Here is a 72,089-nt window from a genome sequence, read left to right as displayed (position 1 = left end):
TAAAAAAAAACCCACCTGTTGATTTTTTAAAGTGGGATTTGTTTAAAAATTTTGAAACATCAGGGGGCATTTTAAAAATTACAATTGTTTTTAGACATAATTTCAAGCAGAAAGTACCGGAACAGACATTAGATGTCAAATATACACATTCGTTTTACATTATCTCTATTGCTGTTTACATCGTAGAACTACTTTAATTCCGTATTGTTTCCGAGGTTATTATAGATAATAGCCGAGGCAGTTCCGAATGCGTTGATGTGTCGTTTAGAATTTACAGAGGGAGGAAATAAGAACAGCGAGTGCATTGTTGTGAAATATACCAAGCTTTCGGCCCTCTTTGTTTATATAAGAGAAATTTCCGATAGTGTTAGAATTTGAAATATTAAACAAAACGTGCACATATATAAAAACTCTCTTACCCAGTCTGTCTGGCATATTTAATTCTTCAAAAATCCTCTTGTTAATGAGCAAAGTTGAAGAACCACCAATTATTTAAACAGTATAGGTTAAGTAATTAAGGATATAATAACATTTTCTTATTATACTTTGATTTCCACGAAATAATGTTATAAAGTATTCATGCAGATGGACTACGATTTCTAAGTATGTGTAAGTAGTTCTGCTTAACAGAAAACCGGACTTATTTATGTTAACTTAATTGTCCCAAGTAGTTTATACTCAAGTAAAGTACAAAGTTTAACTGAACTTATCGTATGAAGTATTGTCGGCAAGATTGCTTAAGTATTTCTTATTATAAATAAACAATTTCTCAAACGCGACCATTTGAAACAACCAACCAGATTATAAAATATGCTGAAAATACATATAATACGTATATTATTTAATATGTATCCTGTCTTGTTGTGCCTGTTTTAGCTGTACGAAATAGGCGACTGAGATCGGTCTTCCTATTCGTCTTCTCCGTATTTTCTCTTTCTGTAGTACAGAAGTCCGGTTCGTTCATATCTTTTGAAAACAAATGTTCGGGATATGTTTTTAACTGTCCTATCCGGGACGTTAGTTGAATAATCTTAACAGGTGTCATCTCGAAATATTCACAAAACACCTGATAACCGTTCGCTGTGCCGCAAATTCTTCGGACGTCGACATTTGAACTTTCCTATTTTCTATAAGATATTTTCATTTTTCTGTATCTCGTTCGTTTCTTAAGTTATTTAACTGAAATTTTCTACGATGATGTCAGCATAGCAGCAGAGGGAGGCAACGTGACATTGTGCAGACACATCATCAGATATTTGAAGTATACGTAATTCATTTAAGCCTATTTTTAACAAAATGAAATGCAAATTATTTGACGTGCGCCGAGAACTCAAACCTGTGTTGTTAATATTGAAAATTTTGAAGTAACTCGAGCAAATATTTTGTAAATGATTTGTTGATATGTAAAATAAGAAACGTATAGGTTATATGTGTGAATTAACATCTATTGGCCTTAAAAATGAACCATCTGTAAGATGTCACGGATTTTAAAGGAAACCCCCTTTGAAATTTTTGGGTCTTTTAAGATCGGGAAAATTTTGAAAAAATCGTATTTTTTCAACAAGCCCCAGACACCTTTGGGGGTTTAAAAATTTTAACACAAAAAATTAAACCCAATTTTTCAAGTTAACCGAAGGGAATGTTAAAATTCCCAGACTTCCTTGATTTTGGGCCGTTTGATTTCCCTTTTGAATACAGTCCGCCTTGGGGCCTAAAAAGAAAGTTTTCCTTTCGCTTCTCCCTTCGGGGACTTTCAGAGCAAAAACCCGTCCTGGCAGTAAACGTTTTGGTACCCGTTCTGCGGGTTCTCCTTTTTTTTCTTTCCTACATTGGAAAACCCTTTTTCCCATGGCTTTAAGGGTTGGCATTGGGAAAAACCCCGTCTGCATTGATGTCTGCGATAAAATGATTTGTCCGGTAATGAAGTTGTAGGGCGTAAGTCTACAGTCAGCCCTTTGCCTTGATTTCCATCATATGATTGGCAGAATAAATCTGGTGCCCTAAAAAAATACGAGGTTGTCATAAAAGTACGTCCTATAACTTTATTGCCAGACAAATCATTTTACTAAAACCACTTAATTAGCGAGGAGTGGTTTTTTCTGTAATATTATCATGAAATACCTGAAAAATCAAAGATAATAATGTCTTTTTGGCAATTTTATCCTATTGTTTACTACTTCTTCACTAACATGTGAAATTTGTTTTCCGATTCCAACTGATAGAAAAACGTGAACAAATCTTATAAAGTTGTATATGAATCCCTTAAAAATTGTTAAGTATCGTGCAAGTTGAATATTCAAAGACTAACAGATGTAAATATGTTTATTTTTTATATTTTCTTACTTGGTCAAGCTCAAAATCCAATTTACCTTAATCAATGCGGTGAAATAAATCCAAATCAGTTCAGGAACGGGGATATATACCAAATTAGCCCAGAACGATTATGCACCGTGAATATATCATATAATCTTGGAGTACTTAGAAAATTTTCAATGTAGTATTATGTCACTTGATATAGACTAAGCCAGCAAATGTCACCTTTTTGCATAACACATTGATTCTCCACTAAACATTCAAATTAGGCTGTAAGTAATAGTGAATAATTGACATTTGCGAAAAGTTACCAAGACACCTTTTTTTGTTGGTTTAACTCATGTATACACATACATAAACACATACTGGTTCTTTTAACATTTCACCAAAACACTTGAAATATTTCCTGAAATTAAGTTACCAAGAACTCGAGATTTGTGCAAAAACAGATACGTTACCATTTTTCCAATTGCTTTCTGAGACTAGATAAAAATAATTAGCATGAATATACACGATTTAGAAATTTATTATCATTCTTTCAGCAATATAGCACCAGTAAATTTTACAAAATATTATGCATCAATATGCATTTTAAAAAAAATCTTTCTCTATGAATAGCTTGTGAACTGAAGCTGATGAACATGTTACTTATTAATCAGACTTGTTTATTCCAAATACATGATTTACTTATAAAAGCATTTTAGGCCAATAAAATACTAATGTTCCATACTTATCTATTGACACAATGTAGCTCGGATTTACTTAACAGTATAAATTTATTCCGCTAAGTGGAAACGAATATTAAATCATAGTAACGTATCTGTTTCACCGTTCTACTATGAACAAGATTATGAAAAACCCTGAACACGTAGATAGATATTCATAAAGTTTTTTAAACAACTGACCAATGAATAATATGTCTGAACCAGTATTTTTGATATCAAACAGAACACACAATATCATTTACAGATTTTTTTTTTTTTTTTTAGGTTTTATTGTTTTATGTGTAGCTTCAAATAGTCAAATGACTTTAAGAAACAGATTGAACTTAACAAGAACATTTGAATAAAGACACTCATCTATAAGAATATGTAACAGCTAGATTAATGTGAGTGTTTCATAGTGTGAGTTGACATTCTGTATTTCGTTTGTCTTTTTGGTTCATCTGCTGTTCAATTGTCTTTTTTTTCCTATATACTTTTTCTCTATATGATGGAACAATCTCGATCCTTGATTTTCACATACTCGATGATATGAGTAAGCCTACATGTATATGCTTATCTACATTTAACAAAATTATATCAGAAACAATGAATATACCGCTTAAAGAAAACCAACTTAGTAATAATCAATCCATATATATGTGCACCTCCAAGATTTTGAGCTATATCCAATTAGTCCATCCCTACCATAGACAGAAAATCTTGATACGACCCTGACTAAAGTTTGGAAACTAACGGGCATTCATTTAAAATACTTTAATATGTTTTTTTCCATTAAGTTACAGTGCTGTTATATATTGCCTAACCATATATTACTTATTTAAACCAAAGTTTTGTTGAAGATTTAGTTATATATATTAAAACAGTACTCAAATCTCTTTCTAACCAGATACGTTACTATGATTAACAGATACGTTTACCAGAAGTTATACAGTCCTCTACATTTTATTTTTAATACAAAGTTTGCAAACCAAAAAGATATCAACATAATTATATTTATTCCAGGAAATAAAACAGTAAATCTTTATATGTTTCTTTCCTGTTTTCCAACATTTTATTTTCTAGAAAACTCAAGTAATCCTTGAATTTCAAATTCCTGATTCACATTTTAAGTTTTCCAATAAAATTGAGATCAAAGTATCATTTAATGGCTACACTTACGTTATGCTGTGATTTTTTACATGAAACCATTCAAAACTGAGCAAAATCGTCAATTAAGATTCAAACAATAAATATTGGTAACGTATCTGTTGGTAACGTATCTGTTGGTCAAAAAACTAAAATATATCAGATATACACACATGTTTGCCAAATATATTAAAATATTAAGTTTTGTAAAGCATATATTTGAATAATGCATACATGCGATCCTACTTTTAAGTGCTGGTAATAGTAAATGTTTCTCAGTGGGATATCATGGTAACGTATCTGTTTCACTTTAAAGTATAATCCAATTTGCCTCATCATTGCAAAGTCATTGTGGTTCTAGCATGTATGTTGTTGTCAAAATTATTTTTAAATAATGAAATATGATAAAACTTGAGTTCAATAGCAAACTATTGATATGTTACAAGTTCATATTACTCTTACTCAGGTTAACCTTAAGTGTGGTAACGTATCTGTTCAATATATGAGGGACATGCATTTCAGCTGGTAACTTTTTTTTCAAATTCACTGTAGAAACAATAAAAATCGCTCACTTAGACATTTAAACTAAAACTTGATAATTAAGAGGTTTTTCTTCAACACATGTTTCAGGTGCAATTATGTAAAACCAACAGTAATATGGGACCTAGCTAAGGCTGGGGACATTACATTATGGGTTATACAGCACCTCTGCATGATAATATTTTGGTATAAATCCAACAGACTAAGTCATTAATTTGAATGCTTTACATACATGACCATGTAATGAAGCAATAGAATGCCCAAAAAGTATTTTTCAACTGCAGTGCAACAAAATATACTCTAGGGACAGAATATTTTCTAATTTGCACGTTTAGTGGAGAATCAATGAACAAGTGTATCATCCTCCGGTAGATATATTTTATATAAGCGTATATTTTAGATGATATATAATTTGATTTATAAAAAATTCGGCAGAGCCAATTTGCAAATACCTATGGCACATAATTCACATCACATTTAACACACCGTTTACGTAATTACTTTAGAGCTACATCTGTAATATTCAGTCAATGATAAAACAAAATAATTTGGATTATTTTCTTTTGTTGGCGCCATAATTTGCATTGCTCGATTCGTATATATATAACTAATGTGACAAGACAGACCGATTAAATTTATAAAAAAGAAAAGAAAATATTTGTTCAAACATTTCCTTGTTTTCTTTAAAAAAAAGTAAAAAGTCGAGCGTTGCCCCCGCCCGGCGGTGGCTCTTGTTTACATCATAAATTTAAAGCAGAAAAACAACAACAATAAACAAGAAAGCATTTGGTGATAACATACAAATAATAGAATAATGCTCAAGTGTTTGGCTGGCTATCAATGTTTAATCAGTGTGTATTCATAGCATTTGAAATTTCTTTATATTAGATTAAACAGGAACATATTTTATTCGAGATTTGGTTTACATATTAAAGATTGTCATAGAAAATACTGATTGTGAAATATTTGTCTTATTGTATACATTTATTGAAATTTATTCTTTCAAATAAAGACCAACCCTGGATCAATTAAGGAGGAGAGGTACAACAAAGCTCATAGCCAGACAAGGATGGTGGTGGAGAGAGAATTTGGAATGTTGAAGTCAAGATTTAGGTATTTTCCCATGTATGCATTTGAATATATGATACTTAGTTTTACAAGTCATGTTAAGTATTGGATGACACCCATTTTTAAAGACTCAACTATGTTTATTTTTTACCATGTTATATAGAAATAAACTTTAATACTGCATGTCTGTAAATTTGCTTTCCATCAGATGATTTGATATAATTCATATAAAGACTTCTGTAATTTTACAAAGTAATTTTCAGTTTCAATAAAATAAAGGTTATTTGCTGTTGTAACTTTCATATGACTTAATAGTTTGTGTTATACATACATGCTACTATTTTTATAGAGACCATAAAAATGGTAACCCATCAAAATCTGTACAACAGTATATTATGATAAGATAACTTAGAACGTAAAGGAATTATAAATTGATAATTTATCAGTAATCTTCTGAAACATTCATTCAAAAAGATCAGCCAGACTTGGTGTTCACAATTCATAATGATTCTTACTTTTTTCAGATGTTTACGTCTGCCCTTTACCCCAGAGAAGTGTGCAAAAATTGTTAGTGTCTGCTGCAAACTACATAATGTCTGTTCTGAAAGAAACCACAGGAACTTGAAATTCTATCAAATAACCAATATTAATTATAATTTCCAAATATACCCCCTATATACTATAAAAAAATAGTATATAGGGGGTATATTTCGCATATTATCGTTAATAGTGATAGAATTTCAAGTTCCTGTGAAGAAACATTCCTTTGATAGGAGATATAATGATTGATGACACTGTGAATGATGATGTATTTACAATATCTCAAGATAGTGTTCAAACTGGAATTAATGCTAGGGCTAGCAAATTTACAGACATGCAGTATTAAAGTTTATTTCTATATAACATGGTAAATAATTGATCTTTTTTTAGTTTTAGCCTGACCTTTTTTTTTTTGAAAAAAAAAAAAAATTAATAAAAATTAGAGGTATTATTACAGTCATGTTGGCGTTTCTGTTGCTACCCACAAACTTATACATTGATCATAACTTTATTTATGTAATATACATATAAATGGTGGTTGTTATGTCTGCTCTGTAACTTCCAAATACATGAAAGTTCCAATTTTTATTTAAAAATTTAAAGTCACCATAGATTGCCAATGTGTTGTGAACAAGACACAGGTTTCTTTGTCTAACTTAAAGGTCATTTCTGGGGTTCGAACTTTGTAATAGGTGGTTTATAACTAAATTTATTAAACTTGTAGAACAAAACAATATTATGCTCGCCAGAGTCTAGTTATTCGCAAAAAAAAAATCATCTAATTTTTTAGGCTTATAAAACTCATTTTTTGGTTGTCAGACACCAAAATAAGAATGAGAGCCTTTATGCAACACATTTGAGCCGCATCACGACAAAACCAACATAATGGGTTTGCGAACAGCATGGATCCAGACCAACCTGCGCATCCGCGCAGTCTAACCAGGATCCATGCTGTTCGCTTACAAACTCTATAACAAGTAGAGAAACTGATAGCGAACAGCATGGATTCTGATCAGACTGCAGGAATGCGCAGGCTGGTATGGATCCATGCTGGTCGCAAACCCATTATGTTGGTTTTGTCATGACGCGGCTCATTTAATTAACGAAATTTAGCTTTTTCTTTTTTTATAACATTTATTTAATTCAGCTTAAAAAATTTGTTTAAACAATTTCTTTGTTTGCTTTTAGAAATAGTACATAGTTGAGCATTGCCCCTGGCCAGCGGTGGCTCTTGTTGAAATGTGTTTTACATAGTTAAATAATATTGCCAGGTTATATAACTGTGCTATCCATTTTTTTTCATCTAAAGTTTGAATGAAATTAGATCAAAAGTTTTAATGAAATTACACCAGAAGTTTTGAAGACTTGTCCTTAAGAAAATATGGTATTTGTTACTCATACATGTATAACAGCTCTGGATACTTTTTCTATTAACTTATTGATAGGAAAATACATACATAAGTTTAAAGTTAAGAATTTTCTAGCATTGTCAAATAATAATGTATATACAACAATCATGTAAGTTATTCTTAACATTTTACAAATTAAATTGGAATATATAAATATAATAAGAAAGTTACTAATTGGGTAACAAGTTACCTACATGTGTAAGACTTGCATATAACCAATTTCAAATGATGAATTCTAGCATGACCTGAATGTTTCCTATTGAACAAAAAAGCACCGAAAGTGTTTTTAAAAATGCAAAATTACTTCATTTAGACTATTAGTTATAAAAAATTTTGACAGTTACATGGCCCTAATAGTCCAAATTTACGATAAAAGATACGCAAAACTTACATAATGTTAGTGAAACGCTCGCCAGATATTCCTGAAAATACTTTTATGAAAATATGTTTATTATCTTAAAAAATCCTAAACCTACAGTAAAGTGAGTTTAAGGATACTTTGATCAAATAATTATGCTCCCGGGGGTATATTGCTTTGCATTTGTCTGTCCGTCGGTCCGTAGACCAAATGGTTTTCCGAGTGATAACTAAAGAACGCTTAGGTCTAGGAACTTCAAACTTGGTACGATGATTGCTCATTAAGTAGATGACCCCTATTGATTTTGGGGTCAAGTGGTCAAAGGTCAAGGTCACATTGACCTTGTAGATAAAAACGGTTTCCGAGTGATAACTAAAGAACGCTTAAGTCTAGGAACTTCAAACTTGGTATAATGATTGTTCATCAACAGCAGATGACCCCTATTGATTTTGGGGTCAAGGGGACAAAGGTCAAGGTCACATTGACCTTAAAGGTAAAAACAGTTTCCAAGTGATAACTAAAGAACCCTAAGGCCTATAGGAACCTCAAACTTGGTATGGTGATTTTTCATAACCAGCTGATGACACCTTTTGATTTTGGGGTCAAAGGATCAAAGGTCAATGTGACATTAACCTTGTAGGTAAAAACGGTTTCTGAGTGACAACTAAAGAACCCTTAGGCCTAGGAACTTCAAACTTGGTATGGTAATTGTTCATAACCAGCTGATGACCCCTATTGATGTTGGGGTCAAGGGTCAAGGTCACATTTACCTTGTACGTAAGAACATTTTCCGAGTGATAAGTGAAGAACTCTTAGGCCTAGGAATTTCAAACTTGGTATGATGATTTTTTATGACCAGCTGATGACCCCAATAAATTTCGGGGTCAAGGGGTCAAAGGTCAAGGTCACATTGACATTGTCGGTAAAGACGGTTTCCATTCAATATATTGACAACCAACGGGCTGTTGGCCCTCAAACTTGGTATGTGCACTGGACTTGACCAGTAGATGACCCCTAAAGATTTTGGGGTCAGGGGATTAAAGGTCAAGGTTGCATTGACCTTGTATTTCAAAATGGTTTTCTATCAATAACTGGACAACCCATGGACCCTTGACCTTCAAGCTTTACAGATTATTGCTTTTGGTCATAAGATGACCTCAATGGATCTTTTGGCGTTAAGGGGCCAGAGGTCAAAATCACATTGATCTTAAAGGTAACAACGCTTTCTGATCAATATCCCAACGCATGGGCCCTTTACCTTTAAAACTTCACAGATGCATTGGTCTTGGCCAGTAGATAACCCCTATTGAGTTAGGGTCAAAGGTCCATGTCTTATTGATGTTGTATGTAAAGACTGTTTCTGACCAATAACTCAACAACTCAAGTTGCCTTGGTTGACATTTTTTATTAAACTAAAAATCCTTTTGGAATACACATTTCAAGGTCTTATGTAATATAACAACTTGGCTGTCGTTAATAAGGCCTACATGATTCATAAAATTTATGCATATATTATTTGGTAAAATTTGAAATAACTTTGTCATAAAACTGCTGCACTAAATTTGCGGTCACAATTACCTAATGTCTAGTCATGACCAGTAATTAACCCTTATTGATTTTTTGGTCACTATGTCAAAAGTCAGTCTCATGACTAATTGGCTATAGGGGGCATACATGTTTTACAAACATATCTTGTTATTGTTAAGATTGCATTTGCAGTTCTAATAATTTTGATTTTGTTTTTCTAATCATGCTGCTTTGTTCATGATATGTTGATATCTTATTTATTCAAATAGCCAATAGTGCACTTAAAATTTGTAAAATTTAAAAGAAAATTATGGAATATATTGTGGTTGCTTAGCAACACTGATTGACTTTTCTAATTGCTTAGGTATTAAGTAAACAAGTTATACGGCAGATAGATATATTTATTATATTATATGGACATTAACATTTGATCAAATGCTTATTACAGGGCAATATATATGAAAATAATACCGGCTTACTGCTTAAATTTACATGGCTTACTATCACTTGTCAAGTGTACAGATCATGGAATGTATGTAATATCTTGAATGGAAAATTATTTAAAAGTAAATAATAGGCATTGTTTGTAATGTTACTGAAAATTAATTTATTTCTGCTGCTTTGTTAGCTTTATTTTGTCAAGAAATGTGTAAACTTACAAAATAAATTTAAAAAATGAATATTCCATGGTTGCTAGGTAACACAATATATATCCCTTTATGTTGTGTTTGTGTAATGATCGACTTCCTTCATTTGGTACAACTACCTTTTATGATGTTACACTTAAGTCATATTCATTTACTGTTGTATTAAAGTATTAAACAGTTTTCTGTTGTCTGCTGTCACAGTAAATGTCTGAATAAGGCAAATAAATGAATGATAAATGGACACTGTGTTTAGTTCTTATGATATCTCTCAACAGTATTATGACCTGTTAACTCTGTAGAAATGCAAAAGAACATTTGTAAATGTGAAGAAGAATATATTTGGTATTGATTGTTGCAAGTGTTATAAAGTACACCTAGCACATGACTTTTTATATGAAAAAGCCCAGGAAGAACCCAAGAATAGGTCCGTTGCTAGGCAACAGAATGTAAATGATGCTTTAATTATGATGGCTGTATTCCAGAAATATTCTACAAGATACAACTTTAATAACACAAAATGACTTTTTCACAAAATTCATTTTAGCTTCATAAGTTGTTTTTCCCATGCACCTTTAAACATCACAAATATCAAAGTTTTTTATGTTAATTTTGAATTATGTATATCTTTGTAAATAAGAAAGACACACGACCTTCAAATGTTCAGGAATTACTTCTGATATTTCATATATAATAATTCAGGAAATTCAAAAAAGTGAAAATCCAAAATTTAGTCAAGAAACCCCATTTTTGCATCCCATGACACATATGAATAAATAATCATGTCTCAAATCTGCGACTATGATTTACAATGAAATTCTACCTAAAGTGTATTAAAAAGGTTTATAATTTTCTGTAAATCATGCTTCAAAGCAGTCAATTGGCCGTGAATTTTCTTTTCATATTTTGATTTCCTTGAAACCATTTTTCTCGTCTGAAGGCATGCAACTTTAATAAATACATTAATTAAATTCCATTGACATGTTTTAAGATATAAAAAAAACTCATGTTCATTTTACATTACACCTTTCATGCAGCAAACAAAAGTCTTAACAGAAAGTAATATGCAATCGTACCTTTATTACATACGAATGTATGTAATATTTTTCTTGTTTATGATAACACATGGTTGCTGGCTTCTTAACCTCTTGACCCTCATCTCTGTGGTTTCGAATCTAGTCAGAGAATTCGGATTCCTTAATATTTTGTAAAATTATCCAGCTAGCTTACAAAACGTCGGTGGTTCTGCTTAGGATCCCGTTCGTGCATGGATTGATGCAGGAGGTGCACCTGAGGTCTTTCTCTGGTAGTTTTGGAAAGTCGCCTTATATGTAGATAATATTGTAAATACGTAAAATGAATATATCTATATTCTCATTCTGTTATTGAAATTTAAAATAATTTCATAGTGATATTCTAAATAACATATCAAGTTTGCTTTTAAGCAGCTAAAAGAGGTATTTTAATGTCGTAATTAAAAAAAAAATCTTACACAAATGTTGATACCTATTTTAAAGTGATTTTTGTTTGTTTTCTTGTTCTGCTAGAAATAATCGTACATGATTTATATTTTGGTAACAAGAATGAAAAAGGTTTTGTACACATCTTGCAATTCTTTTACAATCTAGTTATATTATAGGTATAGAGCATCGCCATACCGGCGGTATATGATTAAATACATATATTTATATATTAGAATGTTTTATGAGAATGGGAAGTGCCATTAGGTTTTATATACATGTTATTTTAAGGTGTTTAAGGTAAGGAGGGGAAGTTATAGAAACGAGATAGTTGATATGATGGACATAATTCATTAAATCTGATTATTCTCAGAACAATGAATGTTGTAAATCACATAAGATAAGTTGATTATGTTTTAAAACAATGACCGCTAATATAGCTTACCGAGCTTCCTCCATGAAAACCTGTATATACATACGTTAAGTCAAATATTTCGGACAGTTAATTGATCAGTAAACGTGTTATGTACCCTTAATTTTATGTACACAGTTATTGTTGTTTAACATTTACCCTATAGATGACAACGACTTGATTTTAACGTATGTCAGTATTATATTAAACCTATTCCCAGTGAACCAGGAAGTGTAAATAAACTTCTTTTCCACGAAGTCACACTGATTAAATATCTGCAGCAAAAGAGAGGTCAATAATATCTGTCGTTTGTAAATAGTATGTCATATAACTTGATTTTATGGGCAAATAAACCTGCAGGTAAGATTTTATGCTGACATTTATTTATATATCACTAGTTTGTCGCGTTTTCTGTACTGTAACGATTCATTAAATATCAGTTAGTATCAGATAAAATTGTTCTTTATTGTCCATGTATATGTTGCCTTTATCTTTTTACACAAGTTATTGATATAACATACTAAATCATACCTCTTACTTTTGTACGTTAAACTCAAATTATCATAAAATAATCTACTGTTGATCACCAAGATTAGCACCCGTTTACTATATATAGCATATTGACCGTGTCGGGAAGTCTCTACCTTGTATATGTTACACATAGTAAACGGGTACTGGATTATAGGATTGTTGTTGTTGATCAAGGGGAGATTACCGGTTTTTGATGATAACTTGACCATTATTGGCAAGATAAATGTGCTGAACGCCTGTGGTTAAAAAAGCAACAATCAAAGTCTGATTACTCAAATAAAATTGATTACAATATTTATGGTCATATAAAGAAATGATTTTTATAACTAGATGAGAAGAAAGTGTAAATTATGAAAAGTGTATTAGTATATAAAACTTTAGCTAAATAGTATTTACATACGAGTAGACACAATGAGTTGTCTGATAATCAGGAACATGTCAGATATAGAGACAACTTTTGTACTTTAAAGTGCAACCTGTAATGTAATTACACACGAAAACGTTTTAAATATTTTAACAGAATATTTCATATTAATAAATTATCTAAAATTTAAAGCAAATAATTATTGCTAATTTGAAAGAATGAAATGAGTTTCTTGGAATATTAGTGATCCAGTCACGCAGAGGTGATTGTCATCTAAGCACAACTTCATGATTTAGCACGATTGCAGTGAAAAAAATCAAACATTGTAATTGTTCATTTTTCAGAAATAGATAAAGAAACAGAGTCATGAAAAAAGTAATTTGACTAAATAAAGTTTTACATTAAATAAGACATGGAGGTCCCTGATAGAACACAAGACAGTCCACCAAAAGATAGTGCAGGGAGGTCTTTGAGTGGAGAAAGAACAATATTTTGCCAACCATGTAGTAGTGACGGCGATACGATGGTTGCCATTGGATACTGTCAAAATTGTAACGAGTATTACTGTGCAGTGTGTCTAAAAGTCCACTGCAAGCAAGCCATGTCAAGAAATCATATTATTCTGGATGGTGACAATATGCCTAAAGTTACATTTCCGGCTGTAACCCCAAACGCTTGTTCTGAAATATGTACCAAACACGAAAATGAAATAGTTAAATATTACTGCATGTCACATGATGCAGTGGGTTGTGGAGATTGTATGATCATTGATCATAAATCCTGTAAAGTTAATCGTATACAAGATATATCTACAGAATATTTCAATGGTACTGAACACCAAAATATCCTAAAGAAGGTAGAGCAGTTTGTTAAAGATGTGGATGAAATAAATAGGAAGCTACAAGTCAGTGAAGGAAATATGAGACAAGCCTATATAAATGCAATTAAAGATGTCAAAGAATTCAAGAAAGAAATCATCGATTATCTTAACAAGGCAGAAAGAGAAATGCTTGAAATGATAAACGAAAGAAAAAAGAAGAATGAGATGCTGATACAGGAACTGCATCAAGCAGAAAGTTATATTGGAAGAAATATTAAAGAAATACATACGAATTTGCAGCTACAGGTTAGTCAAGCGAATGATTTGTTTGTTGAGGCAAAACAAGTTAAGGCAAAACTTAACTCTATTGATGAAAATCTAAATATGTTGAAAAAGGACATCAGCATTGATGTTTATACGTTTCAACGTTCTTCCCACATGGAGCAAATGGTCAAGTCATGTGTACCGCTCGGTGCCATAGTTGATAATACAGAAAAAATGGTCGAACACACAGCATCAAAACACAATTATCTTGTTTCTAAAAAAAAGGTAACATATCAAACTGATTTAGACAGGAAGAGCATTTCTGAAATGGATGCTTATTTTGATTGTGAGATTAACATTAAAACAGAAGATGATGCTTACGACTGCTTTGTTCAAAATTGTGCACTTATTTGCCCAAGTCAGATTATAGTAATTGGTGGGAACAATAATTGTGTTAAATTAGTTGATGTCAGTAACAAAGAAGTTTCGAAGTACAATCTTAAGTATAGTCCACAAGGTGTAGCAGTAGTAAATCCCAATCTGTTTGCTGTGACATTTCCTGGTGAAAGGAAGATACAATTTTTCACAATAACAACAGGTAATAAGATCAAAGAAAGTGACATGATTAAAGTTCATACAGATTGTAATAAAATTGCAATCCATGAAGATAAGATTATTGGTATAACCAACAAGAGTGTTGAGATTATGAGCATGAGCGGACAACTGATAAAATCTTTATCTCATCCAAATATGAAATGGTTAATGGATATTGCTGTCGTACCAAGTTCACAGATGTTTTATGTCAGTAGTGGTTCATTGGGGTATAAGTGCTGTTTTAAAATTCGATTTTGATGGCAATCTGATAGCAACATACCAGGACAAGGATCTGGTAAGTGCGGGAGGATTAGAGGTAACAAGGGACGGTACAGTGCTTGTGTGTAACTGGGATAGATATGGCAGTATTCATATGATAACACCTGACTGTAAAAAAATCAAAGAACTCTTGAAGGATAATGAACATGTTAATTTTCCATGGGGTGTTACGTTCTGTAATGAAACAAATAAAGTATTTGTTGCGAACTTTGTGAATAATATCGACAAGAAGTTTAAAAACGTTTTGAAAGTTTATCAAATAAGGTAGATTTTAATTTCATATGAAATTAAATGTCTGATGCACAACAGAAATTGAGAAACAGTAATGGCTATGTTCAAAATATAATTTTTAACTTGATACATTAAATAATTGATACAAATGTTTTATGAATAATAAACACGATCATAAAATGACATTGTTTCAAGAAAGACAGAACAAAAAACAAAAAGAAAATATATTAAAGAATTTATTTTCGTTACATACATGTATATACATTCTTACATAAACAGTGCATATCAGTATATAATGTTGGACATGTGTTTTTATTATTTCATTATTTATTGCATTATTTACCAGGTAAGTAATCATAACCTTTTATATGATGGATAAGACAAAATGTGCGCTTCAATAATAAATTCAAATCTGCATATAATAGAACAATATCCTTATATAGGACAAGAATAATTAACATTTCAGTGATGTCATAAATATTACGTTGTATTCCTACAAAACTGCTTGTACTCACTGCTGGTATTTTGCTTGCTTTAGCTCATGAAGACAGAAAGGAATTTCAAACTATTAGGAGAAACAATCCAATTCTGAAGTACATTATGTGTAAATCCAATGTAGTAAATAGTATTAAACCTTGTTATTTCAAAAGTATTTAAAAAAAGGACCCTGAAAATATTACTAAATTTCAAAGTAATAATTAGAAATAACTTAGTAATAAAGTTTTAAAAAGACAATATATTTATATCTGAATCAAATTTGAGTTTAATGAACTTTTTAAACTAGAGTATTTATAAAATATTCCGTGGCAGATAAGAGGATATATGTTTACAAAAAAGCACTTATTTCGAACCAAGTTTGTCACAGAGCACTTAAAGCTTTGAACATAACAAATGTTTCACTAAGCACTGAAATGTTTGACTAAATCAAATCACTAGTGAAGTCCTGACAACTTTTTTCCTAAAACAAAATATTTGAGAAGCCCTTAATTTGGCCAAATCAAATGTTTCTTTTAGCACTGACAGTTAAGTCCAAATTTAATAGACAGTTATCTATTTTGTTATACTATATTGATCATGTGTTTCACAAAGCATTGTTTGTTTTATCTACATAAATCGTTTGAACCACAGAATCTGGTTTTATCTGATATGTGATGCCTTGAGAAGAACATGTTCCGTTTTCTGTATGCCTGGTTTTGAAGAAATACTCTTCTTAGTTTTATCACTAGCAAAGCAATTCCAGATACGTATTGTTTCATCAGCAGCAGCACTTGCAACCATAGTGTTATCTGGTGACATTGCTAGGTTAAGGACACGAGCCTTATGACCTGAAAGAAAAACCATGAAAATTAAATATTCAGGTTGTGTTTGTACTTTGTTTGATCCGCTATAGAAGATTTCCTCTTAAGTCATAGAAATGAAAAAACATGTAAGATAAAATAAGACTTGTGCATTAGTAAAATACGCATAAGAAAATAAAGAATGAAGCAACAGTGAAATTCAATAATTGCACCAAATTCTGATTATCTGCATAATATCCATATTACAACCTATCTAATTTCATGTTTCATAAAGATAATCCAAGAACTTTATGAATTATCACCGGATTCAGTCTTTGAGGTCTGGGTGAAAAACAGACAGACTGAGGACAAACCTATTGTCCCCACCAGTGAACTGGTAGGGAACCAGTAAACTAATAAAAAAAATGTTAAAACAGCATACCTTCAAGATCAGTAACTTTTGTGAGATCTGGATATTTCCAGATGGACAGCTGATTTTGTGAGAAGCCATGTCCTGATATCAATTCTTTATACTCCTTTGACCATAAAATAGCACATACCTAAAATTTCAATGTACACATATAACATCAATTCTATCTTTTAAAAAATAATTTCAAGCTATTTGATAACTATTGGTGTTAAAGTTTTCAACATGATTATCTTAAGGTAATTAATTAAAGAATATAATCATTTAGTAATAATTATCAAATCATGTTGTTTGTTTAAATGATCAAAATAGAACTGTTACATGATTAATATACATGTACAAGAGTGATTATTTATAACATGTATCGCCTGATGATACCCAATTTTGCAGCTGTTTTGAGTGGTGATTAGACAGTTTGTTGGAAATTTAAATGACTGTATGGGTATTTGAATATTTTCTATAATATGAAAAAAGAAAGAATTACCCAAAAATCATGAATGGGCCAAAACACATTTTTATTTATGACCCTTAACTCAGCCAAAACTGTTTTTAACATCAATTTTATCTTTTAAAAATAATTTCAAGCTATTTGATATTTATTGATGTTAAAGTTTTCAACATGATTATCTTAAGGTAATTAATAAAAGAATATAATCATTTACTAATAATTATCAAATCATGTTGTTTTTTTAAATGATCAAAATAAAACTGTCACGTGTTTAATATACATGTACAAGAGTGATCATCATTTTGTTTGTTTGATTGGGTTTCACGTCACACCGACACAGTATAGGTCATTTGGCGACATTCCAGCTTTACTGGTGGAGGAAGACCTCAGGTGCCCTTCCGTGCATTATATCAGGCACCAACGGCATGAGTAGAACTACCGACGCTCCGTAAGCTAGCTGGATAGCTTCCTCACATGAAAGAATCCAAGTCCCTGTCGGGATTCGAACCCACAGTGGTGAGGGGCAAGTGGCATGAAGTCAATGACCTTAACCAGTCGGCCACGAATACCCAGTTCTGTAGTTGTACTGAGTGGTGATTAGACAGTTTTGAGAAGTAGTCAGTATTTTGAAGCAGGTGATGCAAAAATGGTCAAAATGCCTTTTTTATTCAAGGGCCATAACTTAGCCAAAATTATTCAACCGAAATTACCAGCACTTGAGGTACTCATTAATCCAGTAGAATTTCATTCAAATTGCATAAGTAGTAGTTTGAAATTTATTTTCATTTTTGATTCATACCTGAGATTTAGCATCAACAGAGGACAAATTGCTTCCAGTGTTCACATTCCATATCCTAATGTGCCTGTCAGCAGTGCCTCCACCACTAGCAAGAATATTTGGTTGCCATGGACACCAAGAAAGAGCCTGAAATGTAAATTAGAGGGTTTTTTACTATGGCATATAAATTGTATTTATTTCAGGCACTGTTGCAAAATATACACAAGTATAGTAATGTCTAAATTAAAGTTACGAAAATTTTGTTTTTAGAGAGATTCGTAACAATTAATCTAAAGGTACATGAATCATATAAAGAGGCCAAGAAATAATTTCTTCCATTTATATACTTTGAGCTGACTTGATTAGTTTAGACAAAGAAAATAAACAAAATCCATATAATGATCCAAATCTACAATAGTCAGCAAATGTTTAAACGATTTACACATATAATATATGATGTAACATCACAGTTACAAGATTTGTAAAACATGTATGCGCCCTATCGGCAGCCAATTAGTCATGTGGCAATGGTCAGGTTAATGTGATTGACTTTTGACCTAGTAACCAAAAAATCAATAGGGGTTATCTACTGGCCATGACTACTCACTAGGTTATTGTGACCGTAAAGGCTGTGTGCAGCAATTGTATGACAAAGTTATCACAAATCTTACCAAATAATATATGTACAAATTTTATGAATCATGTAGGCCTCCTTAATGTTAGCCAATTTGTTAAATTACATTAGACCTTGAAATGTGTATACCAAAAGCATTTTTAGTTTAGGAGCAGGGCATAATAATAAATACAATGCTTACTTTCACAGCTGCCTGGTGGTGTGTGAGACTCAACAGTGGGGCAACATCATTGCCAAGGTGATTATTCCAGATATTCAGTATGTTATCATTTCCACCACTGGCTAGAAATTTTCCATCAGGTGACCAGCAAAGTCCGCATACATCCTGGGTGTGGCTGTTCAATACGCCCACACAGTGGTCAGCAACCCTCACGTCACTGTGATGAATGACGCCTGAACGAGACCCGCTGAAACACATAATTATTATTATATTGCATATTTTGTAACATTGCTTTTCATAGGATATCATGACGTTTATATACTTTATTTCAGTTAATTTAATTTACATCTCATTTTTACTCTGAAAAAAAAGAAGTTTGTTGTATTATAAATTCATTACAAATATTTCTGACAGGTTATCTGGAAATATAACCCCAGACCCTTGGGCCATATAACCAGTGTCAAAAATCTTTGTAACTAACAATGTATACTTATGATCAAGAAATCTGCTGAAAATAAAATTGTAATTATCAATTCTTAACATTTACTTAATGTAAATAATCAGAACAGTCATTCAAAGCCAAATTTATTTTCTATTCATTTTAAAAATGTATTATATATGCAAATATCATTTTTTTTTCATTTTTTTTTTCAATTTTTTTTTTTAAATCAAAGCAGTCCTGCGCAGGTCATGTTATGACTCTCAAGCTCACTGGTTCACTGGTGGAAAAAGGCCAATGGACTCCTTCAATGCATCATTTTACAAGCTGGCACCTAGGAATACCTTCTGAAAACAACACTGATAGCCTATTCATATGAAAGGAAGTTTTTCCTATAGTCACTACTTTTTACCAAGTGAGTCATTGTCAGCTTGAAATTGTCACTAACTCAGGCAAAAATAACCTTGACTACATTCCTTTAATTTCATGCAGTACATGTAATTTCATAGAACATTAATTTAATTTATATGCAATTTTTCATTTAAACCTACCTTGATAGTATATGAGAGTTCCAAGAAAGGGAGCCAACTCTGGCAACATGGCCTGTCATTGATCTTATCCTTTTCTGCACAGCAACATCCCAAAGCTAAAAATAGAAATCACTTATTAACTTTGGCCAGTACTTGATTTTTCTTAGTCCTTAGCAGTAAGATGGCTTCAGGATCTGTTGATGCCAGCACTATTGAGTATTGAGTACCAGATTTTAAGATTTTTTTTACATTTTTAGTTCACACAGTTGAATAATTGAACTAAAAATCTATGCTATAGTTGTGGGTCTTTAAAGTTGGCCTACAACTATGACCAAGAGTTACACTAACTCTTCCTAATGTGAATGGAATTAACCCACTATTTTTTGCATATTCTAGATCTTCAATATGGCTAGATATGCAATTTTTAAATACTAAACTTGAAAATAAATAAATAAAATATATAAATGACCACATGTCCTTGGAATTCTGTAAGTCCTGCAGCTGCACTATTTACTCTCAGCATGTGATATTGTACAGTCTGTACACTAATTCACCTGTAAAGCTAAAATTTATCAATACCTCAACATGGCCTTGACTGGTTCCTACACCAATAATGGATCCCTCCTCAATCCATTTCACAGCTGAAATATATTGGCCTGGCTCATCCATTGTCATCAGTTGTACAATAATCCCACTACTTGCATTCCAGATAAACACAGAGCTTCCAAGGGCAACAGATAAATGATTGTTTGATGACCAGTCCAATAAGTTTAAGTCTAAAAATAATATACAAGTTTAAGTCTAAAAATAATCAATTAAATTCAAGTTTAATAACTATCAATTTATTTAATTCAAGTCTAAAATAATGATGAATTTATTAAATTCAAGTCTTTAATAATAATGATGAATTAATTCAGTTCAAGACTAAAATAATAATTGATTAATTTCATTCAAGTCTGAATTAATGATTAATCAATATATTTAATGCAAGTCTAAAATAATACCAATAACAATTAATTGAATTCAAGTTTTTAGTTTTAAACAGTTGTCAATTTATTCAATTCTAGTCTGAAATAATAATGTCAATTAATTGAATTCAAGATTAAGAAAGAAAAGAAAGAAAAAAGAAGAAAGAAAGAAAGAAAGAAAGGAAGAAAGAAAGGACAAACTCAGTTGAAAGAAGTAAGGTTTATATCATTTTTTGCTATGATCATAATTAATTTAAAAAACAACAAACTCAATTAGTTTAAAATAGAAAAGGATCTATTTGTTTTATTCTTTTTAATTTAATTTTCAAACTTACAGTAGTCATCAAGGAGTTCCGGGGCATCAAGGATTCTCTCGGGTACGGAAGGTATGACCCTGGACGACCCCTGTCCAGGCCCTTCATAAGGCTTCTTGCTGTAGATAACCTGTAGATTGTTTGCGTGTCCTAAAATAATATTATCAACATAAAATATTTCATCTTTTATATGTTATTACAATAATGCTTCCTTGAAAATAACAATCAAATATTTCTCTGGAAAAAACAACAACATTTAATTGTGGTATTTATCAAGTTATTTACTACCACTGTCCCCACCACCATTTGAGATAAATGACCCATTCCCATATAGTCACTATAGTCACTCAACATTCCTATTTTTTCTAAAAAGGATGTCAATAAAAATTCTATATTCAGCTCTTGGTGGAAGAATTTTTCTCCAATTTATCTTAAAATGTAACTTAACAATCTCAGCAGTGTGTCAACCTATATTATGTTCACAAAAGAGAGTAAAAACCTGAATTATATGCAGCAAACCAATGGGTGTTAAATCAAATTGTTTCAATGTGAGAAAGCTAATCTGATGATCATTCCAAGTTAAACAAAACTTATTATAACCCTGGAGTATTTCAATGCATTAAAAAAACAAGTGAAGTATATCTATAGGTATGTTTTCCTCCATCATGCCCAACACTGTCAGCATGAAAACTGCTAATTACCTAACTCAACCATCAAAAATTAAATTATATATAAATATAACTCTGTTCTTATTTTTTAAATGAAAGAATGAATTTCTTTAGACAAGGTGGTCAAGCATGAAATATGAAAGTGCAAGTACTTATTTCCAGTAGGGTCCTTATCTTAGCAGACTCCAGAGACAGCTATGAGATACAAGGGATTCTGGGAATCAGTCCCCGTGAATTGAAGAGACCCTGTGGTTCTTTTACATGCCCAGTGTATAAGCACTGATACATGTGAGGATTACCAGGGTTTCTTACCAATATACCTCTAGGTATGTGGGAAACACTGAAAGCGTCTCTGAAAAATCCCAAGGGTGTTACACAAAGGATCGAACCCGGAACCTCAAGAGTGACAGTCCATGTTAATAAAGTTACTCAATGCAAAAATCTGTCAAACATGAAGTCAAGTCCCAACAGTGATTCAGCTTCTTTGTAATATTGTATAATTATGATAATCAAATCCAGTTGGCATCCGAATAAGTTTTCAGAATTATTATCTTGCATATCAGATTGAGCAGAACTTTTATCTCACTAATTAACAAAATGAAGAATTTTGAAAACACTTTCATTCACCTAAAATTACAAGTAGCCAAAAGATATTACATTATAGTCAGTGTAGGCAACCTGAATCACCTTAGGAAAAGTGTTATTTTTTGCAATGTTTTTGGAGTGCTTTAATAGGTAGTAATATTCATATGACATAATCTAATAGTAACATGTGTCATTTCTTTTCTAAACATCGCAGAATTGTCACACTGCTTACCAAAGTTTTCTTGAAATCTTGACATTAAAATTGATACTGATAAAGAAAAAATAGAAATCAACATGAAAAAAAATTTGATTATTTCAAAACATTAGACAGTAACTACAGAAAAAGTTCAATTGAAAATATTACAGCCTTCATTTAAAACAAAGGTTATCTAAACAACTTGTCATTCAAGTAGTTTTGGATCACTCAAAACATGTTTCCTTATACACAAGTGCTGATTTTTTAAGACTTATATCAACTGATTCTTTAGTGTATGGAAACATTATGAAGGCATCATTTTGTTTTTATTGATAAATCATGAAAAACAAATTAAATGATGTGATTCAGATTGCCTTAGATTCAGATTGCCTTAGATTCGAATTGCCTTAGATTTGGATTGCCTTGGATTCAGATTGCCTTTGAATCAGATTGCCTTGGATTCAGATTGCCTTTGAATCAGATTGCCTTAGATTCCAATTGCCTACACACACTGTATCTTTACATTAAAGTACTGACATCTACAAATATAGCATATTCAAGCAACCATACCTTCTGCTGGCTTGGGTTGGTTTTTTTGGTATGACAAAATCCTTGTATTTTCCGGTATATTCATGGCTTCGCCCAGTTGTTTCCGGTACTCTACCTTTGATGGAGATATGTTCTCTTCATCTTCGCCACATGTAATGGCGAAACCAGCCATATCCATGTCGGAAGTTACTCTATTTGGTATAAACCTGGAAATAGTGTGTCGACTTAATAATCTTGAAGGGACTCTATTGAGGTTTTTGGCATGAGTGTACTTGAAACACTTTTGAGATTTGTGTACAATTTGATCTTGATCTGAACAAATAACTTGAGTTGTGTGCAAAATTTCATATCAATAAAAAATTATCTTGTTCACTTTGTTTTTCCAGAATCATAATTCATTGTGCAAAATAACCAAAAATTAACTCAAACCCAACTATGAATCAAAAAAGCAATTTTTATCTTAATTCTGAGTGTTATTTCTTCATTATCGTTTTTACTTATCACACAGGTCGAACCTCAATTGATTTAATTGTAGGAGTTTCAAATGTTATCTGTTAAGGCTTCAACCTCAGTGGAGCTCATTTAAAGGAACCCCACTGAGGTGTTAAAGTCTAAAAACTTAAAATTTGGATCAGCTTTTGCACTGAAAACAAATAGATATTCAAAAGATAAATTAAGAAATATTCTCTGAAACTCAATGCATTTTTTTTTTGCTGTAGTAGCCCAATAGAAAAGTGTTATAATGCTTTTCAATTTTGGTCAATTTTTGCAATAAGAAAAATTATTCTGGAAAAACTGAGTGAACCAATGATCTTAAATTTTTCACAAACATTAATTGGGATAGATTTACATCAAATAGAACATTAATCTCGAAAAAATTATTTCCAAATATGTCATGTCAAAAACCTCAGTGAAGTCCCTCTAACATATTGAACAAACTGTACAATTCATGTATGTTTCATACCCGAATAATCTTTTTCAATTTTGCTTGTTTATATAACTTAAAATTTAATGCTGAACCATAAAGATGTGCCTTGTGTGCCTGTCAGTATATGGAATTCAGACAGGCTTTTATAACCGTTAACCTCCTTAGTTTTTGTATATCTATTAGGGTTTTACCCTAGCTGCTTTTAATTTGAGTTAATTATTCCTGAAGAAACTAAACATAGAAAGCTTAAGAAAAGCGTTTGTTGAATTGAATTGATCATATATTCAATTTGAATTAACATGCTGGTCAGGGGTAGTAATGCAGTTCAGTTCAAAATAGAAAAACTTACCTATCTTGTTGTCCCCCTTTATTTGGTGTTTTTGACGGTGTTTTCCAGCGACCCTTGTTTGGCGGTACACCAAGAGCTGCCTCAGTTTTACTTGAAGCTTTGCCAGTACCAGGCGTTTTCACACTTTTAGCAGAATCCGGTAAATTTGGAGTCAGCCCTGGTGTTCTGTTGGAAAGTCTTGGTGACAAGCCTGTAAAATTATTGAATATTATATTTCATTGGTTGAATATTATATTCATCATACATTTCAAAATTGAAAACTTATTTAGCAGAATTATTCAACATAGAAAGGAAGAATTATTTTAAAAAAAATAAACTGCAAGTAACGTAAGATGTTAATTAGGTTTTAAAGCCTTCAAGATGATTATTTTAAAATCATGCAGCTACATGTGGGCTAGTATTTTCAGTATGCTTTTAACAAATTGTAAAAAATTGTAAATTGCGCTGGTAGGATAATATACTGCATTATGCATTTATGAGTTGAAATAAATAGAGGATATCCAAGATTTTTTCTATAAAATACATGATTTATTTTCATCGAGTTGTATGAAAATAAATATTTGATGAGTGGCGGTAGCCAAGAATGAAATTTGATAATTTCATATCACAAGTTGAACATAAATCCTGTATTTATAGCAAAAACTTGAATTTTCTGCTTATTATATACATTTTTCTTTCTTTCTTTTGACATTACAATTTGAAAGAATTCCTCTTAAATTTTGTGTATTGGCTGAATTGAGAAGAAGTAGTCTGGCAAGACACCAGTGAAAATACGGATATGTTTCACTGCAGTGAAAAACAAATTTTTACAGTGAAGATACCAGTATTGAAAAATACACATTTTATTTCATTAAAATTTCATTTGTAAGTATATAATAAATAAAAGTATTTAAGGGTCAATAAGTACAAAGGAGAAGATAACTCTGTATCTAACAGTGTTAACATGTCTACGTCACAAGGGGTTCGACATTATTGGTAGATTGAAATATCATGTCTATGATTTAGCATACCTCCAGGTTCAAGCCCACTAGAGGCCTTCTTGCGCCATCTTTGAGGTGGTCCACTCTGTAGTGAGCCATCAAGTTTGGTCAGGTCTGCTATCATGTTGTCAAATGTAAAATGTGACATCTTTCCTTCTGTTCTATAGAAATATACAGGAAAATAGGATAATTGAGCCTATAATTGAGCGTCATGACAAAACCAACATATTGTGTTTGCGACCAGCATGGATCCAGACCAGGCTGCACATCCGCGCAGTCTGATCAGGATCCATGCTGGTCGCTTACCAACTCTTTTACAAGTAGAGAAACTGAAAGCGAACAGCATGGATCCTGATCAGACTGCCAGATGCGCAGGATGGTCTGGATCCATACTAGTCGCAAACCCAATATGTTGGTTTTGTCATGACGCGCCTCATATATTATTCAGAATTATTAACAAGAAAATCCATGACAACAATTGGCAAGTTTCGAACAGCCAGCCTCATTGACACATCTGTAAATTATGAGTCATTCAGTTTTATGAAAATACTCTGATATTGACAAGTTGGAAGTTTCTTTTCTACTTTTTTGAAAAAAAAAAAATCTGACCAATTAAAGTAACAAGGCAATGGTAAAATAAATGTCCATAGATATTTCTCTACCATAGGAAAAAATGTTAAACATTTAGATTTACAGATTATTTTTGAATTAACACATATATGTCAGTATTAATCTGCTATGTATGTTGTTTAATTCTTAAGGTGATTCTGCTTTGTCAGCCATGTTTGTTAATGTCAAATCTGTAAATTTACAGAAATTATGTAAATTTACAGAAATTGTGTTATTAAAGATATTGCGTTAATATCATCATAAATTCTAAAGCATTGAACAGCATTACTGCATTGTAATGATTGTTTATTCAAGAAAATAATTAAAATAGGTTCCCAAAGATTAATTGGTCTCAGCACAGGAATTTTATAAATAATAACACAATACTGTAAAGTCTGATTTTCTCAAATTTTATTCCAGTCATAGTCAGCCTTGATCGCCTGGGAGTATCATGTAAATGTAGAAACTTTCACGTTCCTGTGGTCTCAGGTCAGCATTGTCAAACAATCTGATACTATGTCAGATTATGACTCCATGTAAAAACAGATAATCAAATACTCAGTAATTTCACTGAAATAAAATATGAAAAATAAAAACACAATTTTAAAACAAAACAAAAAGTACTCACTGTTTTATTCTTATTTTCAAGCAGTATGTTTTAAATTCACCCAAACTCTATTTCACAGCTTTGCATCAATGATCAGTATGTGTTCTAGTCACCAGTGAACAGTTAAGTCCAAACTTGATACGCTTGACGGATTTCACTAAATAATCCACAGGTTGTGAATGCTTGAAATCTATATCCCCCAAAGGCATGCTAGGAAAAGGCTACATTCAAAGGTTCAACAAAAAATATACAGTTATGCCCTATTTTCTAAAACAAACATTCTGATTTTCATGAATGAGGCAAAAAAGTTTGATCACTTGTCACTGACTATAAGAACATACTATGATAACCATTGATAACCTTTTGAATAGGGTCATTATGATTTGAGCCGCGTCATGACAAAACTAACATAATGGGTTTGCGACCAGCATGGATCCTGACCAGCCTGCGCATCCCCGCAGTCTGATCAGGATCCATGCTGTTCGCTTACAGACCCTATAACAAGTAAAGAAACTAAAAGCGAACAGCATGGATCCTGATCAGACTGCGCGGATGCGCAGGCTGGTCTGGATCCATGCTGGTCGCAAACCCATTATGTTGGTTTTGTTGTGACACGGCTCATTTATAATGTTGTAATCCACTTTTTAAATCATAGGAGCCAGTATGTTAAAGATCATCATAAGGTGCTTAAGAGTTATGAACTTGTTGATTATGGTACAGGTAGTAAAGGATAGGTATCAAAATTTTGAAGCAATTCCATGAAGCATACATAACAATTTTTTTTCCAGCACAAAGTCCTCATTTCAAAGGCATCCTGTGACCCAGGCCATTTACCTTATACCAGTATTAAATGTAGTATAATTATAATGTGTGCTGTGAGTTCCAAGAATGAACTTCTGGAAGTATGAGGACAATAATTATGTGCATGTTCACAAAGGGGAATAAATCAGTTTAAATTTATGCTAGAGTTATGGGTCATGATTAATTACCTTCAAATATGTTTTCCTAAGCTGTAACAAGGGAAGTTCAAGTATTTCAGAAATGGCCATCATAGAGTTATGGCTCTTGATTGGTGACCAACAATTATGACCCTAAGGCATGTTATGTTTCAAGTGAAGACCAACAAATTTTTGGACTGAAGTTAAACTTATGTGCATAACTAGCATACTAACTTTGTACCTAAACAAGAAACAAGCAAAATTTGGACATTTGACCTTGACGGTCAAGGTCATTTATGAAGGAAGGTCAAGGTTAGTCTGGTCTACTGCAAGGTTTTGTCCCAAGGGTTGTTGTGGCCAAGTATGAAGACAATACACCAAGAAATAAAAAAGTTATGATCAAGATACAAGTTTGCGGATGACAACGCCAACATGACTGTAACAATACATCTACTTTCAAAAAAAAAATTGAGATAAAAATGGGTTAAATATCCATGCTAAAGTTACGGATCTTCAACAGTCACTGGATACAATTTCAATACTAAAGACATATGTTAAGTTTTCAAGTGAACACCTGGAATGGTTAATTAATAATTAGATAACATTTACAAGAATGTGATTACCAAATATTCTCATAAGGTTTGATTACCGGTAGCTGATTAGGACAGTTAAATACCAGTTTGTTTTTTTTAACTTCACACTTTATTTTGATACAGTAAAAAGGTTTTTGATAACAAATCTTGTGACCTTGGTAATATACTGATAAATCATGCCATAGGACTGCTTTAATATCTGTCAACAAGTTAAAGGGAAACAACTCTATTTAATAACAATATTTAGCAGGGACTGGATAATAATGTTTTTATTTTTATGACTTTGTGTCACACCAGCAAAGATAAAGTCACAAATTTAAGGTTGACCATAGAGACAAGTTCCTCTGTGCACTATTTTTATGCACGAGTGGGCACAGGAATATGACCAATGACCTTACGTAAGCCAACCAGATAGCTTCTTCACATGAAGAATTTGATTTCTTGGCAGAATAAAAACCTGCAGAAGAGAGTGGGATAAGAGATTTGCAGTAATCATCCTAAACCACTCTGCAACTAAGTCCTCAGGACAACACGTTCTGCTTGGGATGATATGGGCCTGGGTTCGAATCCCTTTTTGTGACACCATGTTACATTATGGATAAACCTATTACGACATAACAGTACCTATTCTAACAATAACAAATAGATGCATATTTTTTATACCTTTATTCCATACATTTAAAATGTATGCAGCACACATATCAAGATTGAAGCTTAACAATAATACTTCATATACAAGAAAATGTCATCATACAACAAAATACTTAACATAAATGTAAGAAATCACCTTACTTCACTTAAAGTGAAATGGAAAACTAAACCATAATGCATTAAATCCTACACGGGGATGTAAGACAGGTTTTTCTGACACCGGTGTAAAACAGCAAATAATCTTGTCTGACATGCAAAAAAGCTGCCCATTTATCTCTTTTACTCAATTTTCATCAATTTATATCACTGAATTTACCATTTTCACAATCACATATCTATAACAATTCAAGATGAATTCATACAATGCAAATTTTCACTCAAAACTATGAGCAATCCTTATAAAAAAGTGAAGGAAAGATTAAAATGTTTGCCCTATTAAAATTGTGTATTACAATGACTGATTAATACTTGTATTGGGTTGGGTTTCATGGCGCAAAAATACAGGAACATAAAATGCTGACAGCAAAATACATGTACAATAACATTTGTGCTATGTATAAAAGATAAATGAATTTTCAAAACAACTTTAAAATGTACACATCAACAAATATAATATAATGTGCAATGTTTAAATTTATGTTCTGAAGCAAGAAACTCTTTATTCAAAGTATTGAATTTCTAAATGATATGAATAGCTAAAGTTTAAAAAAATCATCTACACTTTTTACTTTAGACTGAAATTCTCTCAGTCACTTAATAGGGCAGAAAACAGTTGTTGAAAATACTGCAAATACACTGATTAAAATTTACTAATTTAACCCTTAGTTTTATGAAAGCTAAATAAGTTGCAAAACCTTGTTAAAAAAGCATAGTTTTGTAAGACTTCAACCCCAACCAGAAACCCCTACAGTTTGCGTAGAACATGATTGTTTTGTAAAAATGATGATGAAAGATGAAATCACCACTTCACAAACAAACCAACCTTACTTCATCACAATATCTCTTCAGCAATCCATCTGGATTTCAACAGAACTTTTATCTTGAGCAACACAACAAAGTCACGACGTCTTTTTAATGTTCATTCTGATTCAGCAATGTCAATGTAGCGTAAAATATCCCTTCGCAAAATCATCTCCGTCAGATATGAAAATGTCTTAAAACTTATAGAGAAAATTTACTTCAAGAAACCATCAAAATGAAATGGCTGATGAAGAACTAAAGCCTCTATATCCAGTGAAGTGCCATCGTCTTTCTATAGTTGCGCCTACCCCACTCACTTCCTGTCGGAAAATAATGGACATTTTCTCGAGTAATGTTTCTAGTTCACTAACACGACAGGCAACACCGAGCCGGTGCAGATATGACCAGATATAATCTAAAGATGCTCCAGTGGGATGTACATGTAAGAAACAACACACCAAACCTGAAAAATAGAGAGTAAAATAAAAATAATATTGAAGCACCACAACTCCAATTTAAAGGCAATATAAATAATAGCGTTTCTCCCTTAGAGCTAGAGATGTCATTGATAGAGACAATATTGATGTATCGTTGATATTTTTCTGTCAATCAATAATCGATACGCATTTGAAAAAATTGATTATTTTGATTAATTATCTTAGTGTCTATAAATTATGAAAATTCACTAAAAACATATACAAAAGTAAGTGGTCATGTCTAACAATAAGCTGTTGTTTCATAATGGACACATTTCATAGCAGTGATGACAAAATATAGTAAAAAACAATCGTGCAAAGGTCCATTAGAGACAGGACACAACATATTTTCATGAACAGAACATCTATTTTATTAAAATTATTTAAACAGGTATGAAAAAGTTTCATATACAAGAAAATAAAGAGTATTAATTGATATATCGATGTATCGTCAATATGCTTTTCACTGAATCAATGACAGCTCTACTTAGGGTCCATTATGTCCCTGAAATTTTGTGATTTTTTCTCTCTCAAAAACTTTATTATCTTTGGTATCTTCACATAGTAAGTTTTCAAAAAGTCACTCATTGGCATTATTGATGAATTGATGTTTCTGTTACTCTTAATTACAATGATATAGTATTTTGTATGAAAGTCACAAGACTACTCTGTCTAGTTTGCTACCTTTATGACACTTTATAGCAAGATCAGCTCGCTTCTTTCTTCAGTGGCTTAACATCTAATATGCCCTTAATCTATTACTAATGCATTTTTAACCATACGTTTGAACTTTCTAAAGAATTAAAAAATTACTGATTCCTGAAGCATAACATAATAAAATTCACAAAAATACAGCATTTTAACAAAATCTCAGTTTTTTCTCCTGCAAGCTAATAGATCATAAATTTAGCTTCAACTTGCATAAAACTTGTACACTGTACTGTAAATGCTTATGCAATTCACCATTTTGGAAAAAAAACTGTGTGAAAGGACCCTAAATTATTATTTAGACTAAGTGGTTGTCTGTATGACAGTTTCTTTGCTTACCAACAAGTTGTGCTTCTTTTTCTGTGACATGTGTCCCAGTACTGCTTATTGTATCTTCAGCTACTGCCAATTTCTGTGGTGTTGGTTGCTTAAAATAGAACAACATTTGTTAAGATGACTCATGATATTTCATTCATCAAGCAAAGTTAAATAATAATGCACACATTGGGCAAAAAACAAAATGGACAAATGAGTAAAGTTTAGGGCAATGCTTTGCAAATTAAATAAGACTTGGGAATGTGGCTTTATCTTTTAACTAAAACTTGATCAGGAACATTTGATTCTGGTGAGCTTAATCCATAACATGCTTGAGGCAAAAGGTATGAGCCTTTGCCACAAGTATCGAGCCAGGCCATCCTGCCAACTGTGCAGTTTGACAAGGCTCTATACTGTTTGTAGCTCAATTCTTTATTTTGATATTTGATAAATCCCCTTTATTATGAATTGACTGTTCTAAATTATAAGAGGGGCAAATCCCTTACTAATTATTTATTCAACAGGTTTAATGGCTTATACAAGAGCACCTCATATGATGGTTTAGCTGGTCTGTTAAAAGTTCTAAGTTTAAAAGGGGCATAACTCAGAAAACATTGCATTTAGAATGCCCCATTTTGGCACAGCTACAATGACAACGACACCACAACAATCATAATACATAGACTTTTCCTTAGCAACAGACAAGCTAACAAATGGCCTAGTACTGGATGTTATACCTGTTTCTCCTCTGAGGTGGATTCTGAACTCGAGGTGCTTCTGTCTTTATTTGCAGCTTTTTCTTTAGACAGCTGATCTAATGCTGATTGTTTCTCAAGGGCAAGTACAGCTTTTTCCTGGTCAGTTCTCTTCTTGTAGTCTGTTAGCTCAGTCCTTGCTGTAATCAATTGCTGAAACATGCATTAACTTGAGTTAGTTTAAAATATTTGTATAAATGACCCAAGTCATATGTTAAGTTTGTACATTTAAGCCATAAATAAAGCATTAATTAAGTGATATATTTAGGCATGTTATTATCCTTAATAAGTGTGGGTCCCATTGTTGAGTACCATAGTTATGGTCAAGGACTTTCACGCACTTGCCCCTCACCAAGTCAAATATAGGTCAAATGGAGATGTTCTAGATTCTGGGTGCCCTTCAATGCATTATTTCAGGCAGAAACAGGCAGCTGAGTAGACCCACCGATGTTCTGAAAGCTAGCTTGATAGCTTACTCACATGAAAGAATTTAAAGACACTATCAGGATTCGAACAAACCAGCAAGTGGTTTGAAGTCAACGACCTTAACCACTCGACCATGGATGCCCCAAGGTTATGAATAAAAAGCCAAACAGGTATAAGAAATTAAAGTAAAACCTGTTGCATCCCCTGCATAGCCATTTGTAATGCTTTGACCTCTTTCTCACTGTCACCTCTATTTGATGTCTTCTCCTGTTTATACAGCTCCAGCTCATTTTTGAAAGCTTCCATCTGACACTTCAGATCATCATTCTCATCTTTTAACATATTTAACTGGTTCAATTTGCCAGCCACTGCAATAGAAAATGAATCTCCTGAATCAACTTTCCTGCCACTGGAACAATATATATTAATAACCAATTCAAACCTATTCACCAACCACTGGAACAGTGATCAATTTACATGAACCAGCTAGCCAACCTTTGGAAAAGCAAGACAATTAAATAATTAAGCTTGCCAGCCATTGGTTCACCAATAATTTCAATCCACACACCCGGGTTGCATTTCATAGAAAGTCCTACTTCTAAATGCAGTCTTAAGACCAAAATTGAAACAATTTTATGAGTCAAGGAAAATGTCCTAAACTTATTACTCCCTATGTTAAAATTTCTTCAATTTCTGAATATCACTGAAGATAAACATTTACACATTGCTGATCAAAGGGTATGTCATTGTATCAGTAGTTCTTAACTTTTCTCAGAAGAATGATTTTAAACAAAGTGTAAATCTTTTACTAAAGTTAAAAATATTCATTGAAACAGTCTTAAGTTAGTCCTATAGTTGGGACTTAGGATACACTTAGGACTTACCATGAAATTCAGGCCTGGAATTTGATAAATAACTTGGGAGGTAATTCCTATGCTTTGATTATGATGATTTCTAATCTTTAACACAAATGCCATATCTTTAACAAGTTACAACTTGAATAAAACTAGTGTACTCATTGGCCTTAATAATAGCTTACCCCAATATTTACTACTAAGACAAGTAAATTTGTCAAACAGCAACTCTCCAAATTTACTGTCACAATGCTAAGGAACATCAATCATGCATTTTTAATCAGTCACAAACTAACCCATGGTAGAGAATCATCAAACTTCAGTATGGATAGCCTCCCCTTACTATAGATACCCTCCCCTCCCCTTAGTATGGATAGCCTCCCCTCCCCTTACTAGTGACAGCCTTCCCTTAAGTTAAAATTTGTGTCTTTCAGAAAAAACAAACTATATCCTTTATCCTGATGAAACAGGAAGTGGTTAGCATTTGCCACCAGTATAGAGCCAGGCCAGTCAGTCTGACGAGGCTCTATATTGTTGACTGACCAACCCTTAAATTTTCATCTTGATATCCCAAAACTGTTTATTTATGATTCCAAAATAGATGCTGGATCAGTCCATTACACAACTTAAGTAGATTACAGCATTAAGTGATAATAAGTGATAACTTACTTTCAACATACTGGTTTGTCGTAGTTTCACTGTACTCCGGCTTTTTTCGTTTTGGTATTGTCGGCCCCTCGTCATCATCAGACATTTCCATCTCGGCCTCCTGACGATTACTAAAGAACTCCTCTTGTTGGTTCTGCTTGATTTCCTGAAATTAATTAACAGTTTGCTGAACAACTTCCACACAAACATTTAAGTGAAAGCCTCCTAAAAGAGCTCAGAATTACATATTTTCTATTAAAATCATCACTTATTTGTTGCAATATCACAAACTATTCCTTATTTCTTTCCATTCACAAGACATTTTTCAATTTAAACAAATAACATGATTGTATATTAAATTTCTTAAATTCTGGGAGAAAGGTAGCTAATACATTTTCAAATGATACTCTTTTAAAAGTAATTATATTGTCATAAAAAAGAATTATTAGAAAATGAGTAAACTTTATATCAAAATGTTTCATACAGTATATCCACAAAAGATTAGATAAAAGAAAAAAAACATAATATGAAAAAAAAAAATTTATGAAAAAAAAATTTAAGTTGATAATGTAAAATAAAAAAAATTCAACCTCGATCATGTTAATGTACATGAACACAAAAATGTTTGATCCAATTATATAATATTCACTTGTGCCCCATCTGTTTGATAAGTTGTCTTCCATCTCTGAATGGGGATTTTCTTTAACATTTTAAAAACACAATTTTCTATATATTTTTTCACCTGTCATCCAAAGAAAGAACCTACCTGTGTTTTACCAAAATGAAAGCACATTCATGAAAATTATGTACATTCTATGACATACAACAACTCCAGTGTCCACATCTTTATTACCTCACCAATTTGCCTCCATTTATTTCTATTATTCCTTAAATTTCTCTTTTTTTACCAAATTTAACTCAAGCTGTAAACAGTCATACTTGATTCTCATAATTGGTAAAATAATTTCAAGTTCTATTGTTCACTCGTTCCCAACTTACCAAACACAACGAAAAAAGTTCAACAATTTCTTGTCAAGACAATCCAGATTTCTTGAAAATCTAAAATCATAGTCAAGTTGTCTTTAATACCTACCAATTACTAGTATTACCATGTCAGAAGTGCTTGCTTTTAAAATCCTTTGACTAGGTTTCAAAATTCTACACATTCCAATTTCAACTACTGGCATACAAAGATTTTCACTATACACTGGTGTGCACTATCCACAGGTGTGCACTTTACCCAGTTATGTAAAAAGACAGGTATATGTATGCAATATAAAAATGTGGTTAGCAAAAAATGCTGGTAACTTTTCATTGTTTAGTTCTTATTTCCCTTTTACTGCCATTTCATCTACAGCTGCTGTCATCAACTGACTAGGTAATGTCTATGTCTGAACTCTCACCATTCTCCAAAAAGAATTACTCCTAATTCACTTCTATGAACATGTCCATCTGCTTCAGTTTTGGTGTGGTTTCTATATTCCCGTAACTTTATTTTCTTAAGTTACACTGTCATTGTTTTGGCTGGAGGATTTCAAGAAAGGTTTACTTAAAAGGGAAAGACCTGAGATACTTATGCATTGTTTTCCCAGACTCCCAGGTAGAACCACAAACCATCTGTATTTCTTATATGACAACTGGTAGCAAAGGACTTTTCAGATGCATGTTACCATGACCTTTGACCTATAACCCCCCAAAAATAAAATGTTTTCCACATATTGCATTTAACCACCTTTTCAATGAACTCAAAAAATTTAAAAAACAAAATCGTCTAAAACTGACAGACACCAGGAAAATTTCCTTATTTGGAATATTATCAACAAAGCCAGAAACCACTTTGTACAGCTACTGTATTTCAATCTCATTTAGTTGAATAGTGTCTGGTGTCACGTTTTCCTTTACAATGTAACCCACCTTCACAATAATCATTTTACAATGCCTGAACTGGGAGTGTGTACAACCATTTCTTTTCTAAGTCTCTGTAAAAAGGTTGTTTTATCTAAAACCCAGTTCATCAACCAGCCTTTGGTGGGAAGTAACTGCTTGACAAAACCTTAATAACCCCTCATATGACTTTTTTCTCATGAAACGTAATTTTTGATTGTTACAAGTTCCAGTTTAAAATTTAAATTTTCATCCAGTGATTCAGTGTAACAAGCTACAAACATGATTTTAGCATTTTGATATTAAAATCCCTTGAGTTTCTAGGTAAAGTAAGTCTGTCTGAATTCTATGCCAATTTCAACATATTTATTGTGGTATCTTGGCTAGATAACTAAACAGTAATTAGTACTTATCACAGGATTCTCAGCAAAAAAACAACAATCACTACGGTAATCCAATCTGCATCAGCAGTGAAAGACAAATGACCATCAGACTTAATTTCAGATATTAATTGTCAAGACTTAATTGTCAATCTGTCAAGCAATTACTTCCAGGTCTATGTCCACCTACCTTTGCCTGTTTGAGCCAGAGTTCAATGTTCTTGCGCTGAGCTTTTGTAAAATGATCCCAGTTACGTTGTTTCTGCGCCAACGTGAAGATTTTCTCAATCTGATCAACTAGCAGGAAGAAATGTAAACAAATGTCTGAGTTAAGTTTTCATATCAGATACAAAATACTGTACATCCAGGTCAATAGTGACCCAATACCAGTGCAATTCTGATGACTTTGTTGTTCTCACAGGCACATTACATTTCTGTAATAATTCAATTTTTTACAGTTGTGTTCATCTGACTATCATGAGAATTGTAAATTTTTTTATACTTCCTAGCATATACATTTGTATTCCAAAATGGGTCTTCTGCAGCATAAAAAAATAAAATAAAAAAATTTTCTTTATTTTATGTAAAATTTTACATTACACTGATTCAGTGTCTCTAGATATATTTTTACAAATATTTTAACAAACAAAAAGTGAAGGGCTAAGGGATGAGATACATCATTATGCTGCCCCCTTAAAATAATTCAATATCCATATTCATTATGAATTGTTCAGTCTGTTTTTAGATTTCATTTAAATCATTTGGTTTCAAGAAAATAAACCTGCAGAAAACCCATGTGATATGGTGATACCCATGTGATATGGTGATACCCATGTGATATGGTGATACCAATGTGATATGGTGATACCCATGTGATATGGTGAGATCTTTTCCAAATGTGTCAGCATCTTTTTCTTTCTTCTGAACTGGGTATTTCATCTAAGACAACTGTTAATAGGATTGTAAGAAAAATTCTGTGTCAGTTCAATCAATTCTTTATAGAACCAAAACCATAAAGGAATATCTTGTACTTTAAATGCCAAAACTTGCCCATTATACTCCAGGAATGCTTGGTTATGATTATCTATTTTTGTCACAGTAAAATACAAAATTGAAAACAATTTTGGCAAAATGTTTCTAAAGTTATTTTAATTTTTACCCATTCAATGACAATTTTTGCTTGGATGAAATTATAACAAGAGCTGTCCGTAAGACAGCGCGCTCGACTTTTTTATTGCTTGCCAATAAAAAAAGTTTTTGCAGTAAAAGGCAATACAAGAATCTCTGTATTTTTAAAGTGAACAATGGCCATGAGCATTAAGATATTTAGTGAAGAATTATTTTATTATGACATAATTTATGGTAAAGTGAACAAGTGGATAGGAATGAATTTTTTTAGATTTTTTAAGTTTTTTAGTGCTTGCCTATAATACAAAACATTGACAGTTAAGGGCCATAATTCAAATAAAATCTTTGACAGAATTACCTTCTCCTGGACATGTTTGGGAATCATGATTGTAAACAAGTATTCCAACTTTCAAATTAATATCTCAAACAGTTCAGTCAAAAAGTGGACTGGTACTAAAAACTTAACCAAGATTCTAAGTCGATAAAAGGCCTTAATTTTTAAAACAAATCCTTGACAGAGTTACCTTCTCTTGCGTACAGATGGGGGTAATGATGTGAAATAGCATTAAAAGTTTCAAAGCAATATCTCAAAGGGTTAAGGCAATAAGTGGATTTTACCCATATTCAATGTATTTTCTAAGTCAAAAAGGGGCATAATTCTGTCAAAAACCTTGACAGAGTTATGTCCTCTTGTCTGTTGATGAAGGTCGTGATGGTAAACAAGTATGGTCAGTTTCAAAGCAATACCTCCAATGGTTTTGAAATAAAGTGAGGTGGTACAAAAAACTTAACCAAGCTCAATACACTTTCTAAGTCAAAAAAGGGCCATAATTCTGTCAAAAACCTTGACAGAGTTATGTACTCTTGTCTGTAGATGGAGGTTATGATGGTGAACAAGTATGGTAAGTTTCAAAGCCATACTTGTAATACTTCTGAAATAAAGTGGGGTGGTACAAAAAACTTAACCAAGATTCTAAGTCGATAAAAGGCCTTAATTTTTAAAACAAATCCTTGACAGAGTAACCTTCTCTTGCGTACAGATGGGGGTAATGATGTGAAATAGCATTAAAAGTTTCAAAGCAATATCTCAAAGGGTTAAGGCAATAAGTGGATTTTACCCATATTCAATGTATTTTCTAAGTCAAAAAGGGGCATAATTCTGTCAAAAACCTTGACAGAGTTATGTCCTCTTGTCTGTTGATGAAGGTCGTGATGGTAAACAAGTATGGTCAGTTTCAAAGCAATACCTCCAATGGTTTTGAAATAAAGTGAGGTGGTACAAAAAACTTAACCAAGCTCAATACACTTTCTAAGTCAAAAAAGGGCCATAATTCTGTCAAAAACCTTGACAGAGTTATGTACTCTTGTCTGTAGATGGAGGTTATGATGGTGAACAAGTATGGTAAGTTTCAAAGCCATACTTGTAATACTTCTGAAATAAAGTGGGGTGGTACGAAAAACTTAACCAAGGTGTGACGCCGACGCCGGGGCGAGTAGGATAGCTCCCCTTTTCATAGAAAAGTCGAGCTAAAAACCAGATAAAAAAGTGGTCATAATTTTGTTTGTTTGTTTCATTTTACGCCTTTTCCGAACAGTATTTCAGTCATATAGGCGGGTAGTTTCCAAACCATCATTCCTGGAGAGTTACACCAGTACTAGACTACCTTTCTCTGTGCTAAACTACCAAACCATCTCCCGGGGATAGAACCCACGCTAGAGAGGTAACTGGATTAGAAGTCATCTACTCTAAACCCTCGACCATGGAGGAGGTAAAAGTGGTCATAATAAACATAGGTACATGTCACCCCAATGTATACTATATCCATTCATTTAATTCCTTATCTATCTTTTTTAGCAATAAAGAATTGCTTTTACTGCACAAATGTATGAAATGCCTTTCATCACCTAAGTAATTTTTCAAAGTTCTTTTTTCTTGGGATGGGGGGGGGGATTAATTTATGTGAATGGACTTATCGCCTATAAAGAAAAAAACGTCAATTTGGAGATTTCAAACTAAAAAACAAATTCAATCCTGCTAACAAAGAAAATTTTGCCTAGGCCTTTTTTATGCATGAATATGTGGGTCATAATCTTTTTAGCAGTATCATAAAAGGCATTTCAGCAACTAATACTTCACTGTTGATAACACATACACATATGTTAAAAAATATGTCTCAATATTGACTACACAGTCTTATGAAACACAAGGGTATGCTATGTGATCATGGTTGTAAAACCTAAATAAGCTGGTGCATTCCAACATGTTTCACATAGTTCTAAACTTAATACTCTGTTCTTACCAGAAATCTTTAATCAGTCTGAACTAGAACTAACAGTATGTTCTTAAATATCTAATTACCAGGGACCTCCAACATGTTTGAACTAAACTTTTGTATCATACAAGAAATCTTCAACATGTCTGAACTAGAAATGAAAATAAAATCTTACATATTTAATGAACAGGGACCTCCAAAATGTCTGAATAAGAACTGAAAATGTGTTCTTTTTCTACCATAGATCTTCAATATGTCTGAACTAAAACTTAAACAAGAGGGCCATGATGGCCCTGAGGTCGCTCACCTGAATATAGCCCCCCCCAACGTTGCAGGGCCAATTTTAACCCACGGGCTTTTATTTGCACAAACTTGGTAGACACCCATAAGAAGATGTGTCATGCTAAACATCTACGCTCTAGCTCATTGGGCTTTTTAAAAAAAGATTTTTTTTAAGTTTTTACTATACACATATAGTTAAAAACAATGACACCCCTGGGACCGGGCCAGTTTTGACCCCAGGGCTTTTATTTGAACAAACTTTGTAGACACTTACTAGAAGATGTTTCATGCTTAATATCTAAACTCTAGCTATTTGGGTTTTTTCAAAGAAGATTTTAAGTTTTTGCTATACACATATAAAGAAAATCAATGACCCCCGGGGTGGGGCCAATTTTGACCCCAGGTTTTTTATTTGAACAAACTTTGTAGACACTCACTAAAAGATGTTTCATCCTTAATATCTTAACTAGCTATTTGGGTTTTTTCAAAGAAGATTTTTTATGTTTTTGCTATACACATATAAGGAAAATCAATGACCCCCGGGCGGTGCCAATTTTGACTCCAGGGCTTTTATTTGAACAAACTTGGTAGACACCTATTAGAACATGTTTGATGCTAAATATCTTAGCCATAGCTATTTCAATTCTTTAAAAGAAGATTTTTTAAGTTTTTACTAAATGCATATAGGGAAAATCAATGACCCCCCGGGGCGGGGCCAATTTTGACCCCAGGGCTTTTATTTGAACAAACTTGGTAGACACCCATTAGAACATGTTTCATGCTAAATATCTTAGCTCTAACTCTTTTGGTTCTTTAAAAGAAGATTTTTTAAGTTTTTACTATATGCATATAGGGAAAATCAATGACCCCGGGGCGGGGCCAATTTTGACCCCATGGCTTTTATTTGAACAAACTTGGTAGACACCCATTAGAACATGTTTCATGCTAAATATCTTAGCTTTAGCTCTTTGGGTTCTTTTAAAGAAGATTTTTTAAGTTTTTACTATATGCATATTGGGAAAATCAATGACCCCCAGGGCGGGGCCAATTTTGACCCCAGGGCTTTTATTTGAACAAACTTGGTAGACACTCACTAGAAGATGTTTCATGCCAAATATCTAAGCTCTAGCTGTTAGGGTTTTTTAAAAGAAGATATTCAAAGTTTTTTCTTTCGGTTGCCATGGCAACCAGAGTTCTGCATGGAATTAAATTCTTTGAACAATTTTTAAAGGTGACCACCAAAGGAACATTCCTGTGAAGTTTGGATGAAATTGGCTTAGTGGTTTATGAGGAGATGTCATTTAAAGTAAAAGTTTACGGACGCCGGACGGACGGACGCCGGACGAAAAGCGATCACAAAAGCTCACCCTGTCACTTTGTGACAGGTGAGCTAAAAACTTGAAAATCATTTTTTCTTCAAATGAGTTCTTTTTTCCCAGATCTTAAGAATGTCTGATCTAGAACTAAGAAAATTGTGTTCATATTTATGTCTGAACACAGTTTATTTTTTATCATGAATCTTCACTTTGTCTGAACTTAACCTGAAGACAGTTTATATTTTACCATGAATCTTCACTTTGTCTGAACTAAACCTGAAAACAGTTCATATATTACCATGTATCTTCAATATGACTGAACTAGATCTGAAAACAGTTTTGTATATATACACATGTATATTACCATGGAACTTCATCATGTCTGAACTAGAACTGAAAACAGTTTTTATATTACCATGGATCTTCAAATGTCTGAACTAGACCTGAAAACAGTTCTATTTATATATATTACCATGGAACCTCATCATGTCTGAACTAGAACTGAAAACAGCTCTAACATAACCATGAATCTTCAAAACTTCTGAACTAGAGATGAAAAATATGGTCTTATTCAACAAGGAATCCGTACTATATACATGTAGTTCTAAACATTGTTGTGTCTAAATGTAATCATAGATTTGACAATCTATATAAGTGTTCTTTTAAAACCAAATTGCATTTAAGTACTAAGATTGAATCAAGACTCTAAAACTTTCATTTAAGGACGTTTTTGGGAGTTTTCATATAGACATACAGGCAAAATTAAAACTGTTCTATAGAATTTCTTTAAACTTGGCATGTTTTGAGAATATGATAACAGAAACATTTTTCTTATTTTCATGAAGCTTACCTTCCTTTTAGTCGATATGCAAAATTTCAAGAACAAATTTAGAGTTGATATTTTTTCTCTCACTTTTTTCTTTTTACCTTTTTTAAGAATTTAAAGTACCTTTATTTTCATTGAAAAAAAAATAACAGAAACAACATAAGGAATTGCATGTTATCATGTATTGTACTCAACAATAAAAAGAAAAACATAATCCAGAATTAAAATCAAGAATTCGTTTAAGTATGTTTAAGTTATCTGCCCTTGAAATGACCTCAAATAAGTAGAAAATTCTTATTCAGGGGCAGATAACTCAAAAACGAGAACAGTGACCCCAATTTTTTTTCCGCTTAAAATGTTTCTGTTATCATATTCTAACAACATGCCAAGTTTAAAGAAATTCAATTGCACAGTTTTAATTTTGCCTATATGAAAACTCCCGAAAACAACTTTAACATGAAAATAGAAATATGATAATATTCCAGTCAGAGGGAAAATAATTTTTAACCATCAAAAATTTAAGATGATTACATTTAGACTGTACCTATCCCAATTATCACTGACTTCCCAAACATCTCGTTTTAGAAGTTTTAGTACTCTAGTTAACCTGAAATGTACTAAACATGGTCTTAACTATCATAACAAAACCATTCACACAGAACAATTATGGTCTCTTTCCTTGCTGTTGTTTTTCCCCCTGGTATAAATTTGATTTTGAGCCATCATTAAGTATGTTTACTAAGCAGAAAATTTTGAAGAAGAAAAATCGAAATGAAGATTCTTCTATATTTCCTCAAAAGTAACCCATTCATGTATTTTTCATTTTGTTTAATGGGGTTTTACTCACAGAATCACAGTGATTCTAAGACTTTAAAATGGCAAATATATTCATGTGTATAAATACATTTGTATAGATGTTACTTATGATGACTCAATAATGGAAAAGTCTGTCTGTCAAATATATTTTTATTTGAAAAAAAAAAGAAGAAACAATTGTGTGCAAGAATATTAGCACACAAATTCTTACCATTTTGCTGCTCCTTCATATATAATGATAAGAAAAAAGATAACATGTGTAGACTAATGTTTTAACATGACTTTTAAACAATATCAAAGATATATGTATTCCCTGTAGACACCAATGTTTCTCATTTGATAAACTCATATTTACTTGTCCTTCACAAGTGACCACCAATGTAGTTTGTTTCGCTTTTAACAGCACTGTACATGCATGTTTGGTAATATTTCTGCCCTCGGTTAATCAACCAGCTTTTCTGGCTAACTAACAAGTAGTTATCAATTTCTCCACAAGTGCCCTTCTACTTCTTGTGGTAAGAGACAAATGACTTTTTTGAGAACAATTTTCACAGAGAAATTTAACCACGCATGAAGATCAAACTAGCACCCTCTGGATTACAAATTCAATGTTCTTCCTATTTATCTAAGCAGATAGATTTGGTTTTATAAGTAAATTTAAAGTAAAGTAAAGTAAAGAATAACAAGCAACCTCCTTAACACGTAGGCTGCTTACTGAGAAACTTTACGAAAATGATTTCATCGTCCAACCCAAATGTAGATTCAACATTTGATAATGTCACAAGCACTCCTTCCCAAAGTTCTTCATACCAAAAAACAAATCATTTCTATTCCATGAGTATTACTGTTCTAATACTAACAAATCTTTCATTAGGACTTTTTTTCACAAAAAAAAAACAAACCTTTTTTATATATGGTATATACAGAACTGACAGTAGAAGTAGTATCGCAAATACTTACATTGTCGTAAAATTCCTTCAAATATGCTCTTGAACTTTTCTTTCATTCGTAAAAGCTCCTCCTCATGGCCTTGTTTCTCCATGAGTAATCTGCGTATATGAGAGTTCGTACACTGAATCATACTGTAGAACGTGTTGATATTTCTACGACTGACATCGCCTCTCTCTAACCATGTCAACAACACCTGTGACGCCTTCATGAAATCTTCGTCAGCTGTAATAAAGTTTGCGGAACATGTTTGACCCCGAAAAATCACTGATTAACTAGATTGTTTCGAAATTATCTTAATGTACTTTTTAAGTGGTTAAGTTAGCTACGCGTAAATATTGGTGAATTTTGTAAACTGATGACAATCGCTAAAATTTCCTCTAGCGTAAATATCAACCAACCTGTCATAAAATTGTACCTTTTCACGATTCGCTAATATTTCCTCATGCAAAATGTCTGGAATTTTAAATTTGTTAACTTTTCAACATGCAGAAATATCTACTTATACAGTAATTGCATTATCATTCAAGATTATTTTTGTACAGTCAGGTAATAAAACATCAAACTTATTATGCTCTACGTTCTATATAATATTGTTTTCAAAGAGAAACTAGGTGGGTAAAACTTTAAAGTTCTATCAAATGAAACTAATAAAAATTAAAAAATAAAACATTATAAAAATTTGTAAAATATAAAATCTTACATTTCAGTTTTTCACTCAGTGCAGAAGCTTCATAATCACTGTACTGACTAATTGGAGGGGGACTTGGCGGTCGTAACCGTTCTTCCTCGACACGTTGACGATGCCTCATATCTCGCATTAGTGCTCGTTGCTTGCATTCAAACTCGTACTGATCATCCCGTGCCATGGCGAAATCTACATGCAGTCGACCTGTGTTAGCTTTGTCATCTTTGTCCTCTATTTTCATTCTGTAACCTGCAAAATAATTGCAAATAATCTGTTTAGTCATAGTGACAAAAAGACTTATTTACTTATATATTGTTTAATTGAATGTTACACTGAAATGGTCAAATGGTAGATTATCTGCTTGAACTAATTAGGAAGAAGGCACCCCCACTAGAACAGTTGTGAATGGGTCCGTTATTCGGTTCCACTTATATCCGGAAAAATTCGCTGGAACTACACCTTCCAAAGCTAGTTGGTTGCTTCTGTAAATGAAAGAATCCAAACCCCCTGACAGGACTAAAATTCTATAGCTGAGAAAAGCAAGTTTATTGAAGTTAGTAACCTTATAAAAGACCAAACTAAGACAAATTAAGAAATCGATTTTAGGAAAAAAAGGAAATACCTGAAATAAAATAACAGGAAAACAGCAGCTGCACGTTATGAACTTGAAAAAAAGATATGAATAACTAATCTGTCAATCAAACCAAATCCCGCCTACCTGACAAAAACAGCGATCTATCAATGCTATTCTCATCCTCAAATCGAACATGTGCAAAATTCTTCTTCTTGCTTTTACGAACACTAGTGGTGGGACCGAATTCCCCGAACACTTCCTGTAGAATTTCTTCTGTACACGTTTCAGGTAAACCACCAACAAATATTGTCCGGCAACCTGGTGGACGCTCTCTTGTTGTTGGTGGGGGAGCATCTGTGAACATAAAATATAGCATAAATCATACTGCTTTAGCCAATACAGGTGTCACAATTATGAAAAGTAAACATTACTTGAGTCATAAGAGGAAACATGTTTATGACATCAGTAACACTTCGTCCTTTGGATCTGCTATTGCAACAAAGTCACCAGATAAGTACTCTTCCAATTATTTACATTCAAGAACTGATACACTCTTCATTGAGAAATTTTATCCTACAACTGAAGTTAGGCACCTTCAAGTTCATGTTACAAAGCTTTTCTAAAAACTGACAGTTGTTGTCCTGATCAGAGGCTTGACAATGGGACATCTTAACTTTTTCAATAAATCTTGAATTCCAGGTCCAAAATAAAGCCCTACCGTAAAAATAAGAATATAATCTTACTTGGCGGAGGAGGATATAGAACGCAATTCTTCATCCTTATAATTTCCTTTACAACTGGCGCCATCTGCATGTTATCAGTTGTTCCCATTGGAGCCCCACCTGGTCCCCAACCCATCTGTAAAAATAAATCAATATTAAAGAATATCTAAGAACCATAAATAAAATAAAATAGAATTTGAGCACAGTATATCTTTAAATATTACTTTTAGTTTAAACATACAATACAAACACTCACCCCAGGGAACATCATCATATTTCCCATACTCATCATCTCAGGGCTAGGTCCAGGGCCCATCATTCCCATCATCGGCCCCATACCGCCCATAGGAAAGAAACCCTGTCCCCCTTGCATCATCATATTCTGTTGATCTAGATTACCATCGCTGATTCCCGCAGGGGGCATAGGTGGCATAGTCATGCTGGAACCATCATCAGAAAATTGACGCTCAGATTTTGGTATGTTTAAAAGTTTAGCTGCAAATGCATTCATCGAGTTATCATCTGAAAGAGAGATTGCTTCTTTTGAGCAACTGTTAAATAAATGGCTTAGTTGGTTTTTTTTGCCCTTTAAGTAAACAGAATTCAAGTGGCAAAGGCTAATTAATCACTTTAGATTATAGCAGGGTTAGAATTAAGTTTGAAAGCTCCTAAAGAACATTACAATAACTCTTAAAACAATTTCACTATTATTTTCCTTCACATTGAATTATTTACAATGAGAATAAAATAATTTTGAAACCTTATAAAGAACAGTAACTCACCCTTTTTCCCATCAGATGGCATGGGTGGCTTTCCTTTGTTAGCATTGAAGGCAAGAGGCTCATTATTCATGTAGCCTGAAAGTTAAAAGTAAGTAATTTTAGAACAGACTGGCTTATAAAAGTGATATGACTTCATAAAAATTGAGCCGCGTCACGACAAAACCAGCATAGTGTGTTTGCTACCAGCATGGATCCAGACTAGCCTGCGCGGATGCGCAGGTTATGCTGGTCGCAAACGCACTATGTTGGTTTTGTCACGACACGGCTCAAATGTTTATTTGAATTTCAGATTCTATCTTTTTTATCCAAATTAATTGTTGAAACATAGTTATTATAAAAATAAAATAATTATATTTTGAGTTAAACCTATTGTTGAAATCAGGATAATATTCTCAAAAACTTGCATCTATTTTTATGGATAAAAGAGTTTGTCACTGTTCATTTATAATAGAATTAGGTATGTGTAGAGAATGATTGGTAAAGATGCTCATCCACCCTTTTTTGAATCAGTATTACTAAAATAAGTGTACCAACTGGCCACCCTGAAAAGTTCAGGCATTTCCTTAAAACCAAGCATGCCCATATCTAAATTAAACATTAAAATTGACCTGTATACTGTTCAAATCTGATTGATTGATTGGTTCTTTAATATATAATAATGTTCCCACAATTCAGATATATTTCCTTGCCCCAGTATTAAACTTACCTTGTTCAATCCCCATTCCCATCATCTTCAAACAGCTCTCTCTGTCTGTAAAAGAAAATAGCATCAGTACTTGTTTTGGAGTAGTCCCGATAAGTTCTGTGACAGACTGACATGCAAGTAGGATTAGGCCTTAGGGGCCATTTCTTTAGTTTAATAGAGGGTATTGGCCCCTTCTTCTATTGTTACTGAATAAGTTTTATTGTTCTCTTTTGTTCTGTTTGCAGTTAGATGGTCCCGTATTTCTTTTCAGATGTGAGAACAGACAGATGACGGAGAAGTAATGCCTAGTATATATGTGTAGCAGCTACTCTTTAGCAGGCGACACAAAAATGAGATGCTTACAAATAATTTGTTTCAGCATTATTATACAGGTACAGGATTTCAAATTGAGACATGGCCCAAGACCATCCTAGCAAGTTTGTGGCAGTGCTACTCATTTCCAAATGCAGGCATCAGTGTTGCATCTAGAATTTCAAAATTATGGGGAATGTCCCCCACTCAGTGAAAAATGTGGGGAATTTAAAAAAAAAAAATGTGCATTTAACCAACAAAATGACGTTCGAAAAAGAATTTATTTTTTTACGTTTAAGCATTTTTGACAGCTACGCTCAACAACGGAAATAGAAAAAATAAAATATCGACGATTACTAGTTAAGTGTGCAGATCAAGCTGTCAGTACACATGGTAGAAGACAGTCTGCTGCTACATGCGATTTAGTACAAATTTTAGTCATTACTGCGAGAGAAAACAAACATGGCAGAAATATTCAAGATACAATGAAGATTAACTGAATTAGGATGAAAAGATCGTTAGATGCGCCACTTGGCGTGCATTAACTTCATTAAAATGCGCGATCTGCAAAAATACAATGTATGCACAAATCGTGCCGTCTAGATGCAACACTAAGGCATGAACATGTTTTTCAATTCAGGTAAATGTACTTAAATGACGTAAATGACACTTAACATACTCAATCACTATTGAATTTCTACATAAATAATTGTTAAACACAAAATGAAAAAATGGGGGGTGAAGTGTCTCAATCAAATTTCTTAAAAGGAAGTGGCTAGCCGTACGGGCCCGTACGGCTAGCCAAAAGTTCTAGCCGTACGTGAGTCACGTACGACTAGCCTGGACACACTGTATTGGCTAGCCGTACGGCACTTTTCAAAATTATATGGAAGTCGAAAATGCATATGTTATTTTGTGTCTTTAAACGACGATTTTAATCAAATCTCCGCATTTGTCCTAGTGTGTTCACTTTAATAAAGATGCTCCGCAATTTTGAAAAAAAAAAAAAAAAAAAAAAAAAAAATGAATACGAGTAAGCGTTGTATAATCTATCTTAATTTTCATGCTTATGATTTGTATGAAAGATAAATTGTTAAATCTGTTTATTAAGCACATGGGTCCAATAAATAATGATCGGAGGGGAATAAAGAAATAAATAAAAAGAATATTAAAAACAAGAACTGTCGGAGGACAGTAACGCTCGACTATTCGAAAATTTGTCACAAGGGTGTTTCATTGAGTATAATAATGCTTACCTATATGAATACATTAAATTGTCCGAAAAGGTACAAACCCTTTCAATACATTCCCTTCAGTAGTTATGGAGATACAAGCTTACACACAAAAACTTAACCAAGAATTTATGAATCGAAAAAGGGGCATAATTATGCAAAAAAGTAAATCAGAGTTATGGGACTTGTGCCAATCATCTTAGATAATCACAGACAAGAAGAGTGTGAAGTTTCAATCCATTCCCTTCAGTAGTTATGGAGATACCAGCTTACATACAAAAACTTAACCAAGAATTTCTAAGTAAAAAAAGGGGCATAATTATGCAAAAAAGCAAATCAGAGTTATGGGACTTGTGCCAATCATCTTAGATAATCACAGAGAACAAGTGTGTGAAGTTTCAATCCATTCCCTTCAGTAGTTATGGAGATACCAGCTTACATACAAAAACTTAACCAAGAATTTCTAAGTTGAAAAAGGGGCATAATTATGTAAAAAAAGCAAATCAGAGTTATGGGACTTGTGCCAATCATCTAAGATAATCACAGAGAACAAGTGTGTGAAGTTTCAATCCATTCCCTTCAGTAGTTATGGAGATACCAGCTTACACGCAAAAACTTAACCAAGAATTTCTAAGTCGAAAAAGGGGCATAATTATGTAAAAAAGTAAATCAGAGTTATGGGACTTGTGCCAATCATCTTAGATAATCACAGAGAACAAGTGTGTGAAGTTTCAATCCATTCCCTTCAGTAGTTATGGAGATACCAGCTTACATACAAAAACTTAACCAAGAATTTCCAAGTCGAAAAAGGGGCATAATTATGTAAAAAAGCAAATCAGAGTTATGGGACTTGTGCCAATCATCTTAGATAATCACAGACAACAAGAGTGTGAAGTTTCAATCCATTCCCTTCAATAGTTATGGAGATACCAGCTTACATACAAAAACTTAACCAAGAATTTCTAAGTCGAGAAAGGGGCATAATTATGTAAAAAAGCAAATCAGAGTTATGGGACTTGTGCCAATCATCTTAGATAATCACAGAGAACAAGTGTGTGAAGTTTCAATCCATTCCCTTCAGTAGTTATGGAGATACCAGCTTACATACAAAAACTTAACCAAGAATTTCTAAGTCGAAAAAGGGGCATAATTATGTAAAAAAGCAAATCAGAGTTATGGGACTTGTGCCAATCATCTTACATAATCACAGAGAACAAGTGTGTGAAGTTTCAATCCATTCCCTTCTGTAGTTATGGAGATACCAGCATACATACAAAAACTTAACCACAGGGACGCCGACGCCGCCAAATGGGTGACTGCATTAGCTCGATTATTCTGCGAATAGTCGAGCTAAAAACGGTGAAAAGGAAAAAATAATTTAATAATGCAAACTTTCCTTAATGATGGACGATGGACAAACTTCTATACCGTCGGTAATTGACGCAATTATCAGAGCCCAACAACAATTATTTTCGGTGTTTTTTTTTTTTGTTTTTTTTTCAATTTAAAAATTAAACTTAATGAAACAAAAAAGGATTATTATCAAAATTTTGTAAACTATTTCAATTGATGTTATTTAACTGCAACCATGGCAAACGCTATTTTTTCTCGACGTCTTAAGATGACAATTAAAGTACGTAAATTAATTCTTTACTGAAGCCAACACGTCGATTAATCTCTAAAAAGTAAACATTCTTGACTAAAATCCTCGATTAAAGTCATAATTATCATATGTACTTTCGCCTTCCATATATTTTTGAAAAATGCCGTACGGCTAGCCAATACAGTGTGCCCTGGCTAGTCGTACGTGACTCACGGCCACTTCCTTCTTAAAATGAGGGGGGTGAAGTGTCTGCAAAAAAAAGGCCTAGGGTGAAGTGTCTGGGGGGGGGGGTGAAGTGTCTGTAAATCTTCTGTACAATCACACCATACTCAGTCCTTAGAATTCTTTCTCATGCTTTGACTGCCAGTGGTTTTTTACTGTTTGGGCAACTTCGGCTGTTTGGCGTGTGATAGATCTCTATATTGAGGGAAACTAAATTAGATCTACTAAATAAAATTCCAAAGAACGCATGAGATGAGAACTTTAATTTTACCTTTCGAATCAGTGGTTCTATTTAAATAAATATTTGCAGGATAAAATTTATTATCGAGTTTCACCGGAAATGTTGAGAGATAGTGAAATATACGAATGAAAAATACTTTCCAATCTTTATATAAATCTTGATATTCACCAATTTCTTTTGTGTTTTACATTTTTATTTTGCTATTAAAGATCTCAATCTTCAGAGCAGTAGGTTTGACAAATATGTAGATTAAAAACCATTTCATTCGAACTTGCGGCTCGACTGATGTAAACAAATGCCAACAATGCAAGAAGCAGGTAATTATTGCATTTTTCTGTGTAGCTTAGCATAATATTCAAAGTGTCTGGATATTTCATCACAAAAATGTACCTCGTTCTATTTGTCAATCGATTTTCTAAAAATTATTTTTTTGTAATACATTTTAACTGTAAAAACCTATATGTGTAGTAGTACCCGATTAAGCTCATTTTGACCAAAATTGTAATTGGTTGACATGTACTGTAAAGTAACCAGAGAAATCTTGAGGCATTGATTATGGAATAATTTTTGCTTGATAGTACAGTTAAACTTTGTTCGCTCGAACTCGGATCGCTCGAATACCTCCTTTCGCTCGAACTCATCGTCCAGTCCCGGCAAAATTCCTATATAATATATATTGTTCTACCTCGGATCGCTCGAACACCCATCGCTCGAACTCTCGAACATGATCTCTGGTCCCTTCGGCAGAAATATATTGTAAATCACACCTTTTCGGTCGATCACAAACAGACAACAAAAGTTGCGGGTCGACATGTTCTAAATAATTGACAGTCGGTGACACATGCTTTTAACACCTCGTGATCGTGACAAGGGCGATTAAGGTTAATTGATACAAAATAAAAGGTGTTGTAACCAATTTGTTTGTTATGATAAAATTGTATATTTGCCGTCTTGAGTAACAAATTGAAAAGAAAACAACTCCTGAAATGCGCAAAAAGTCAATAAATAAATGATGTTTACCCGGACGGTTATAATTACAACCGTTGTTCATGTATCGTGAATTGTAACAGTGTAATCTATTTATAGAATGATACTTGTACGTGTTTGTTTTAGTAAATGACTACAAATATATGCTGCTGTAAAAAAATTTTTTTTATATATTTAATTAATTCATTGTTTAGAATAAAATAAATTCCATAATAGACATATAAATATATTTTAAACATTGTTCACAGTTTGGATAATGATTGCCCAATCGAACTCAACCAATTACAATATGCATGAATATAGATTAACACAGTGTACCGTTAATATTGTTTTCAATAGGATAAAAATTCTTAATATGACGTATTCGACAAACAGGTGTTCTAACAACGATTATATTGACGTATTTGTCATTTGACCTATGTAAGCTGGAAAACCTTTAGACATATGTTCTATGTAATAATAGTTCAACCTCGTTTGGCTCGAACTACCGATCTCTCGAACAAATTTTCACAGACCCTCTGAGTTCGAGCGAACGATGTTCGACTGTATATTCCACTTTACAGGTACATAATAATTGAACATGTCTGAAACACCGACACTTGGTTTTAAAATGCAAAAAAATAAATTTCAAATAAAATCATCATAAATGTGTTTTTGTCAATCCCAGGACATATACTTATAATAGTATAATATATTTATAACTTATTCTACATCCCGTTTTGAAAAAAAACAACATATTTTTAACGTTGCCAGCTGATCTTGGTCTCTGCTTGTTGCATGGAGTTAAAACATTTTGTGTATACATATATTTCAGTGTTTGAATTGAAATGTGCCTCACAGAACTATCATTGGGGTAAAGTGGGAAAGACCAGTGAAGTGGCAAGTCTTCTTAGTAGTGGTGACTCAAGTTTTGTTGTGGATGACCAAACAAGATATGCTGAGGTAAGGAAAGTATACATAAATTGGCAAGCCTTTATTCTAATTGCAATATTATTGCACATTTATTTTACATGTATACAGTGGTACCTGTACGTTAAAAGGCATTTTGCTTAAGTTTTTATCCAAAAAAATTGTTTTGAAAAATTTCAACCGAAGAAATATGTTTAATTCTTGTGTCGCCTCTACAGAGTATTGACAACACATATGGATGACTTCTCCGTCCGTCCGTCACAAAACTTGTCCAGACTACTCCTCTGAAACTATCTATACCACTGAAGTATATTACATGGGTTTCCTGGTTGAATGATTTTTGGCGGAGTTATGGCCCTTGAATAAAAAAAGGTGTTTTTGTGTGTTGCCAGTTACACAGAATCTTGTCCGAACTACTTCTTACAAACTACTGATGTCATTTCATCCAAACTTTATAGGAATGATCAGAACAAAGTTAAGTTATGCATATCATTCGTTTTTTTTGGTTGAATGATTTTTTTCAGACTTATAAATGGCTCTTTAATTAGTTTTATTTTCAAAGTGTGTCTGGACTACTCTTCTTAATACCACTAATACAATTTCATTTAAACTTTACAGGATGGATGAGTAGCTCAAGTACTTGCGCATAAAACACAGGCTTTCCACTTAATTAATTTTTGGCAGAGTTATGGCCCTTCAATGAAAAAAGTGTTTTTTTTTTGTGTTGCCAGCTACTTGTTTGGACCACTCTTCAGAAACTTGTGCATTTTCATCAAATCAGGAATAATCAATACTATGTCTAGTTGTGCATCTCATCAACTTTTTTCGATTTTATGATTATTGTCAGAGTAATGTCTGTTTTATGATTTTAATTTTTAAGATTTGTCCGGACTACTCTTATACCACTGATGCAATTTTAATGAAACTTTACAGGATTAATTGATAGCTCAAGTACTTGCACATATTACACGGGCTCTCCAGTTGAAGGATTTTCAGCCGAGTTATGGGCCTTGAATAGAAAACAGGGATAAAAACTAACCATTTAAGCTTGGTGGCCACCTGGACCACTGACTGTAAAATTTTAGTGGCCCAGTAAATATATTAGTGGACCAACAATTTATGAACGGAAACAGGGCAAGCGCTGGCAAATTTTTTTTGATCCAATTTTTTTGCAGCGAAAATTGTGTGCCTGTATTTTATTTTCAAATAAGGCAATATGGTACGGAGATATTATTTAGAAAAACATAAACTATATCCAATTTTATTTTGGTACCTACATTTTTATCACATTAACACAACAAACTTATATAATTTACAGTCAATAATCATAAAAGCTTGCAGCTCAGTAGCTATAACATTTGCCACGTTAAGTTGGGCAGCAAAGATTCCATAAAATCTAAATCAGTGGCATGACAGTGACAGCAGAAACACATTCCAATGTGCTGCTTCAGCTTGCTTGGTTAATGACAAAGATTTGTCTTGAAGACTATCTGTATCTGAAATAATAAAGAAGAAACATGTTTGAAAGTAAGAAGAATGAAGAAAATAATATTGAAAATTCTAAACTAAAGATCATTCAGGAATAAAATCATGTGTACTACTCACTTCTGTCATTTTAAGTGTGCAGTAATCAGTATAAGCTACCTAAAGGAATTTTGTATGCTTCTTAACTGAATCTTTCTTTAATATTTCACAGTCATAAGTCATTTGAAAATGAATACTTCTTCAAGAGCTTTAAGGGTTACAAAACTTATATTTGATTTTAAGCCAAATTAAGGCCAATCTTTTTTTCCAAGAATTCCCTGTGAAGCTTCAAATGTCAAATAAATTGCTTGTAAAGGCATAATTAGGTCAGAATTAAATGGCAATCAACCCCCCTCCCCCCAAAAAATAAAATAAAATTAATAACACAAAAAAACCATTACTCTTAACTAATAATTCCTTTGATCTGTTTATCAACAACAATAAGAACTGAATGCAAACTTACCGTGAACAGGTCAAGTTGTCAACTGCAGAACATAATTTGTCGCTTTTTCATACCCAAAATTCTGATTTGATTAGCGATAATCTTGGGTAATCTTGAGATGCTGCTAGTTGTTGTTTCATATTAAATATTAAGACCCAATTATCCAGTGCATGCGACAATTAGTGTCATATTTATCAGCTGATGTAAACAAACGGTGAGGTCAGTGTATTAGACTGTGTTACTGTTCATATCGATATTTCATTGGGAAGGGAAGTTACAAATATAAACCAGTCAATGACCCACAAAAAAGTAGACTGTGTCGCTGTGTTTTGAGATAAAAGCGGTAAAGCGGAAATTGTAAATGGAAAACCAAAAGTGTACTTTCCATTCTTAAAATAGCAAATGCTAAATTTAGACTGGAGATTCCAAAAGTCATACATTTTACCGTGATTTTCTTGAGCCAATTTAATAATTTTGGAGCCAATTTGCTCATTGAATTTTCTAATGGCGGATATAAATTTAATCTACAGTCGTTCTTTTATAGTCATAATCTACAGCCGTTTTTTTTTAAGTCGCCGACTGGACGACTACTTTGAAATTTTTGGTAGTCCAGTTACAAATTTAGTCGCCGTGGGCGACTGGGCGACCGCTAATTTTCAGCCCTGGAAAATGTGGTTTGCCCTATTAATGATTTTGGGTCTCCTGCTACACAGTAGCTGCAACATGTAATTGACTCTCATGAGGTGACACATGTCATCACTGATGGCCCTTGTGCTTAAATGAAAATTTATAGAAAGTGAACGGTTCTGTCCATTTTCAAAACAAAAGAATAAACAATGCAGAAACAAGATTTTGAAACCTGTTATAATTAGTTTGATGTAAATGCTTTGAGACGCTGTCAGACTAAACTGCCATCCTGACAACCTGTTAACTACTAGGACACCACTCCCACCTAAAACTGTCAACCAACTTTTTTAAAGGCATAACCTGTATACAAGAACATGCTTTTATATCTCTCAAGGTCTTTCTATTGAGAGACCCTGTATCGCTGTAAAATACCTGTATTCTGTTATACATTTTTTCATTTCAAGTGCTGCAGTTCATTTTTTTTCTTCAAATTTTATGTATTTAGACTATTTAACCGTAGTTGAACTCGCTTGATGCTTGTATTATCTATTACATTATTAAATTAAATAATTATAAAGTATTACTTTCATGTTTTAGTTATGGATGGGAACACATCCAAATGCACCTTCATTAATTGTGGTCCAAGGGAAGACTAGTAAAGCACTGAGTGAATGGGTGTCAGAAAATCTAGACAAGTTGGGCAACTCTGTCAAAGAAACATTTGCTGGTTCTCTCCCTTTTTTGTTCAAAGTTCTCTCAGTTGACAAATCACTGTCAATACAGGCACATCCAAATAAGGTAGGTGTGTTTCTATAACTTGAGTGAGATATATTTTATATCATTCAGAATCATCTGACATCATACATTGTATTTCATTCCTTAACATTTTTTTTCATAGACTAACATAGTAACATGTACATATTCTATAATATATGATATTTGTTTGTTTTCGCATTAATATTAAATGTGATCAAAGCATCTAAATTTATCATTTTATATCAGTGTAATACAATGTATATACATGTACCTATATTCTTTATACATTGTTCATGCACACATTAAATTGTACAGTGAAGTGAAAATAATAGTTTATATCACTTTTGTTGTCACTGACTTTCTAAGATTCTACATATATAAACACATTATTGTTGTCACTATTGAATATTGGCTCTTTCTTGTAAGAAAGGAAAGAATGACAATTTTCATAAGGTTAACTACATTAACTGATAATTGTTTTGCAATTTAAAGAGATTCATGTCTGAAAAGGGCCTCCTTGGCAGTGTGGTAAAAGTTGCTGACTTCAAATCACTTTCCCCTTACGACCTTATGTTCCAATCTCATCAAAGACATGGACTCTTTCATGTGTGCATGCTATCAATCTAGCTTACAGCAAGTTCGTGCCTGAAATAATGCACAGAAGGGCACTTGTGGTCTTCCTCCAGCAGTAAAGCTGGAATGTCGCCATACAACCTATAATGTGTCGGTGTGACATAAAACCCAATTAAACAAACAAACAAATTCTACTCACTGAGGTTCTACTCACTGGTGCCTGCTCATGCCTGAAATAATGTACATATGTTACTCTGAGGTATTCCTTCACCAGTAAAGGTGGAAAGTTGATGTATGATTTTTACTATGTAGGTGTAACTTAAGACCCAACATAACAGTAAAGTTTGAAAAGTCTTTTTACATTTATTTATAAAGAGGCATGCTGAAGAGTTACATAAAAAGGACCCAAAGAACTACAAGGATCCCAATCACAAACCTGAAATGGCTATTGCCCTGACTGACTTCACTGGACTGTGTGGTTTCCGGCCAGTCTCAGAGATAGCAAAGTTTGTCGAAGGTAGGTATTTCACTAAAATCTAAAGGAACCTTAGCCATACCTATAAAAGTGTAGTTGGGGTCAGTGACTTTAGATCACTTGCCTTACAGTGTTATGAGTTAATATCCTGTTAATGAAGTTGTGTTTTTTATGTCTAGAAACTGTCATCAGCAGCTTTGATGGAAAGTTAATGGATCTAATTAGATGTGCCTGAAAAAAATATCCCTCATGATCCACTTTTTTGTGATCCGTCATGATCCTTGAATTTATGGTTCCTTGTGGTCCACAAATTTATGATTCCTTGTGATCCATGAATTTATGATCCCTTGTGGTCAATGAATTCATTGTCCCTTGTGATCCATGAATTATGGTCCTTTGTGATCCATTGATTTGTGGTTCATCATTTTCCACTGATTTCTTGTCATGAATTGTAACCACTGTTCTATTGCATTCTACTCTTGAATAATATTTACACAAGTTGGTTTCTCTTTTAAAAGAAATCCCGGAATTGAGGGCTGTGATTGGTCAAGAGAATGGTGACAAGATGGTGTCAGCTAGCCAATCACAGGACAGTAATTTACAGGAAGCAGCTCTGAGATCATCATTCTCCACCCTGATGAGACAGGACAAAGATCTGGTACAAGCTGAGTTGAAAAAACTTGTTGATCGAGTCAAATCTATAAGTATGTATTAGATATGTCACTGGCAATGGTATAGATACTGTAAACATTATTGGAAGTATCATTGAAGTATATCTGATGAAAATTGGAGGATTTATGATTTAGCTATATTTACAGACAAAAGAACTTTATTGTTACATGCTTTTAGATGGGTCACTTGTGTACAGAACTTTATTACATGCTTTTTGATAGATCACTGAAATACACAGGTGAAATTGCACCTCATGTTTAACATTAGTTTGGCACATCATGTTATTACATATAAATGTGCACAAGAAGTTTTCAACATGAATGAGTGTAAATTTCAATATAAAGGCACTCTGTGACAATTAAAAGTGTATATTTCTTGTTAAAATTTTACAATAAGCTCTAAATCTAAAAGAAATATTATTCAACATGAGCATTTTTTCATCATAATTTATTCACATCATGATTGAAAGGGCTTGAAATACGTGGCAAAAATCTTCAAAAATATATCAAACCATCAAAAATCATGATGAAATTTTGAATTTATTACAACAATATTAGAAATAAGTTGATAATTTCCAATTCACAAAGGTTTAAAATCCTTACATTATGACATCTTGTATATTATTTCAGAAAATTCCGGAGAAGATATAAGTGGTTGTGTTGGCGACATATTACTGAAACTGGACAAGGAATTCCCAGGGGATGTTGGTGGCTTTTCCATTTATTTCCTCAATGTAATGAGATTGCGTAAAGGAGATTCAATTTTCCTGGAAGCAAATCTGCCACATGCTTATCTTTCAGGAGGTAAATTTGTAGATTGTTTAAAAATAACTATTTGAAAAATTTGAAACTTATATATGGATGATGCTGGTAATTTTTATTATTTTCTCTGGTATCATTGTTTGATTCCTTTCTTTTTATTGACAAAAGATGTTTTATTGTTGCAAATTGAATATAGCTTAAACAAGAGCTTTTGGGCACAAGAGTTATCACAAGTTAGTGAACGTGAAAGTTATCACAAGCTTATGGGTGTGAGAGTTATAAGTAGGTAGTGGACATAAAAGTTACCACTAGCTTGTAATTGAAAAGTTATCAAAAGCTTTGGAATAAGCACAAGCTTGTGGGCATGAGAGTTATTACTAGATAATGGGCATAAAAGTTATCACTAACTTGTGGGCAAAAAATTATCACAAGCTTGTGAGCATTTGAGTTAACACTAGCTGGTGGGCATGAGAGTTATCACAATTTTCATTATCTTTTACTAACAGACACAATCAAGCTTAGTCTTCAACTGTTTTATACAGGCTCTTTGTTACAATATGACTGAAGGCAGTATTTGTTTAAGGCTTAGCCTTTTTTTAATAACATTTGCTTAAATGATATTGTTTTGTAAAAGCTGATTGCTGCTAGGAAGTAGCATCTTTTCTTCAAATGAAAGAGGTAATGAGGTGAGCAATGCAGGCCTGTTATGACACTCTTGTTTTATCATTTATTTTACAGACTGTATGGAATGTATGGCTTGTTCAGACAATGTCGTACGTGCAGGACTCACACCTAAGTTCATTGATACTGAAACTCTGATTGAAATGTTGAACTATAACGGTAAACCTGCACAAGACAATATATACCAGCCGACAAACCTAGTGGAAAATGGATGCAATGTCAGAAAATTTAAACCTCCTATTCAAGACTTTGCTGTCACTGAAATAAGTGTAAGACTGCTCAATCTTTATTCATTCTATTCATAGTATTAAACTGTATGTTTTACGAACTCTTTATTCATTGTATTAAACTGTATACATTTGTATTAAACTAACATATTCATTGTCTTAAACAAGATGTATATATGTTTTACCAACATATAATTGATTGTTTCAAAGTGCAGGTCATATTCTTTATTCATTGTTTATAGTCTACATCACAAATTTGGCACTAATTTGACATCATTAATTTCATGGTCATTGCAGATTGCAAAATGGCCGGTGGTAACATTGGTATAAGTTGATCTATTTTAGTCTTATGGCTAAACAACAGAGTTGTTATTCAAATATTTTGAATCTGTATCTTTTTATATAAAACACAACAACCTTTTATTCATTTCTGCAAAAAGTCATGATAGTCCAGTAAATTTGTGCGTACTTCTGAAACAGTAATCATTTTCCAAATTTTTTTTTGAAAGAAAAAAAAAAGATTTATGTTACAAAGGTAAAGATAGTTTGAATATTTTAAAAAGAGCAATATAGCATTCAGGAGTGTAACATAATTTACCTGACAAATGAAGAACAATAATGGCCGTCCCGCTGACCTTTGGTCGGCATCTGGTCTGTGAAAAAAATGTTCTTGCTTCCTTGTCTCATACAACAGAAAATATTTTATCAACATATGATAACAATTTTTTTGTAAAGTCAGTTCATGTTTTGCTTTCCATCTTCCTTCAAAGCGTCAAGTACTGCAAACTAGGAGGAGCACAGTATGCTGTATTTTCACATAATTGAATAAACCTTTGTTTCTTATTTACACATTATGCATTGTATTAAACTGTAAATTTTTATTTCCACAAAATGTATTTGTACTCTTATTGTTATGCCCCAACAATGTGGGAGCATATAGCTTTGCACTTGTCCGTCCGTCAGTCTGTCCGTCCCGAAATCTTGTGAACGCAACTCCTCTTAAACCGGATGGCAGATTTTGCTTATATTTACAGGGATGAACAACCTTAATGTGAAGATGGTAGTAAAGAAAGGAATTTTCACTGCGACCAAATTTAACAGAATTATGGCCCTTTGTTGATTTTTTCACTAGATACTATGTAGAAATTTTGTGAACGCAACACCTCTTAAACCGGATGGCAGATTTTGCTTAAACTTACAGGGATGAACAACCTTAATGTGTAGATGGTAGTAAAGAAAGGAATTTTCACTGCGACCAAATTTAACAGAATTATGGCCCTTTGTTGATTTTTTCACTATATACTATGTAGAAATTTTGTGAACGCAACTCCTCTTAAACCGGATGGCAGATTTTGCTTAAACTTACAGGGATGAACAACATTAAGGTGTAGATCGTAGTAAAGAAAGGAATTTTGGCTGCAACCAAATTTTACAGAATTATGGCCCTTTGTTGATTTTTTCACTATATACTATGTAGAAATTTTGTGAATGCAACTCCTCTTAAACCGGATGGCAGATTTTGCTTAAACTTACAGGGATGAACAACATTAATGTGTAGATGGCATTAAAGGAAAGAATTTTTGCTGCAACCAAATTTAACAGAATTATTGCCCTTTGTTGATTTTTTCATTATATACTATGTAGAAATTTTGTGAACGCAACTCCTCTTAAACCGGAAGGCAGATTTTGCTTAAACTTCCAGGGATTAACAACCTTAATGTGTAGATGGTAGTAAAGGAAGGAATTTTTGCTGCGACCAAATTTAACAGAATTATTGCCCTTTGTTGATTTTTAGTTTTCAACTTGTGGCACATGTAGTCCAAAAAATATTTGACATAGAGTCATAAGATTGACAGAACAGTGGCGTGTGGGGGCATCCGTGTCCTATGGACACATTTCTAGTTTTGAACACTTTTACATACAGCAAAGCATAAAAAAATACTTACCAAACTTACCGGATGACATGTAACTTATTTATCTAAATCGAGTCTAAGACTAAGCACATATTTGCTGTGACTTGGATTGACAACAATATATGTAGTGCAATTTGTTTAAAACACAGTTTAAATGAGTTTTGCTTAGTGTTAAAAGGACTCCACTGAAGTTTTTTGATATGACGGGCCTCAGACTAATTTTTGAAGATTAATGTTCTATTTGATGTAGATCTTGACCAATAACTCATGTACAAATTTTGGATAGTTTGCTCATTCTGTTTTTGCAGAACAATTATTCAAATGGTGAAAAATGAACCAAAATTGAAAAGCATTGCAACAAATCGGGCTATGAATAACACAAAAATACGATTTTCCATTTATTTTCGATTATATTTCTTAATGCCCCGGTCACATATTCACGGATTACTATGGAAATGTGAAATTCCGTAGTCCGCTACGGTTCTAGTACGGACACACAACGGTATGAGTAAGGAGTCAGACGGATTTACCATCAAAAGCCACCGGAGAGACACGGATTGTTACTGACCGACACAGTTTGATACGGAGCGACACGAATCAGGTCGGACGCACTACGGATACACTACGGTCTGCTACGGTATAAGCACGGGTTAGTACGAATAAGTACGGTCTGATACGGAGAAGAACGTATTGATACGGAGAAGAACGAATTGCCACGGATCTATACGGACCTAATACATCCGTCCACAATCTCTTGCTAGCTCATTTTCAAAATGCCTCAAAAGAAAAGAACACCTAGAAAGCGAATTGCAGCGTTCTGGCGGAGAGGATTCAGCCTAATCGCGTCCAAACCCCGAGACACATCAGGTCCAATTAAAGTGAATTTCTTGAAGGACGCTGGATTCTCAACAAGTTCGGCCATGAGAGCCTCATACTAAACATGAAGCGGTCTTCGTAAAAGCCCATCTTTAGTCCACCATCTCATCTGTTTTCTCTTACCTGATTAGATATGGACTGGTAATCATTAATGAAAAATGTTGATCAATACTGCTTCTCTTTTAATTTTAAGATTTGCTGTTCATCTTACAATTACATTAATTTATGTTTTTAAAATATGTAAAAAGCTTGTTAATTAATCTTATTATCACTCAAGAGCCAGTGTCCGAGGCTTATGAGACACTTCGTTTTATGTACAAACTTACTCCATTTTCACGATCCAATGTTTGTAAAATATGTAACATTAAATGTTATTATATTTCTTTTTTGTAGTATGATATTATTATAAATTTACTTCTATGCATGTCATCAAGCAGCTCGACCACTGCCTCCGCATTCTGAGCCATTTCAATATAAAGTTGCAGTCAGTAAATGGCAACAATATCATTTATTAAATGTTCCGGCAAATATATATGTCTGTTTTTAACAAGAATGTAGTATTTATACCCTTGAAAAACTACATGATACTTAATTCATCCGTACTAAACAGTGGTGGGCCGTACCATTCCGTACCGTTTCGTGTTGCAACGCAATAAACCGTATAAGACCGTGCTAATTCCTGCCTCTCCGTAGTACAACGTATTACGATCGTGGCTTTCCGTGACAATGCCGTATTAATCCGTATATAAACCGTAGCTTATACGTAGGGTAACCGTACAAATACGTTGTTCCCGTACCAAACCGTGGAAATCCTTGACAAGTTGGTGGACTACGAATCAGTACGGACTATTACGGTTTTCGTACGGACCAGTACGTATCAGTACGGCTTTAATACGGACTAGTAAGGATACGCTACGGTTGACTTTTCCGTAGCAAATTTTTGTGCATGTTCAAAAATTGTCAAGGATCGCTACGGATATACAAGGACTACTACGATTGATTACGGTTACAATACGGAGAACTACTGACCAGTACGGGTAGCTACGGACGATGCCGGAATTAATCCGTGGCTCTTCCGTGGGCGTATTCCGTGAATATGTGACCGGGGTATAACTGTCTTTTGCATTTATTTATGTTATAAGTGCATCAGCTGTTCTCTATAAGAAATTAAAATTTTATGTTTTTAGGCCTTTGGACCTCAGTGGAGTTTCTTTAATCCGACAAACAAATATTTAGTATATACAGAACAGAATGGTTTTATGTTGTTATGATTTTGAGTCATATTTATTTAATGGAGTATACATATCTTGATACATTTCTTTTAGGTACCTGCTGGTTTAAAATCTACAACCCTCCCTGCCATGAGTAGTGCAAGTATTGTAATTTGTATAGAGGGCGCTGCAAGTCTAAACAACCAATCACTGACACAGTCCATACAGGTGCAGCGTGGGACAGTTCTTTTTATATCAGCCAATGAGGAGGCTGCTTTAGAAGTATCTTCTGCAAATGGAATGTTGTTATATCGGGCACATGCTGGTTGTTAGTTTGATAAAAAAAGATTGGGGAAAAAATATTTTAATTTTATTTATACAAAAGATGCATTTATATATACAAAATCCATGACCTTTTGCATAAAGATTTATTTATGCCAGTTTTTGGACTCTACAGGAATTTGTCACTAGATGGTTTTATGTCATTCTATGCTAGCTAAAATTAGCATATTAAAAAAATCATTAGAAAGCCATACTTATAAGAAATCCTAATTGAATATTTAATTAAACATGTTACTCAAGAATAGCATATATCTTTACATATGATATAACTATTTATATAACAATGCAAGTAATTGCTATTTTACTAACAGGATTTTGCATATACATTGTAATTTGTATGCCGGAAAGCATAATACTGTGACCGAGAGCTAAATTTGGCCTTTTTGGCATTACAAGACAAAATTGCTGACTTGTAATCTTTTCATTTGCATAATAAATTACATAAAATATTATTTATGCATAATGTAGGGAGCTTAAAATGCTCTCTCCCTCTGTAAAGTGTGTTTCTTACTTACCGTAAAGTTACTGTTTACAGTTTCAATTCAGCTTAGTTGCTTGCCTTTAAAACTTATATTTTTGAACAAAATTTGTTTGAAAGGTCATTTAATGATTATCTTATGATAAGGTTTTCATGATTTTAGGATACATGTAGATATATTTTCTTCGTGTTGAATTTATAAACAATTAAATTTCCTCTATTTTTGGATTGTTGCTTTAGTTTTCTTCATATATTTGATAAAAATATAATTTTGATGGCTAAGAACTCGTTGCAAATATTCTTAAGGGTTATGGACCTGGATGAATTGTTTAACATTGCCTGATAACGAATAATATTGTTATAACCTGAAACCACTCCTTTTCAGCAATTTTCAGATACCTTTTTTAGCTCACCTGTCACAAAGTGACATGGTGAGCTTTTGTGATCGCTTTTCGTCCGGCGTCCGTCCGTCCGTCGTCCGTCCGTAAACTTTTACTTTAAATGACATCTCCTCATATTTCATCCAAACTTCACAGGAATGTTCCTTTGGTGGTCACCTTTAAAAATTGTTCAAAGAATTTAATTCCATGCAGAACTCTGGTTGCCATGGCAACCAAAAGAAAAAACTTTAAATATCTTCTTTTAAAAAACCATAAGAGCTAGAGCTTAGATATTTGGCATGAAACATCTTCTAGTGAGTGTCTACCAAGTTTGTTCAAATAAAAGCCCTGGGGTCAAAATTGGCCCCGCCCCGGGGGGTCATTGATTTTCCCTATATGCATATAGTAAAAACTTAAAAAATCTTCTTTCAAAGAACCCAAAGAGCTAGAGCTAAGATATTTAGCATGAAACATGTTCTTATGGATGTCTACCAAGTTTGTTCAAATAAAAGCCCTGGGGTCAAAATTGGCCCCGCCCTGGGGGGGTCATTGATTTTCCCTATATGCATATAGTAAAAACTTAAAAAATCTTCTTTTAAAGCACTCAAAGAGCTTTGGCTAAGATATTGAGCATTTTACATGTTCTAATGGGTGTCTACCAAGTTTGTTCAAATAAAAGCCCTGGGGTCAAAATTGGCCCCGCCCCGGGGGGTCATTGATTTTCCCTATATGCATATAGTAAAAACTTAAAAAATCTTCTTTCAAAGAACCCAAAGAGCTAGAGCTAAGATATTTAGCATGAAACATGTTCTTATGGATGTCTACCAAGTTTGTTCAAATAAAAGCCCTGGGGTCAAAATTGGCCCCGCCCTGGGGGGTCATTGATTTTCCCTATATGCATATAGTAAAAACTTAAAAAATCTTCTTTTAAAGCACTCAAAGAGCTTTGGCTAAGATATTGAGCATTAAACATGTTCTAATGGGTGTCTACCAAGTTTGTTCAAATAAAAGCCCTGGGGTCAAAATTGGCCCCGCCCCGGGGGTCATTGATTTTCCCTATATGCATATAGTAAAAACTTAAAAAATCTTCTTTTAAAGAACCAAAAGAGTTAGAGCTAAGATATTTAGCATGAAACATGTTCTAATAAGTGTCTACCAAGTTTGTTCAAATAAAAGCCCTGGGTTCAAAATTGGCCCCGCCCCGGGGGGTCATTGATTTTCCCTATATGCATATAGTAAAAACTTAAAAATCTTCTTTTAAAGAACTCAAAGAGCTATGGCTAAGATATTTAGCATCAAACATGTTCTAATAAGTGTCTACCAAGTTTGTTCAAATAAAAGCAGTGGGGTCAAAATTGGCACCGCCCAGGGGGTCATTGATTTTCCTTATATGTGTATAGCAAAAACTTAAAAAATCTTCTTTGAAAAAAACCAAATAGCTAGAGTTAAGATATTAAGCATGAAACATCTTTTAGTGAGTGTCTACAAAGTTTGTTCAAATAAAAGACCTGGGGTCAAAATTGGCCCCGCCCCGGGGGTCATTGATTTTCTTTATATGTGTATAGCAAAAACTTAAAATCTTCTTTGAAAAAACCCAAATAGCTAGAGTTTAGATATTAAGCATGAAACATCTTCTAGTAAGTGTCTAAAAAGTTTGTTCAAATAAAAGCCCTGGAGTCAAAACTGGCCCGGCCCCAGGGGTGTCATTGTTTTTTAACTATATGTGTATAGTAAAAACTTTAAAAAATCTTCTTTTAAAAAGCCCAATGAGCTAGAGCTTAGATGTTTAGCATGAAACATCTTCTTATGGGTGTCTACCAAGTTTGTGCAAATAAAAGCCCTTGGGTTAAATTGGCCCTGCAACGTTGGGGGGGGGGGGTTGGGGGGCCTATATACAAGTGAGCGACCTCAGTGTGTTTTCCATTGTGACGTCATGATTTGATAATATTATATAATATGTTGTCTTAAATGCATGTTCATTAGGGTCCGTAATCCTGAAATGACCTTTTATAAAAAAAAAAAAATTGTTATGGTATACTTTATCTATACTTTTTAAGCTTTATCTTATTTCTCGGGTCAAGTACACTGTATAAAATGACAACAGAAGGGTTTTTTTATCGCATGTTACTATCAAAACCAGAAAACACAAAAAAGCTATGCTGTTTGAAGGGTATTTTTATATAACTTAAACTTTTGTAATATATACAGCTTCCGTGACATTTTTTCGAAAGACAGACAATTGGTCAAATCCAACAATACCTAATGGTACATATATCTCATTTAAAACTAGATATGCCGTGTGTTTAAGAAATATTGTGTTGTTTTTTTACATTCACAGTCCCGGTTTTGTGCAATGCTTGTGTGAAGAAAAACCACTTTGTCTTCCAAATATATTCAAGATAAATTGTTGTTTTGTTTGAACTGATAAAGCTGTTATTTATAAAATGTTAATATAGTTTAGATGACTTTATGAAATAAAGATATGAGGTTGAAATGCAATGTTTGTTTTTTAAATTCTTTATTATCAGTTAAAGTAGTTTGGTATAGTAATCTTTGTATACACACTATAATATTGATATTTCACCTAAATGCAGAAATAAGTTAACTCGCATTGAATTTGATAGGCGTTGACCCATTACTGCACAAATATGACTATTTTTTAAAAAAAGATATTTGTGAATAGAAACAGGCTATTAAATATAAACATTTATTTTGTTATGGCCCTTTCTTTGAGTTGTTGAAACAACAACCTTCCTGAACTGTTGGCCTAGAGTTGATGAAATTTGTCACAGACGTTCCTTGCACGTAGAGACTTTAAACTGAATTACACCCTTCCAGAATGCTGGTTGATAAAGGTCACGAAAGTAGAAATCTTTAGAAATAATTTTGGCTAACATTTCGTATATACATTGTACTCAACATGAACCTTGAATGCGTGACTTTAAAGAATCTTTTATATTATTTAGATCACTTGTACCGTATCCGAACATTTACCGTTGACGCCCCCCATCTACGGATAGTTGCTCCCCTGACGTGAAGTAGCGGACATTTGCCCTGTCATATCTTTGGAAAGGGCGGACATATGCTCACCGGTAAAAATAGGGCGGACATTTGCACTTGACCCCTTAAATATGAATCATAAATAACCTTATATTGAGATATTGACCATTAAGTTATAATGTTAGAAAATATGCCATTTTGTTTATTAGTCGGTTCAAATGGACCATTATAGCCAAGAGGTTTAAAATGAAGTTTTTTTTAGTCCAACCGCTTTTAAATTTGAATTGTCCCTACAAGTAACTTTGATGGTCTTTATGTCTTACTTTCACTGTTTATATGTCTCCTTAAACCTTCGCGCAGACTCGGATTGAGGATTTACATAAATAACTGACTCGGTTAAAAAATGTTCAGGAAAGAATCCGGAGATACACGTCTCATTATGAGTAGAGGTGATTCAGAATCATAATTTTGAGAAAGGTAGGATGTGTTGATTGTGTTTTTCTTAAGCATATCGCAGCATGGTATCAATAATTGTAACATATCAACATTCAGATGGTAATATCCAAATTTCTGATGTTCAAATGGAATTTAAACAATGATATAAAATTCTATAATTTATTGATTAAAATGATCTGTAGATATAACTGACATAACAGTAATCTGTTGTATGCGTTCGGCAAAATTGTCTTGCCGCATAATGGTCAAATTATAATAAAACTATCTCTCTTTGATCATCATGGACAAAATTACTGTCCAGAACCCGTTTACTTTTTACGGTTTGCACCCGTTAGTACTGGATAGAAATTTTGTTCATGATGATCAAGGGGAGATTATTTATGATAATTTGACCATTATTGGCAAGACAAATGTGCCAAACGTCGATGGTCCCATCTATCCCTGTGGAAACCCGGCGAAATGGACCGAGTTTTTAAAAATGCGATGTTTTTTGTTTTGGTGATAAAATTACCGAGGATATGGCCATATCTCGCAGTGGCAAGCTTTCTGCAGTGAAAGCTTATAAAATACCCTGGATATAACCAGGGTAGCACATTAGTAGCCGACCCTTTTGCTGTACTCTCGTATAAATTGGCTGATTTGGATATATGTTAAAAAAAACAACTACTGACTGGGACTGTTATTTCATCGACACCTGTGAGACTTTTTTAGAATAGATCAATTATTTGTAAAAAAAATGTTTATAACCAAGAAATAAGATTTATATCATATATTTTTATTGGATGTATTTCGGCTTTTATCTATCATAAATAAATTAATAAAAGTAATTAAAATCTAACTAAGAATATAAAGAATATAAATGTCATATTTCGATATTTTTGTTATTTTTACTGCCAAGAGCATAGCAGTATTTCTAAAAAGATCATAAAAGTTTATGCTTCTAAAACTTTACGGACGTGCTTTCGTTTATACAGTCTAATAGGAACAGAATTTTCACCTTCCTTTGGAAGTTCGTCAGGCAAATGTTTCTTCTTCCCGTTGAGTGAACCTTCGCACAAATGCACACTACTGTCATTATCTGTTTGGTCATTTTTCTTTGAATTCAAAATCGGATAACTCGCTGCACTTCGAAATCCTCTTAAACACAAGTCAGTGGAAGCATCTCCCCTAGAGCCCTCTGAATTCACCGAAAATCTCCTACACGAAAAATTTGGCGGGAGAAAGTCTTGCGATTCCAGACTTCCGGATTCCCGATCTCGCAAAACCTCGCGCATTTTTAATGCCCTCGACTCGATAATCTTTTCCGCTAATGAACCAGTGGATGTCGTTGACGTCAAAGATAATTCGGAACGCTGCGATAAAGACGATTTTCTTGACCCGGATGATACACGCGAACGCACTGGGCTCACGGAAGAAACTCCGCTTCTTTTTCGTCTGCGATATTCTGTTTCTAGAATAGGTGGAGAAAGTTGGGCGCCTGTACTGTCGGTGCTAATGTTACCATCATAAGAAGCGTCATTGTCAACCATCGAAGATGATTCTGAGTCGGAACTAAGTTTTGAATCGGAGTTGTTCATTTTTAGTGATGGCACGACCCTATTCTCATTCGTTTGTTTTGATACACCTTTCGAAATAGCAGTTCCAATTTTAACATTTGTTGCGATAATGTCATTGCGTTGAATTTCGTGATCACCTATTCCATTGTTGATATCTTCATGTGCTTTTGTACTCTTAGAGTTTTTATGATAAACTTGTTTCTTCTTATCACATTCGGATTTTACAACGTCTTTTAGCGATTTTCTTCTATCGGCTACTGGGCTTTTTAAGCGCTTTGCTAAATGCTGATAGCGGGAAATATGCTTTGATCCAACTTGTCGTTTGTCGCCAGTTGCAGACGACTCCTCTATGTCAACGGATACAGACACAGATGATTTTCTCCCCAATGAAACAGAACCTCGTCTTTTCTCCTTAGGGGATTTTGTATATTCATGCATGTCATTTGATTTATAATTCGATGGAGTTTCCTTTTCGTGATAAGAAGCATCATGGTGGATACCGTTCTGTACACTAAACTTTCGTCTCTGAGAATTAAAATCGTTCTCTTCACTAAGGCTCCTACCTATATTATACGAGTATGATTTATCTGTTCTTTTTAACGCTATATTCCGCGCCATTTCTTCGAATTTGTCCAAATGAGGCGTGGCACCAGCAGCGATAGTAAATCGTCTGTTCGCATTGCTATTTTTAGATTTCCACGTTGCGCTTAGTTGCGACACGGTTTTTGTATCTGAATACTTTTTCATCTTGTTTTATTTTTCCCACAATATCTATCAAGACTAATATTTATAATAAATAGCCTATCGTTTTTTAAAAATATTTTTATGTATCACACTCCTATATGGTAACATTTCCATTATTCTATCACGGAAGAAGGATTAATGCCTTGAGAACGCTCTTATATAAAAGTATTTTCCTAACAACGGTATCTAATCACAATGAGAAAAATACACTCTGAGATAATTCTATTTCCCATCCTTTCAAGAAATTTCATTTTCAATGGCAATATCGAGTTTTAATAGCAGACGACAATAGAAAACAATACTGTTTTTATTTTTCCTACGCCGTTTATTAGTCCCTGTTGTCCCAGTTTCCTACGCGACGCCAAATATTCCCTCCGCTATATAATAAAATGTCTTCGATTTTCAATTTATTATCTAATTTTATCCTTGGTGTTGTGATATTACATTGATTGACCATGTAGACGCTGCGCCTAGGTCATTAATGACTATATCTTTGACAATAGTCTGCTGAAAGCTAATTCATTTTTATGGTCATTTGTCATGTAGTCATGGTTATCAGAAAAGAGGATCTAGGTTAAACAGGATGCCTCCATGAACTACAGAAAGCTAGCTCTAGGGTACATTTATCTAATACTAGGTAATAGGACTATTAGAGCAGATCTGTCATTTTTCACTAAAGCACCATATTTCATGACTTTTCCAATATTGGTTTCTTCTTTTTTTAATCATTGCTATAAATACTATACGTTTAGTGTTATATACTGTTGAAACTGTATTTATATGAGTCACTAAAAAATTAGCACACGTTTACACAATTATTATATTGAAAGTGCAGATATATACCATTTTTTCAATTTTGTGATACTTAAGGGAAATTAGTTTTAACATATTTTATTAGAACATACACAATGCATGGCTCTATACTACGGGAAAATTGTCGATGCTTTATAATAAAATTTATCATGTCAATACATTGATTTTCCATAATAAAGTGCATATGCCCAGCTTTATCAGACACCTCATCAATACATATTGAAAAAACGAAGCGAATGGAATATTTTTACCTCTTACTAGTTTGAAAATATTAAACTGAATAACTTTGAATCGAAAAGATGTTTTGAATTTTAAAGTCTCTATTATATTTGACCAAAAACGATTGAGACTATTTTTTTTATAGATATGACCCTTGGCATATTACTGGGCGACGAGAGGTTCTTGACAGGTTTTTGTTTCTTTTGAAATTTAAAGAAAAAAACGCATATTAAAATTGCAAAAATGATAAACAGAATACCAAACAAATGTCTGATATATACAATTTATCAGACTCAGCACGGAAAGAAATGAAGGGCTCGGCATTGCCTCGGCTTTCATATTTTCTTAGCCTTGCCTGATAAATTTTGTAATATCAGATACTAGCATGGTATTCTCTATATACCATTACGGTAATAATTGATACTGATAATTATTGCATTTTATTAACATCACATAATATCCATTATATATGTGAAGTCCTGTTTTATCTCCTTTTCCTTTTCAAATGTGTTAATATCTTTCTTTTATAATTAAATCTGCTTGACTTACTTGTATGTATATAATACTGAACAGAAATTC

At 33.1% G+C, this 72,089-nt stretch overlaps 4 protein-coding genes and 1 long non-coding RNA gene across 5 annotated transcripts; 2 read left to right on the top strand and 3 right to left on the bottom strand.

Moving 5' to 3' along the window:
* The first annotated feature begins 13,428 nt into the window (after positions 1 to 13,428).
* Positions 13,429 to 14,952, top strand: LOC132724787 (E3 ubiquitin-protein ligase Midline-1-like). Its single transcript, XM_060709751.1, has one exon. The coding sequence runs from the start codon at positions 13,429 to 13,431 to the stop codon at positions 14,950 to 14,952; it is 1,524 nt and encodes a 507-aa protein (XP_060565734.1).
* A 1,044-nt stretch (positions 14,953 to 15,996) lies between these two features.
* Positions 15,997 to 26,829, bottom strand: LOC132724785 (cell division cycle protein 20 homolog). The gene is made up of 11 exons (XM_060709749.1): positions 26,672 to 26,829; positions 25,465 to 25,595; positions 24,455 to 24,644; positions 23,199 to 23,383; positions 21,201 to 21,329; positions 20,477 to 20,673; positions 19,919 to 20,013; positions 18,950 to 19,175; positions 18,156 to 18,281; positions 16,924 to 17,041; positions 15,997 to 16,529 (listed from the first exon to the last, which is right to left on the bottom strand). The coding sequence occupies exons 2-11, from the start codon at positions 25,580 to 25,582 to the stop codon at positions 16,342 to 16,344; spliced, it is 1,572 nt and encodes a 523-aa protein (XP_060565732.1). The 5' UTR covers positions 25,583 to 25,595; positions 26,672 to 26,829; the 3' UTR covers positions 15,997 to 16,341.
* A 2,003-nt stretch (positions 26,830 to 28,832) lies between these two features.
* On the bottom strand, positions 28,833 to 51,056 carry LOC132724782 (ecto-NOX disulfide-thiol exchanger 2-like). Its single transcript, XM_060709746.1, has 14 exons — positions 50,919 to 51,056; positions 47,300 to 47,344; positions 46,594 to 46,668; positions 46,068 to 46,333; positions 45,833 to 45,947; positions 45,234 to 45,443; positions 44,531 to 44,764; positions 43,840 to 44,052; positions 36,429 to 36,535; positions 33,996 to 34,140; positions 32,665 to 32,840; positions 32,029 to 32,199; positions 31,316 to 31,403; positions 28,833 to 30,255 (listed from the first exon to the last, which is right to left on the bottom strand). The coding sequence occupies exons 2-14, from the start codon at positions 47,322 to 47,324 to the stop codon at positions 30,023 to 30,025; spliced, it is 2,058 nt and encodes a 685-aa protein (XP_060565729.1). The 5' UTR covers positions 47,325 to 47,344; positions 50,919 to 51,056; the 3' UTR covers positions 28,833 to 30,022.
* A 2-nt stretch (positions 51,057 to 51,058) lies between these two features.
* On the top strand, positions 51,059 to 67,217 carry LOC132724783 (mannose-6-phosphate isomerase-like). The gene is made up of 8 exons (XM_060709748.1): positions 51,059 to 51,205; positions 52,690 to 52,817; positions 55,975 to 56,175; positions 57,082 to 57,223; positions 57,700 to 57,885; positions 58,483 to 58,656; positions 59,353 to 59,564; positions 63,637 to 67,217. The coding sequence occupies exons 1-8, from the start codon at positions 51,184 to 51,186 to the stop codon at positions 63,853 to 63,855; spliced, it is 1,284 nt and encodes a 427-aa protein (XP_060565731.1). The 5' UTR covers positions 51,059 to 51,183; the 3' UTR covers positions 63,856 to 67,217.
* Positions 54,030 to 55,414, bottom strand: LOC132724784 (uncharacterized). Its single transcript, XR_009624960.1, has 2 exons — positions 54,772 to 55,414; positions 54,030 to 54,280 (listed from the first exon to the last, which is right to left on the bottom strand). It is a non-coding gene; the product is annotated as an uncharacterized LOC132724784 (long non-coding RNA).
* Positions 67,218 to 72,089: the final 4,872 nt, after the last annotated feature.

Source organism: Ruditapes philippinarum, unplaced genomic scaffold (genome assembly GCF_026571515.1).
Source record: "Ruditapes philippinarum isolate M1 unplaced genomic scaffold, ASM2657151v2 ctg2370_1_1_1_1, whole genome shotgun sequence".
NCBI lineage: Eukaryota > Metazoa > Mollusca > Bivalvia > Venerida > Veneridae > Ruditapes > Ruditapes philippinarum.
The sequence above is the reverse complement of the archived record's forward strand: the minus strand, read 5'-3'. Positions and strand labels throughout refer to the sequence as shown.

Coding starts and splice junctions, on each gene's coding strand:
- LOC132724783 (XM_060709748.1), top strand. CDS start 51,184: ATGCCAACAATGCAAGAAGCAG. Junction 57,886..58,482: donor TGATCGAGTCAAATCTATAA/GTATGTATTAGA, acceptor ATATTATTTCAG/AAAATTCCGGAGAAGATATA. Junction 58,657..59,352: donor ACATGCTTATCTTTCAGGAG/GTAAATTTGTAG, acceptor TTTATTTTACAG/ACTGTATGGAATGTATGGCT.
- LOC132724785 (XM_060709749.1), bottom strand. CDS start 25,582: ATGTCACATTTTACATTTGACAACATGATAGCAGACCTGACCAAACTT. Junction 20,674..21,200: donor GGAACTCCTTGATGACTACT/GTAAGTTTGAAA, acceptor TATTATTTTTAG/ACTTAAACTTATTGGACTGG. Junction 16,530..16,923: donor AAAAGTTACTGATCTTGAAG/GTATGCTGTTTT, acceptor TTTTTCTTTCAG/GTCATAAGGCTCGTGTCCTT.
- LOC132724782 (XM_060709746.1), bottom strand. CDS start 47,324: ATGATGGGAATGGGGATTGAACAAG. Junction 45,444..45,832: donor TCTATATCCTCCTCCGCCAA/GTAAGATTATAT, acceptor TTATGTTCACAG/ATGCTCCCCCACCAACAACA. Junction 31,404..32,028: donor CCACCTCAGAGGAGAAACAG/GTATAACATCCA, acceptor TTCTATTTTAAG/CAACCAACACCACAGAAATT.
- LOC132724787 (XM_060709751.1), top strand. CDS start 13,429: ATGGAGGTCCCTGATAGAACACAAGACAGTCCACCAAAAGATAGTGCA.